General features: G+C 38.2%; 3 protein-coding genes across 4 annotated transcripts; 1 reads left to right on the top strand and 2 right to left on the bottom strand.

Annotated features, from left to right (window-relative positions):
- Positions 1-28,006: 28,006 nt before the first annotated feature.
- Positions 28,007-36,910, top strand: LOC104109968 (T-complex protein 1 subunit beta). 2 transcript variants are annotated; one of them, XM_009619375.4, is made up of 12 exons: positions 28,007-28,165; positions 28,819-28,872; positions 28,952-29,008; positions 29,522-29,587; positions 29,681-29,792; positions 30,567-30,695; positions 31,596-31,667; positions 31,888-32,003; positions 33,229-33,305; positions 34,267-34,752; positions 35,141-35,456; positions 36,614-36,910. In XM_009619375.4, exons 2-12 carry the CDS (start codon positions 28,867-28,869, stop codon positions 36,755-36,757), a joined length of 1,581 nt encoding a protein of 526 aa, XP_009617670.1. In that variant the 5' UTR covers positions 28,007-28,165; positions 28,819-28,866; the 3' UTR covers positions 36,758-36,910. The 2 variants fall into 2 exon arrangements, with proteins under 2 accessions (XP_009617670.1, XP_033515537.1); XM_033659646.2 differs by having other exon boundaries at positions 28,009-28,165; positions 28,799-28,872.
- Positions 36,911-37,933: 1,023 nt separating this feature from the next.
- Positions 37,934-43,534, bottom strand: LOC104109967 (sister chromatid cohesion 1 protein 1). Its single transcript, XM_009619373.4, has 20 exons — positions 43,389-43,534; positions 42,772-42,840; positions 42,616-42,674; positions 42,500-42,544; positions 42,368-42,387; positions 42,151-42,230; positions 41,822-41,942; positions 41,284-41,353; positions 41,083-41,161; positions 40,820-40,929; positions 40,382-40,452; positions 40,134-40,295; positions 39,745-39,910; positions 39,583-39,665; positions 39,305-39,503; positions 39,137-39,215; positions 38,783-38,934; positions 38,607-38,691; positions 38,402-38,514; positions 37,934-38,290 (listed from the first exon to the last, which is right to left on the bottom strand). Exons 1-20 carry the CDS (start codon positions 43,439-43,441, stop codon positions 38,208-38,210), a joined length of 1,899 nt encoding a protein of 632 aa, XP_009617668.1. The 5' UTR covers positions 43,442-43,534; the 3' UTR covers positions 37,934-38,207.
- Positions 43,535-45,601: 2,067 nt separating this feature from the next.
- Positions 45,602-48,785, bottom strand: LOC104109966 (serine carboxypeptidase-like). The gene is made up of 8 exons (XM_009619372.4): positions 48,271-48,785; positions 48,006-48,174; positions 47,445-47,564; positions 47,168-47,311; positions 46,900-47,050; positions 46,715-46,803; positions 46,252-46,510; positions 45,602-46,002 (listed from the first exon to the last, which is right to left on the bottom strand). Exons 1-8 carry the CDS (start codon positions 48,606-48,608, stop codon positions 45,755-45,757), a joined length of 1,518 nt encoding a protein of 505 aa, XP_009617667.1. The 5' UTR covers positions 48,609-48,785; the 3' UTR covers positions 45,602-45,754.
- Between the last annotated feature and the right edge of the window lie 23,304 nt (positions 48,786-72,089).

A 72,089-nucleotide genomic window follows, 5' to 3' on the forward strand; every position in this document is an offset into this window, starting at 1 on the left:
GGATACCGACTATGGTATCCTGATCCCATGGCACCAAAATTTATAATTAGCAGAAATGTAACCTTTGATGAATCCTCTATGTTACATTCTAGAAAAGAGTTTTCTAGTTCTTGTAATACAGATAAAGGAAAGAGTACACAGAACCGGGTGGAGATTGAGATTGGCATTCCTTCTGAGCCAAGCTCATCAACTTTGGAGCAAAATAGAGTTGAAACTCCTGAAGTTGAGACAGAAGCTGAAATTCCTGAAGTTGAGACTCCTGAAGTTGAACCATAAGAAGAGGAGTATTCTATAGCCAAACATAGACCAAGAAGAGAAGGTAAACAATCATTAAGGTTTGGAGATTATGTTGCATTTGCTTTTTCAGTTGCACGGGAAACTGAAGAAATTGGAGAACCATCAAAATATTCAGAAGCAGTTTCTGGTGCTGACTCAGCCAAGTGGCTGATTACAATGAATGAAGAAATTGAGTCTCTCCACAAGAATGGTACTTGGTCTTTTGTGAAGCCGCCATCAGGAAAAAGAATTGTTGGTTGCAAATGGGTCTTCAAGAAAAATGATGACATTCCAGGGGTTGAAGATGCGAGGTATAAGGCATGATTAGTTTCAAAAGGCTACAGTCATGTACAAGGAGTTGATTTTACTGATATTTTCTCACCTGTTGTTAAACATAGCTCTATTCGTGTCTTGCTTGCCTTCGTTGCCATGTATGATTTGGAATTAGAACAACTTGATGTTAAGACAGCTTTCTTACATGGCGAACTTGAGGAACAAATATAAATACATCAACCCGAAGGATTTGAAATTGAAGGAAAAGAAGATCATGTTTGCTTGTTGAAGAAATCCTTGTACGGATTAAAGCAATCTCCAAGACAATGGTACAAAAGGTTTGATTCCTTTATATTGGGTCATGGTTATTCGAGGAGCATGTATGATAGTTGCGTTTACTTCCGAAAGTTAAATGATGGTGCATTTGTGTACTTATTATTTTATGTTGATGACATGCTCATTGCTGCTAAGGATTTAACAAAAATTCACAATTTGAAAAGTCAGCTGAAAAGTGAATTTGAGATGAAAGATTTGGGAGCAGCTAAGAAAATCCTTGGCATGGAGATCGAAAAGCCAACAGGCTATTCCTGACCCAGAAGAAGTACATGGAGAAAGTCTTTGAGAGGTTTGGCATGAAAGATGCTAAACCAGTTAGTACCCCTCTTGCTGCTGATTTTAAGTTATCAGCTACTCAGTCCCCGCAGTCAGAGAAAGAAGAGAGGTACATGGCACAGGTTCCTTATTCCAGTGCAGTCGGCAGTATTATGTATGCGATGGTTTGTACACATCCACACATTTCACAAGCAGTAAGCGTGGTAAGCCCGTATATGGCTTGCCCTGGTAAAGCACATTGGCATGCTGTGAAATGGATTCTCAGATACTTGCGAGGTACTTCAAACACATGTTTGGAGTTTGGGAAAATACTAACACTTTGGTTGATTTTGTAGACTCAGATTATGCAGGTGATCTTGACAAAAGAAGATCACTAACAGGCTATGTATTTTGCATCGGTGGTTGCGCTTTTAGTTGGAAAGATATATTACAACATGTAGTAGTTTATCTACTACTCAAGCAGAATATATGACAGAGACCGAGGCGATCAAAGAAGCTTTATAGTTGAAGGGTCTATTTGCGAAACTCAGTTTACATTAAGGTGGTATTACCATTTTCTGTGATAATCAAAGTGCCATTCACTTGACTAAAGATCAAATGTATCATGAGAGGACGAAGCACATTGATATAAAGTATCATTTCACCCGAAAAACCATTGCTGAAGGAAAAGTCTCTGTTCAGAAGATCAACACTAGAGACAATCCTGCTGACATGTTCACAAAACTTCTTCCAGTGTCCAAGTTCAAGCTTTGCATGAACTTAATTGGCATTTATGAAGAATGATTTTGCCCATTGGAGTTTTTACGGAGAAGGTGGAGCAAATTTACTATATATAAGCTGAAATTAGGCCAAGGTAGAGATTTATAATATGGCCAAATTTTCATGACATTTGTCATGACATAATATCCATTATAACAAAATTTGTGGACCATGACATTTGCCATAACATAATATCCACTATTAGGCCAAGGATTTCTTGCTATAAATAGAGGATTTTCTCCTCATTTGCACGCACATCAATTCAAGAGTTTATCACTCTTGTCTTTCTTTCTCCTCCTTTATTTCATTATTTAGTATTTTGTAAGAGAGTGAGTGTTGGGAAATACTTGTGTGAACCCTTTCTTTGGAGTGATCTTGTGAGGTTATTCTCTTGGGGTATTTGGGACTAATTAGAGTATTTACTCTAATTTTGTACTCTCTTTTGTACTCTTGTTGGTATAGTAAAATTGCCCCTCTCCGCTTGTGGACGTAGGTCACCTTGACCAAACCACGTTAAATTTGTATCTTCTTTATTTTCTTTAATTGCCGTTATTATCAACTTGCATTGTCTTTGTTATTGTCATTATAACGTTGTTTGGCTAAATTCTGCACTACCCGATAATCCGATCCGAAAAGCATTAAATTTTGAAGAATTAACCCAAAGGATTTTTGTGGCGTCTTTTTTTTTCCTTGTGACTTCGTTATATGAAATATTAGAAATCACACACCAAATTAAGTCCAAAAATGATTTGATTTTACGCATCACCTTCTTGGAGCAACATATATATATATATATATATATATATATATATATATATATATATATATATATCATGAAGCCAAGATCTCATTAATAATTCATATCGTGCAGTATAAAGTATCGTGAAGCCAAGATCTCATTAATAATTCATATCGTGCAGTATAAAGTATAAAATATAGAAATAGTTCTTAGCTGAAAATGAGAGTTTGGACCTTCTCCTACATGGTTGCATCATCCAAAATTAATATGTGAAGATCTCTCGAAGAACAAGTTTTACTTGGAGAAAATTGGAAAATGTTAGACCCGCTCCAACTAAAACTCAATTATAAACTAATAAGCTGCAGCACTCTTAGGGTGTGTTTGGTATGAAGGAAAATGTTTCCATAAAAAATATTTTTCTAAAAAAAAAATTCATGGTTTTATCACATATTTTCTCTTATTTGGTTGGTGAGTGAAAATATTTTTCAAAACAAATATTTTTTAGTGTTTGGTTAAAGAGTAGAAAATATTTTTTAGGAAAATAATTTTTTATGCTACTCTCCTCACCCCCTTTCCCACAAGTCCCCATGTTTCCTGTGCTCCCGCCCTCCCTCTCCCCCTCCAAATACCCAACGTTTTCAGGACTTTATTTTTTTCAAGAATTTAATTATTCTTCTAAAAATTTACACAATTCCAAAGGAACTAATGTGCCGCTTTAATTTTTGACACAAAAACAACATTGAAATTTGTGCTCCATAACTCAAAAGAAATTTTTTTTTTTTTGGTTGGAAAAAAAAGTACTTTCTCTACAACATGAAAATAAAGTACTCATTTTGTTGAAATGAAAAAAAATATTTTTTCGACATTATAAAAGAAAATATTCATTTTGTTGAAATGAAAGAAAATATTTTTTATATATCATGAAAAGATTGAAATGAAAGAAAATATGAGGTAGGTAGGTGGGGGTTTGTGGGGATGGAAAATATGATAGGGAATGTTGAAAAAGAGTTTTGGAAAATGTTTTCACCCTTAACTTCCTAGTGTTATGTGTTTGAAAGAAGATAAGAAAAAAGCAAAAGCAAATTGTAAAGTCAAGGGGGGAAAACAGCTAAAAGGCCATCTCTTTGGAGCTTATAGAAGAACAGTTATAAAGGTGATAAGATAATGGCCCCACACGAAATAAATAAATAAAAGTATGTATATCTGTCTTTTCTCATGCAACGTGGAATCTATTACTTGAAAAACAAAATAGGGTGGCCGCCATATAATATGTGAGACTGAAAACATATTCAAGATAATAATTGTGGATCATATGAATAAAAAAGAATAAAATAGGAAGGAAAGATATAGAAGTCTCCATTGACTCTGAGACAGCCAAGATGTGGACTTTTACGTGCTACTTCTCAACGGTAGGCAAACTAAGATGGAAAAGTTATGCTAATTCTTCTAGTCCTCCTTTAGAAAAGAAAACAAAAGGCACCAATCCAACAAAAGATAGATGCGTGCAATTTTGACAGTTGTTAATTTGTTTGTATTTGTATCCCCTCCTCTTCTCCAATACCTCAATATGTGTTACTTTTGGCTTGACGAGATAGTTAACAAAAGTTGGGATGTAAAATGCATTTTGTAAATAATGTTTGATTAATCTCTTAGAATACTTCGTTTATCAAAACAGTTTTTCTACCTCCTTAAGATAGGGGTAAGGTCTAAGTACACAACCACAACCCTCCCTAAACCTCACTCGTAAAATTACACTGAGTTTATTATTGTTGTTGTTGTTATACGAGTTTTTTATATATTTTGAATTATTGATTATTGTGACTTACAATACTTTTTACATAATTTTCAAATATATAAATTTTGTTTCAAAAAAACTTAAAGATTCTATGTCCAAATTCACTGTCAAAATTAAAAGTTTGACTCTCGAAATAAATTAAAGGACGGCTCGGTACACTAAGCTCCCGCTATGCGCGAGGTCCGGGGAAGGATAAGACCATCCTTAATACCCTACATTTCTACAAGAGGTTGTTTACACGGCTTGAACATGTGACCGGAAGGCTTGAACATGTGACCGTTTTCGGTCACGTGACAACAACTTTATCAGTTACGCCAAGTCTCTCGTTCTGACTCTCGAAATACATTAAAAAGTAATTTATTGTCTGAATCTTAGTAAGGCCTAAAATTAATTGGTGAGATATTTATATCTTGATAATAATGTCAGTTGGAAAAATGCATTTATATCCATCTCCTTGCTTTTTCTCCTTTACATATTTCTCTTCGTCTCCCACTTTCTTGTGTTCCCAAAAAATAGGACAAGTTATTGCCTGTGGAGTCAAAGCTAAATACTGAAAGTTGAGGGGTTGTGTGTACAAATAAAGGAAGACATAGGTAAAAGGTCAAAGGTATCTCAACTAGGATTCGTGGTTGGAATGACGACATAAGTTGCTTGTGTTTTTTTCCTGAAGAAAAACTGTGGGATCCACAGCCTACATGTTTATTTTAGTCGAAACGTGTCACTACTATATTTTTCTACTCGAGGTTCCTGGTCCTGTCCACTTGATTCAGTTTTAAACTTGTCCTATGTGTTTTTCTGTTTTTCAAAATAAATATGAATCTCTCAAAATGTGGACCCAAAAGCCCAGGCGGCTATTTCCGTTCCGGACTTTTTGCCTTTGCATTATTGGTAGTACATTTCGCTAGTTATTGTTTTATCTGCGCTTAACTAATACTCCCTCCGTTTCAATTTACGTTAACTTATTTGACTGGATACATAATTTTAAAAAAAAATAAAAGACTTTTGAACTTGTAATGTAAAATAAGACACATATATATTGTATGGTTATAAATCATTACATAAAAGTAAATTATTTTCAAATAAGAAAAAGGATCATTTTTTTTTGGCATGAACTAAAAAAGAAATATGTTCACATAAATTGAAATGGAAGGAATATCAACAATGTTGTAAGAAGTTTTTACGTATCATGTTACTTTTATATGCTATAGTAGGAGATTTGTGTTACATTTAAGTTACAAAATTTTTATTTTTGATGAAGGATTATTTGTAAATATCTGTAGATAGTCCGTACATAACTGTATGCTTTCCCTTTTCAATCCATATGTTTTTCTCTCCTTTTTAATTTGTTTAACAAAGTATTACATTTTTATATTTATTAAATTTTTACTTTCAACGTTCTTTATTTTATCCTTAATAATACTCCCTCGTAACGTGTATCCAAAAAGTAGTTGCTCAAAAATATTTTGTATAAAAAACATATATAGTGGTGCTAGCTCTTTCTTTTGGTCACATGGATTAGGATTTGTACGAAAATGTTAGAGACTTCTAAACAGGGCTCTGTTAAAGTGAACGCAACACAGAGTAAAAGCCTACTTGTGAGCAAAAAACTGTAGCTCTTATTTGGTTGACTCCAAACTATACGATCATAAGTGCATGGACAGGCGCGGCCCAACACTAAACACTTGCATTAGGCCCCAAAAATTTAAAGGCCCCAAAATTACTAATATTCTTTATATATAATAGTATATTATTTATATAATTATCTTTTATTATTGATAAATTTATTTCTTTATTGTCATATTAATTTTTAATAATTCGATTTCTTTCTCTAATTAATATAACTAAAATAATTTTCTGTCAATCTTATTTTACTTTTTTACTTAATTATATTTCTCTATTCATTAGGTGGTCACGTAACTATATCTAATAATCTAACTTATTAATTATTTTTCTTACATAAATTATACTCTCTCCGTCCCAATTTATATGAAAGTGTTTGACTGGACATGGATTTTATGAAATAAAGAAAAGCTTTTGAAACTTGTAATCTTAAATAAATCATAGAAGTTTTTGGGCTAGAAATTATCTCAATAATGGTAAAAAGAAAAATCTAAAGTTGAATTGTTACCAAATATAGAAAGGGACTTACTAAAAAAAGGAGTCACTTATGTTTTCTGGATTCTCCCATTTCAGTTGTGATGCAATCAACGTTAAATTTATTTAATTTTCTGTATTTTATAAAACTAAATTCTCGTTTTTTTAAATTATACATCCTCACTTGTCTAATTTTTTTAAACTTGTCTAATTTTTTTAAAAACGATGTTCATTATATATATATTAAGGCCTCTTATTAAGATTTTGCTTTAGGACTCCGATGAGGTTGGGCCGCCCCTGTGCATGGACTGTCAATATCGAATCCAATATCATCATGCCTTCATCACCATATAGCATTACTCATAATCCGGTTGGTGGGTTTTTGCTTTCCTTATTTGACAAATAGATTATGACAATTTACCTTCCCATATCTTAATATCTTTATTGTGGGAGATGACTATACTTTTGTTCTCAAAAGACAGGATGACTTTCTTACACACAATTAATAAGACTAGTTTTAGGCGCGTACACCTTTATTTCAATAAATACACCATTATAAAAAAAAAATCATATAAATAATATTAAACAATAATGTTTGACTAATAAAATAAAATAAAATAAAAATATAAGTTCATAAAAAGAAAAATGAATATTGATCTAATTTAGTAGCTCAACGATGAAAGAAATCACATCCATAAAAGTCTCCATATGTCTTATTATAATTTATGAGGACTTCGATAATTGATGTTACTTCAGGACCTAATACGAAAATAAACAAATAACATAAAAATATTTTTATTAGCAAAAAAAATTCAAATAAAATAAATTGAAAATATCTCTGGCTTTTGGGGAGAGGTTGGTGTTGTAGCTCATAGAAAAAGTTTAATAATTGACTGTGTAAAGTTCAAAATGACTAATATTAACTTGTTATTTTACAACAAATAACTTGATATATAAATACAAGGAGTAGTCATTTGTTGGAATAAATACAAAATAATAATAATAGTAATAATAATAATAATAATAATAATAATTAATGACTACTCGTTAGTATACTTTATCTTCTACTACTTTATTCTTATTGCTTCAAGTTTGTATTTTTATCAATTTGACTCTTAATATTATACTATAATGAATGTTGCTCTATTTTCTGATTTCTTTCACTGCTAATGCATTTCTTATCAAACAAATTTATATATCCTAAGATATTTGTCAGCATAAAAATAATTTTACTCGTATGGTGAATTTAAAAAATAATTAAATTAGATTCTTTATTTTTTGTTAATTCAAATTCTTTATATTAGCTCATCCGTCGTTTTAACAATTTAAATATAATTATAATTTTATCCACTTATCACACCCCTTTTCTACCCACTAGATATGTTATAGTGGGTTAAAGAGTTTTACTAATTAAAATGATAAACTTGAGTAGGGAATATTTTATTTACAGAGTCACCACTTGAAATTGATTTTTGGGTGTTCCAAGGCACCTTTTATTTAAATCCCTAGTCAAAGGAAGGTTTGACTCTATTATTATTGGTCCGCGAGAACAGGAGATCGGGTGAGAAATTTTGTTGATTGGGAAGAAGGTGTGAGGCATTCTCCAAATCTTGTGTTTCTAGCACGGTCGCTTTTATTGACTAAAACTTAGCTTGAATTATTATCAAATAAAATTGTGTGTTATATACCTTAAATTACTAGTGTCTATTGCCGTTTAATAATTAATCAATTTTTTATCAATTTTGGCCTAGAAGCGTATAAGCACGCAAGATCTTTATTTGTTTATGGGCGTTTAACCAAGGAACGGGTATGAATACATGGTCAAACACAATTTATTATTGACGAGTCAAGGAGTGGGGATGCACACGACCATTTTATTAATTGATGTTGACCAAGAATTGTGTAACAACACATGGTCAATAGTTGAAGGCGCACCTAGTAATTGCCTAGCGTTTAACTGTCTTTCAAGAAGATTAGGTTGTCAAGTTAATTAAAAAAACTGATTTCTCTTTCAATTCATTGGACTTGATCAGTGTGTAAAGATTGGGCCTACTTAGCACTTGACAACGGGCCAGCTAGCTTTGTTGTTATTTGGAACTACTTATAGCCTTATTAAATTTGGCCCGACAGAAAAAAATCATTTGACCCGTTTTTATTTCTTATTAAACAAAACGAAATTAACTCGCCTACAATAATTGATGAAAAAGACTAAACATGAATATAACAAGACTAATATTATAATCAGTTTTTACCTAACATTCACGGAAATATTCAATAATGATTAAACACATGACACAAAGGAAAAGTCAAACAAAAGGTAATAACGGAGAACTAATAGAAATGAAATCTATCCCTTTTTACTCAATCACTGCACATGTTTATCAAGGAGCCTTTCACGTTATTTTAACTCAAATTTTGGGCTTGGCCAACTAGTTATGGAACCTCCTACAAGTATTCTCAACACAAATTTATGCTAATTTTTATTTTTAGTATTGAATTAAATATATCATTTGCACAGAAGGCCTCCTTATGTAGTAAAAAAAAATTAACTCTCACACTCGGAGCTTGTGACATGAACTTCTGCGTTGGAGGAGAAATAATTCCTTTGCCAAATGAAAAATAGCACTTTAACCTATAAAACAATTAGATCAAAATAAACTAGAACCTTGAATTTGGAAGAGTGATACACAACCTTCTAAACGAGTTTATTGCTTCGTCTTTATCAACGTAAAGCTTTAAAATGCTTATGAAATGAAAAGTATAACACTTGTACACACTTACTAACAGGGAATGAAATCTTATATTAGTCCAACAATTAAACATATACTCAAGACATCACCATTTCCATTCAAAGATTTACATTACAAAGTGTATACGGTCGAAATAGATTTCGGCCTTCGTACGATCGATCAAGATCAAAACGTAACGAATCGGAGTAAGACTTCGAAATGGGTTCTGAAGATGGTACAAACAACCTTCGAGCCCGAGGGACCGATCAATGTCGTGCTCGATATTATTATCAAGCTCGAATCCAAACCGAACTATGATGCAAAGTAAAGTTATCGAGCTTATGATTTAGAGACCAACCAACACTGATCCTGAATCAATGCAAGGATCCGAGTCAGAATCGAGCTCAAGTCAAGATCGAGAGCTCGAGTCGAGACCGATAACTCGAGTCAATATCGAGCTCATAGACAAGAGCCGTTGCAATCCCACTAGAGGAGAGAATCCTGGCAGAAATTATGGAAAAACTGATTTATCATGGTTATTATTTTTGTAAGGAAGTTTTTGTTTACATTGTAATTCAAGCACCATATTCTCCTATAATGAAGAATTATTCTTCTAAGCTTCATAAATTAGTTCAACCTGTTCAGTCCTAAAAATCATCTTCTTTACAACCTTGTTTACTTTGTACTCTTTACAATCCATATTTGATATTTATATTTATCCTTACGGTTTGTATTAAGCTATACCATATATCCTTAGAACCACGTACAAATTTAACTCTATCCGTTTTTTGGGTAAACAGTTTGGCGCCCACCTTAGGGCTAAGGATAACAGCGTTTGTTTAATACAAATCTGCAACACACACCATTTTACGCTCGCCTTTTGAGGGTGTCTCTGACTTCGAATTAGCAATGGCAAACCCTCGATTAATGGCTTTACCTACCGACAACGAAGCCGGCCTTCAAGACGAAACTAATAACTTGATGCCCAGGTCCGAAGGCCGCTTATCGATGTCATTGAAGCTCGAGTCGAAGTACCTGAAGCTCGAGCCGAAGTACCGCTAAATGTCAACTCGCATGTGGCCTTTGAGGCAAACAAACGTTTCGAGCCTGAAAATAGCATTCATGGAGGTACTCGATCTGCAGCTCGAAACTCCCATAACGTGGAGGAGAACGGAGTCAGCTTGCATATGATCTTTGAAATATTGCAAGCCCAGCAGGTAGCGATAGCTCAGTTGCATAGCCAAACCCATCTACCAAGCAGACCGGAGCCCAGTCCACCTCGAGAAACTGCCCACCGAATGGAGCCAACCGTAGTAAGGTCAAACGAGCAAGAATCGGGGACTACTCCCGAAATTGCTAAAATACTTGAGGAGCTCACAAAGCGAATCGAAGCCAACGATAAGAAAGTAGAAACATATAATTTCAGGGTCGATCAAATTCCAGGGGCTCCGCCCATGATAAAAGGATTGGATTCCAAGAAATTCGTACAAAAGCCTTTTCCCTTGAGTGCAACCCCAAAACCAATCCCCAAAATATTTCGTATGCCTGAAATCCCCAAATATAACGGTACGACCGATCCTAACGAACACGTCACCTCTTACACGGGTGCCGTCAAGAGTAACGATTTGGAAGACAGTGAAATCAAATTCGTGTTGTTGAAAAAATTCGAAGAGACCCTCTCGAAGGGGGCAATGATTTGGTATCATAACCTGGCACCAAATTCCATCGATTCATTTGCCATGTTAGCGGATTCATTTGTAAAGGCACACACCGGTGCCATAAAGATTGCAATGAGGAAATCGAACCTTTTCAAAGTGAAACAAAGGGATAATGAAATGTTTAGGGAGTTCGTGTCCCGATTTCAAATGGAACACATAGAATTGCCACCGGTCACAGACGATTAGACCGTCCAAGCTTTTACTCAAGGATTGAACGAGCGAAGTTCGATGGCATCATGTCGGCTGAAATAAAATTTGATCGAGTACCCGACAATAACTTGGGCAGATGTGCATAATCGATATCAATCAAAGATCAGGGTCGAAGACGACCGATTAGGAACTCCTTCCGGATCCGCACATCCAAACAAATCGGCTATTAAAAACCAGAGGGACATCGATAGAGAACCGAGGTCGAACAGAGACCGATATCAACCATACGTCACAGATCGGATGAATAACAGCTCAACACACAATGCCGCCCGGAATAATCGAATGAGTGATCGAAGACAGAATTCTCGGGGACTGATGAGCAAGAATGGTTTTGACAAACATGCCGATCCTAGAGAGGCACCTCGGTTATCGGAGTATAACTTCAGCATCGATACATCGAGTATTGTATCATCAATCGAAAGAATCAAAGATACTAGGTGGCCCAGACCCATGCAAACCGATCCTTCCCAAAGAAACCCGAATTCTATGTGCAAATTTCATGGTACGCATGGCCACAGGACCGAGGACTGCAGACAGTTAAGGGAGGAGGTAGCCCATCTATTCAATGAGGGCTACCTTCGAGAATTCCTCAGTGATCGAGCCAAGAATCACTTTAGAGAAAGGGACTCCAACAGAAAAGACAAACAAGAGGAACCTCAACATATCATTCACATGATCATCGGCGGGGTCGACACTCCACAGAGACCCACACTCAAACGCATTAAGGTATCGGCCACAGGGGAAAAACGAACCCGAGATTATGTGCCCGAAGGCACTTTATCGTTCGAAAATGAAGAAGCAGAAGGCATCTCTCAGTCCCACAACGATGCACTGGTAATTTCTATCCTATTAAATAAAGTTCAGGTTAAGCGTATTTTAGTGGATCCAGGTAGCTCTGTAAATATCATCCGATAAAGGGTCGTGGAGCAGCTCGGTCTGCAGAATCAAGTCGTGCCCGCAGCTCGGGTCTTAAACGGCTTCAATATGGCCAGCAAAATGACTAAAGAGGAAATTATTCTACGAGTGAACGTGGCTGGAACCATCCAAACCGCAAAGTTCCATATAATCGAAGGCGACATGAGATATAATGCCCTACTCAGAAGGCCTTGGATCCATAATATGAGGGTAGTACCTTCGACTCTCCACCAAGTAATGAAATTCCCAACGTCGAATGGCGTGAAAAACAGTGTATGGGGAGCAGCATGCGGCGAAGGAAATGTTTGCAGTCGATGAGGTAACTCCGATATCAACATTATCAGCCTCAGAAAGATCGAGCATTAAAAATATACGAGAGGCCAAATAGCAATCACAGCCGCCAGTCTCGACCAAATCGGTGAAGCAGGAAACAGGAGATGACGAGACAGATTTCCTGACCTCCCAGACTTTTATCACCCCCGAGGATTCTGACACTACCAAATTGACAGTCGAAGAGCTGGAACAGGTTATATTGGTCAAATTTCTGCCAGAAAGAAAGGTATACCTAGGAACAGGATTAACCCCCGAACTCAGGAAAGAACTTATTCAATTTCTTATTGATAACATAGATTGCTTTGCTTGGTCCCATGTAGACATGACAGGAATCCCACCATCGATAACAACGCACTGGCTGAGCTTGGACCCTAGGTTCAAACCGGTAAAGCAAAAAAGAAGGCCTCAGTCCGAGTTAAAGCACGCGTTCATGAAGGACGAGGTAAGTAAACTTCTCAAAATAGGGTCGATTCGGGAAGTAAAATATCTTGAATGGTTAGCTAACGTAGTTGTAGTCCCTAAAAAGGGGAATAAACTCAGAATGTGTGTAGACTATAAATATCTAAACAAAGTATGCCCCAAAGATTCTTTTCCACTGTCTAACATCGATCGGATGATCGATACCACAGCCGGCCACGAGATCCTTACTTTTCTCGATGCCTATTCCGGGTACAATTAAATTCGAATGAACCCGGAGGACCAAGAAAAAAATCTGTTTATCACCAAGTATGGAACATATTGTTATAATGTAATGCCCTTCGGGCTAAAAAATGCAGGAGCTACTTATCAATGCCTAGTGAATAAAATGTTCGAAAAACAAATAGGTGAGTCGATGGAAGTTTATATTGATGATGTGCTAGTCAAGTCCCTGCGCGTAGAGGACCATTTAACTTATTTGCAGGAGACGTTCGAGATTTTAAGGAAATACAACATGAAGCTCAATCCCGAGAAATGTGCTTTCGGGGTTGGCTCGGGCAAATTCCTTGGCTTTATGGTATCAAATCAGGAAATCAAGATCAACCTCGATAAAATCAAGGCCATCGAAGACATCACCATCATGGATAGTGTGAAAGCGGTGCAAAAGCTAACCGGTCGGATAGCTGCCCTAGAACGATTCATTTCGAGGTCATCGGATCGAAGCCACAAATTCTTCTCTCTACTCAAAAAGAAGAACGACTTCGCTTGGAACCCGGAATGCCAACAAGCTTTAGAACAATTAAATCAATACCTATCGATCCCACCACCACTTTACACTCCAAAGACAGATGAAAGACTTTACTTATACTTGGCCGTATCGAAAATCGCAGTAAGTGGCGTCCTAGTTCGAGAAGAGTAAGGTACACAATTTCCTGTTTATTACGTAAGTTGGACCTTAGGAGAAGCAGAGACTAGATAGCCACACTTAGAGAAATTAGCACTCGCACTGATAAGCGCTTCTAGAAAATTAAGACCATACTTTCAGTGTCACCCCATATGCGTGTTGACAACTTACCCACTTCGTAATATTTTACACAAGCCCGAAACTGGCCAAATGGGCCGTCGAGCTCAGCGGGTACGATATCAAATATCAACCTCGTACGACCATCAAGTCTCAAATTTTAGCAGACTTCGTGGCCGATTTCACGCCAGCCCTCGTACCCGAAGTTGAAAAAGAACTCTTGTTAAAATTGGGTACATCATTGGGGGGTTTGGACCCTCTTCACAGATGGTGCATTGAATGAGAAGGGGTCCGGGATTGGCATCGTATTGAAACCCCCCACGGGTGGCATCATTAGGTAGTAGGTTAACTAACAATGAGGCCGAGTACGAGGTCGTGATTGCAGGTCTCGAGTTGGCAAAAAGCCTGGGAACATAAATGATTGAAGCTAAATGTGACTCTTTACTGGTAGTAAACCAAGTAAACAAAACCTTCGAGGTTCGAGAAGGCAGAATACAATGGTATTTTGACAAATTACAGGTAACTTTGCACCGTTTTAAGGAATGGACTTTGCAACATGTGCCTCGAGAACAAAACGGTGAGGCCGATGCACTCGCAAATTTGGGGTCATCGGTCGAGGAAGATGAGATCGATTCGGGGACTGTCGTTCAACTCTCGAGGTCCGTAATCGAGGAGGGGCACACCGAGATAAACTCCACAAGCTTAACCTAGGATTGGAGAAATAAGTATATTGAATATTTGGGAAACGGAAAACTCCCATCGAACCCTAAAGAGTCAAGGGCCATACGAACCAAAGCTGCTCGATTCACGTTAGCTGAAGATGGAACATTGTACAGAAGGGCGTTCGATGGACCATTAGCAATATGCTTGGGACCAGGAGACACCGATTATGTTTTACGAGAGGTCCATGAAGTCACTTGTGGGAACTACTCCGGCGCCGAATCACTGATTCACAAAATCATCAGAGCAGGATATTACTGGAATAGCATGGAAAGGGACACTAAGGAGTTTGTTCGAAGATGTGATAAATGTTAAAGGTTTGCACCGATGATCCATCAACCCGGGGAACAACTTCATTCAGTCTTATCCCCATGGCCATTCATGAAATTGGGGATGGATATCGTCGCCCCCTACCATCGGCCCCAGGTAAAGCTAAATTTATTTTATTTATGACTGACTATTTCTCTAAATGGGTTGAGGCACAGGCGTTCGAGAAAGTAAGAGAAAAAGAGGTTATAGATTTCATCTGGGATCACATCGTGTCGATTCGGGATACCCACAGAAATAACATGAGATAATGGTAAGCAATTTATCGGCAGTAAAGTAACAAAATTTCTCGAAGATCATAAAATAAAAAGGATATTATCGACACTGTATCACCCCAGTGGGAACGGACAAGCTGAATCAACAAACAAGACTATCATCCAAAACTTGAAGAAAAGGTTGAACGAAGCCAAAGGGAAATGGAGAGAAATTCTGCCCGACGACCTATGGGCATATCGAACAACATCGAAGTCCAGTACAGGAGCAACTCCGTTTTCCTTAGTGTATGGCTCTGAAGCCTTAATTCCAGTCGAAGTCGGAGAACCCAGCGCAAGGTTTCGACATACATTGATGGAATCAAACCATGAGGCAATGAACACTAGCCTCGAATTATTAGATGAAAAAGGAGAAGCGATACTCGTTCGAATGGCTGCACAAAAACAACGAATCGAAAGGTACTACAATAGAAGAACCAACCTCCGCCACTTCAGGATCGGGAACTTAGTCCTAAGGAAGGTCACTATCAATACTCGAGATCCTAATGAAGGAAAGCTCGACCTAAATTGGGAAGGACCCTATCAGGTCCTCGATATAGTCCGAAAGGGATCTTATAAACTCAGAACGATGGATGGCAAACCATTATCGAACAACTGGAACATATCACTCCTCAAACGATATTATTTTTAAGGTATGATTCTCTCTTTCCTTTCACCCATATATACATATTCAAAGCTAACCCATCGCAGGAGTTCGATCAAAGACGTCGAGACCTCAGGTTTTAAAGTACCTGTTGTACTCTTTTTTCCTTAGATCGGCTTTTATCCCAAATGGGCTTTTCCGGTGAGGTTTTTAACGAGGCAACAACCATGTGCTACCTGAGGGCAATTCAACAGTATCCGAGGCTTCTTCATAATCAACCTCGAATACTGGGGGGCATTAGCCCTCAAATATATCAAGATCTGATGCAAGAAAGATATTTCGTAACAACAGGGTTCCAATAGGAAAAGTTGTAAGAGCCAAATGGTCAAAACGAACCATGATCATATAGTTGGCCCGAGACCTGATGCAAAACATGAACATATGTATAATGACGTGCAAAGAAAAGTTCTCTTCTATACCGATATCTTATATCCAAGAAAAACTCCTCTATTTCGAGATTTATTATGCAAACAAGATCGAGTTTGAATAATTCACTCGACTACTAAGCCTACGGGCTACTTTTATTTCGAGTTCGAGCAAGCACTCACTCGACCATTACGCCTACGGACTACATTACTTTGAGTTCAAATCATTCACTCGACCATTACGCCTACAGGCTACTTTTATTTCGAGTTCGAGAAAGCACTCACTCGACCATTACGCCTACGGGCTACATTACTTCGAGTTCGAATCATTCACTCGACCATTACGCCTACAGGCTACTTTTATTTCGAGTTCGAGCAAGCACTCACTCGACCATTACGCCTACGGGCTACATTACTTCGAGTTCGAATCATTCACTCGACCATTACGCCTACGGGCTACATTACTTCGAGTTCGAATCATTCACTCCACCATTACGCCTACGGGCTACTTTTATTTCGAGTTCGAGCAAGCAATCACTCGACCATTATGCCTACAGGCTACATTACTTCGAGTTCGAATCATTCACTCAACTATTACGCCTACATGTTACTTTTTATTTCGAGTTCGAGCAAGAACTCACTCGACCATTACGCCTACGAGCTATATTACTTCGAGTTCGAATCATTCACTCGAGCATTACGCCTACGAGCTACATTACATCGAGTTAGAATCATTCACTCGACCATTACACCTACGGGCTACTTTTTTTTCGAGTTCGAGCAAGCACTCACTTGACCATTACGCCTACGGGATACATTACTTCGAGTTCGAATCATTCACTCGACCATTACGCCTACGGGCTACTTTTATTTTGAGTTCGAGCAAGCACTCACTCGACCATTACGCCTACGGGCTACATTACTTCGAGTTCGAATCATTCACTCGACTACTAAGCCTACGGGCTATTCTTATTTTGAGTTCGAATCAGTCACCTACAGGCTACTTTTATTTCGAGTTCGAGCAAGCACTCACTCGACCATTACGCCTACGGGCTACATTACTTCGAGTTCGAATCATTCACTCGACTACTAAGCCTACGGGCTATTCTTATTTTGAGTTCGAATCATTCACTCAACCATTACGCCTACGGGCTACTTTTATTTCGAGTTCGAGCAAGCACTCACTCGATCATTATGCCTACGGGCTACATTACTTCGAGTTTGAATCATTCACTCGACTACTAAGCCTAAGGGCTACATCACTTCAAGTTTGAGTAAGCGCTCACTCGGTTATAAAGGCTACGAATTCCAAATTTGATCAAGTTGCCTAAATCCTTATGAAAATATTCATAAGGCGTCAATAAAATCTTCACAAGACATAAAACATAACAGAAGCAAGTCAGCAAAAATGGATATTTTTATATACAAGATTGTTTACATAATTGATTACAACATAAAAATTGAGGACTAAGCTTCTTGGTTATTCCCAAGAGCGATCTCTTCTCTATCGAGCTCCCCCCATTCTCGGAACCGCTCTTACTCCCATCATCATCATCATCATCATCATCATTATCACCATCATCGTCATCGAAAACCAAGGCTTCAGCATCGGCTTCGAGTTTTTTGGCCCTTTTAATCTCTTCAGCGAGGTCGAAACCTCAAGCATGGATCTCCTCGAGGGTCTCCCTCCGAGATCGGCACTTAGAAAGTTCAGCGACCCAATATACTCGAGTATCGGTGGTCTCGGCTACCTCTCTTGCTTGGACCTTGGCAGCTTCAGCATCGGCCCGATAGACAGCCACGAGTGCATCCGCATCGGCCTTTGCCTTTTCGGCATCAGATTCGGCCTTTGCAAGTTCAGAGGCCAACAGAGCCTCGAGCTCCTCTATTCTTCTCGCTTGGACCGAACCTTTTTCCTTCATTTTTTGAAGTTGGTTTCTGGCCGATGACAATTGGGCTCGAGCAGTTTCTTTCTCTGCAGCAAAGCGGTCCATTCCTTCTTTCCACTTCAAAGACTCCGCTTTTATCATATCGACTTCTTCACGGAACTTTTCGATCATCTCAATTTTTTGCTGCAGCTGTGAGACCGAAAAATTAGCCATCATTCTGATATCGAGCCCATAGGCTTTTAAAAGTATTATTACCTGCTCGGACAAATCGATCTAATCTTGGTGAGCCTTGGCCAACTCAGCTCGGAGGTCTTTTATTTCTTCCCCCCTTTAGCCTAATAGGAGTTTTAGGGAGTTCCTCTCCTCCTCGTATCGACACAGCTCAGTTCGGGACCGAGAACATGATTCTCGATGAACTGCCGCGGCCTGCAAAGAAAGAAGAAACAAAGTTAGAAAAGAAAAGCAAACTTAAAGGTAACGCCATATAATTTAAGGCTTACCTGATTCAAAGCTTGCTGCACTCCGTGAAAAAGATCTAATGCGTCACTCGTACCGGTAGTGTCCTCGACACCGATAAACAAGCCACGAAAAGGATCCTCTCTATCATGAGGCCTATCTAATTCGAGGCCCCCCAAATCTTGGGCCTCCCGAATCGCCCCTGCGGATAAAGCAGGGAAGGTGGGCGAGTCTTAGATTGCTACTGCCCCAAGTGAATCACCTGGGGCATTCTCTTTGGTTCGATAAGATTCGAGAAGAGTCCCTTCAGACATATCCCCCATCCGTTAGCTTCTATGGGAAGCGTCTTCGATCTCCAACAACTCGGGGACTCTGCCCGAATCTTACTCCGATATATCCTCAGTTCGAGGCGGAGCCTTATGAACCACCATCGATCCAGCTGCCTGTGGAACGTCGGTGGTCTTCTTCGTTCGGGCCACCAGCGCAGACCCATCGTTCTCTTCTTGTTCTTGTTCTTCATCCCTCAGACGCAGAACCGATTCTATGGTCAAAGGAACGATATTCTTATTTGGCTTATGAGCCGTCCTTTTCTTCGATTTTTGATCTTCGAAGACGGGGGCTCTTTTCCTCTTATTATATTTCACCGGCTTTGGGACAGAGGTTGGAGCCTCTTCCTCGACGGATGAGGGCCTCAAAACCACATCTTTGCCCACACCTACACATGGAAAATTTTATTAAAGTGTGTGAAAAACATTTTATTCGAATTATCAAAAGATACGAGAAAGGTACTTACCGTGATTTTTGGCCTCCCATCGGCTCTTCGACAAGTCGCGCCATGAGCGCTCGGTGTAGGAGAAGGTCGAAACCAGATCACGTACCCAGTTCTTGAGACCGGGCACTGCATCGTCCAGGGAACTGCTGCATCACAAAAGGGGAATATTGGTGAAGGAAATGAAATGATAAAATAGTAGGAGATAACAACAGAATTACACTTACGCTTCATGTTCCACTCCTTGGAAAAAGGCATCTTTTCGATCGAAATCAGGTCCGAAGTCCTTACTCGAATGAATCTGCCCATCCAGCCTTGATCCTTATCCTCGTCTATACTCAAGAATAGAGCCTTGGTAGCTCGACGTTGGAGTTTTATTAAACCTCCTCGAAAAAGGCGAGGACGGTATAATCAGACAAGGTGATCGAGGGTGAAAGGCATCCCCTCGATTTTACTCACAAAATATCGGATCAAAATAACGATCCGCCAAAAGGAAGGATGTATCTGGCCTAGGGTTATTAGGCATTTTACGATAAAAACCTATGATAACAGGGTCGAGGGGACCTAACGTGAAATGGTAAGTATACACGCTTAAAAACCCTCTCACGTGAGTAGTAATATCCTCTTCGGGAGACGACACTACCACTTCTTTATTCTCCCAGTTACAATCTTTTTTTATCCGCTCGATATGCTCCCGGGTTATCAAAATAATATATTTCGATACGGGCTCACATCGGCCAGGAACCGACGAACCTTTATCGAGTTTGAAATCGGAGGTAAGAACATACGCCGCCCGAACGCACTCCTCAGGCCGTGGATCCACCGGTGTTTTGTCGGTGGCGGATTGAGAAGAAGAAGCTTTTTCTTTTTGGGGGACAATTTTTGATGTCTTCACCATTTTGGATTTACAGAAGGTAACAAAGATTTGGTGGTTTAGAAGAAGAATCTTGCAAAGAAGAATCACAGATTTGCGAATAAACTCAAAGAGAACGAAAAAGAACTTGGGAAATTTGGAAGATTGAATATGTAAAAGTGGTAAATGATAAAAGGAAGGGCTATTTATAGATTAAAGCAATGGCAGTTCAGTCTCAACGGTGGTCGACCACCGTCTGACATGCATTAAATGCCTTGAAAGACTAAATCGACGGGACAACTATCACGTGCGTCATGGTCGAGTCCAATATAAATATCAGCTTATAATCCGATCAAGCCGTTGAAAAATCATATCGTTTCTCACCACATCCTTCTCGAGAAACGAGGGGACTATCTGTATACGGTCGAAATAGATTTCAGCATTCGTGCGATCGATCAAGGTCAAAACGTAATAGATCGGAGTAAGACTTTGAAATGGGTTCCGAAGATAGTACAAACAACCTTCGAGCCCGAGAGACCGATCAATGTCGAGCTCGATATCATTATCAAGCTCGAATCCAAATCGAACTATGATGCAAAGTAAAGTTATCGAGCTTATGATTCAGAGACCGATCAATACTGACCCCGAATCAATGCAAGGATCCGAGTCAGAATTGAGCTCAAGTCAAGATTGAGAGCTCGAGTCGAGACCGATAACTCGAGTCAATATCGAGCTCATAGACAAGAGCCATTACAATCCCACTAGAGGAGAGAATCCTGGCAGAAATTATGAAAAAACTGGTTTATCATGGGTCTCCCACTATGTATTTTTAATTATATCTAAAGTAAGATCCCTCTACTATAAAGGGAATGGTTATTATTTCTGTAATGAAGTTTTTGTTTACATTGTAATTCAAGCACCATATTCTCCTATAGTGAAGAGTTGTTCTTCTAAGCTTCTTAAATTAGTTCAACCTGTTCAGTCCTAAAAATCATCTTCTTTATAACCTTGTTTACTTTGTTCTTTTTGTAATCCATATTTGATATTTATATTTATCCTTACGGTTTGTATTAAGCTATATCACATATCCTTAGAACTACGTACAAATTTAACTCTATCTGTTTTTTGGGTAAAAACAAAGCTTTGGAGGTTACCTTATATTGCAGCAAAATATAGGAAGAAAAATAGCAGCGCCAAACCCAGAAAAATCCTTAAACCGAATGCAGCAGATGACAACAAACAACAACAGAATATTAACCGGAGGTGAACCAGAAACTTAACCCAAAAATTCAGCAACTTAAGGAAGAGAGAAACCAAGGCTAGCTTCAAGAACTTAGTGATGTTTTGTAAGGTTTTGCTATTAAGAAAGTCACTCAAAAGCTCTCAAATTTCAGCTTACTTCTTTTGATATTTTAGCTGATTTCTCTCTCTCTTAGATGTGTAAAAAAATGCGTGAAAGGTATGTAAAAGATTTATCGCTTATAATAAAAGAAGAGAGGAAGAGAGTAGAGAATGGATGATGGGACAAGAGAATTGTGCATAAGGTGATGAGACAATGAAATAGGCACCAAAAACTTGTTGGTTCCCCAAGTACACGCAAGTATATGTGGCAGTCAAGTAATAAAGTGACTCGAAAGTCAGATGTTGAACCCACATAGACTTAGATTAATCGTTAACTAAGTAAACTAAAATTAATTAACAAGATAATAAAAAATATTATTTATCTACTAAACTACTTTTGCAAATATTGAACAAGTAATTGGCTAATTTATCAGGGATGCAAACGTGTGTTTTGGATTTTACTCAGAGGAGATAAAGATTCCAGGGTTGTGGTCAATTTATCAATCCTATTAAGTTCAATAACCACACTTGTTAATCCAAATTATCAATGGTTGCTAATTGACTGGATCGTTTATATGAATAGTATGTTCTCACAATACTACTCGCCTATCCACAATATATCAATCCTATATTCCTATGGTATTGAGTCTATCATGAACGAATATAATACGGTTTTTAACTAAGCAAGACTGTTAGGTATATTCCTATCCTAACCGCGAAATCGTTCCCCGAGCCACGGGTTCAGAAACAAGCTCTCTTTAATTCTACTCTAATCTAAACACGGCTTTCCGAAGCATAACATAGATAGTAGGGTGAATTGGTAGCTACAACAATTCACAAGTTAAAACTAGAATTAAAAAAAACAACTACAAGATGATAATCCGAATTAACGAAGATGTAATTAATAAACGTTAATAATCACGTCAACCACAACCCTGGAAACTAGAGTGCTTAACCACTCATGTTCATAGTAACAATTTTTCGAGTATTTTGCATAAATAAATTATAAAAAAAAGATGAAGGAATGAAGAACTCGATGATTTTCTCCTCCAAAAGCTGTTTCACGTGAAGTTCTTGCCTCCAAAATGGCTTGTTCTCCTTTCGGTTAAAAAATTGTGTAAAAATGGTGTTTAAAGACTATTTATATGCGTAGAAAAAAGGTCAAAAGAAGACGAAATAGACTTGAAACCCGGACCATGCGTCGCCACGCGGAACGCGCGAAGTATCTCGCGACAGGCCGCGCCTTGCGAGCTCAAACGCGAGGTAACAATCTCGCGTCGCCTGCTTTGGTGTTTCAACGATTTAGTTCTGTTAAGATTCAATGTCTTCTGCCTAACTTTTGCTTTCAAGTGCATGCTTCTCTTCTTGAACTCTAATTGTTCCCACGTCAATTTGCTAACTTGGATCCTTTAATAATTTTGTCTTCAATTATTATCCAATCATAACATCATAATATTTATCATTCATTCTTGTAGTGTATAAAATATATAAAAAATCTTTATTTTTCTATTAATTTCATATTCAAAGTACCTACACATAAAATAAACTCAATTAAGCACAAATATAATACAATTTAGCATTAAAGCACCAAAATGTAAGGTAACTAATGCATTAAAAATATATAATTGTAGCCAAAAATCAGAAAAAGTGTAGAGAATGGATGATGGGACAAGAGAATAGTGCATAAGGTGATGAGACAATTAAATAGTGTAGTGAGTGGGGTGTGAGACAAGGAAATAGTGTAGGGAAGATAGGAAGTAATTTTATTAGATTTAGTCTGTGTTTAAGATAAATTCTTCCGACCTCTATGTAGTAGATTGTATTAAAATTATTATGTATTTTCTAATAAATTCTACTAAAAAAAATAACATAACAGTTTAAATATCAAGATTAAGCATAAGAAATATCAAATATTAAAAAATATGATGAAAAACTGAGTATGGAAAAAAAAATTAGGTCTTCACACCACTAAGAATTATATTCTTAAAACATAAAAAGTTGTTATGATATTTCACTTTTGAATATTTATATTTGTAGAATTATTAGTGCCATCGTCTCTTGTCAGTCACTTTCCACTTTTCTTCGTATCTCAATCTCTCTCTCTTTTCTTTGTATTCTTAAATTTTTTTGTGTACTTTTCAAATATTATTATTATTAAAAAAAAAAGTAGAAAGAAAGAATGAAATAATATGCACAAACCTAACGTCTACCCGCTGAAGTTATTTCATGGCTACAGCCTACAAGTTGTCTGGTTTCCTTATTTGTCTTATTATAATTTCCATCCCAAATTCCTAGCAAATAATAAGTTTCAACTATTATCTAATATAGATCATATATTTTACGTATTGATGAAACTGTAGTCTATTAATTTAGGATCAGAATATAGCTATCTATATAAAGTCTAAGGTAAATTAAGTTCCTAAATATTAGGAATTTTTATATAACTCATATAAGTAATGATTTAAAAATCAAAATTTTAGTTGATTTGCAAGTCTAATATATTAGTCAAATAATTAATTAAATGAAGATTTCTAAATAATAAAAAATTAATGAAAAGACTATTTTGTCTAGTGTGAACATTATTTTTAAAGAACAAAAAAAGCAAACAATATTTCACTAATGACCTTCATGCTTTTAATATAGTACTTAGTTTTAGGGTACGCGCAAAGCGCGTGTACCCATATCAGTAAATATAAAATTTTAAAAATTATATAAATATTATTAAATTATATATAGGTGACGTATAATTGTTGAGTATTTTTCAAGAGTATTTCTAGAATTTGATGTTGAGTTAATGAATATAATAATTATGAATATTGGGATAATTTATATCTAATTATAGTCTTTTTAGAATGTCTATTTATATTTTGTATACATAATTTTTATAGAAGGAATACTTGATTAAAGAGTAATGAACATGCTATTGTATATCCAAATATAAATTTTCACAATTTTTTTAAAATTTTCTGAGAAAATTATTCGAATAGAATACCAAAACCAAACTAATTATATAGCTTGAGTTTTATACCCTTTTGATTTGCATCATAAACTTAAATCTAAATGAGTTGAAAGCGACGAAAATTATTAACAAAAACCCATCTTAAATCTAAAAGTAGTATAAAGTGGTCGAAACTGATAATTCTTGAAACTTAATACTCCTAAATTTAAATGGAGTTAAAAAATAAGGACTTCTAAAACTAAAAGGAATGGAGAAATCAAAGTCCTAAAAAGTAGAAAAATAAGTAAATCACTAATCCTAAATATTAGATAAATAATTAAATAATTATTTTTAAATATTTGAAATAAAGTTAATGACTATTTTGTCCAGTATGAACTATATTTTTAAATGATAAAAAAGACAAACGATATTTCGCTAATGACCTTCGTACTTAAGGTACGTGCTTTGCGCGTGTACCTATATCAATGAATATATAATTTCTTAAAAAGACTGAAATATTTTTAACTAATATATTTAAGTTATAAAATAAAAACTAAAAAATATATAAGTTCTTGAAATGATGAATATTGATATCATTAAGCTAAGCGAGAAGATAAAATTAATAAAAAACTTTTTCAAAATAATATATTAAAATATAACGTAAACAAAAGAGAAAAATAACTTTTCAAGGTAGAATTAAATTATTTTCAACTCCAAAAATTCATAAATAAAACTTTTATTATTATCATTATTTTAGAATTGGAAAGTTTATTTTTAATAATCCTCAAACTTTAGACTTAGGAAGTGCTTAAATCTTTATTTGATAGGAAAACATTGGGAACACTTTGAACTACTAACTGCTGCTTCTATTTTTTTTTAAAGCCGTTGTAATTTTTCATACTTGAAGGAGATGTATGAATAATTGTATCTCAATGTAAATATTAAATGTACATATAAGTTATATTACCTAGTTCAAATTAAAAAGGGATTTACACAAGGTAAAAATTTTAGTCGATTTATTAGGTCTAATATTCAAATAAGAAAAATTTTAATAACTAAAATTTTAGTTAATTTCAGAATTTTAAATATTAAGATAATAATTAAATTACAAATTCCTCATTTAACTTTACTTTTAGAAGAATCAATAGTCTTATACTCTTTTCTTCAAATACTGTAGTAGTTGTTCAATGTTTTTCTTTTATGGCTTTGAAATTTGAATCCAAGTCTAATGGTTTTTTGTGAGATATTAAAAATTTTGAGTTTCTAAAAGTATTTCAACGTAATTTAGAGTGCATATATTTTGTCCTAAATTAGAACTTTAGTTTATACAAGGAAAATATTTAGTTGATTTTAATGACTTAAATATTAGGGATTCCTACATAATAATTCAAATATGGAAAGTCTTAATAAATAAAGTTTTATTTTATTTCAAAGTCCTAGATATTAAAAAAAATAGGTAAATGACAATTTTGTCTAGTGTGAAATCTTTTTTAAAGGTAAAAAAGACGAACGATATTTCGTTAAGGGTTTTTGCGCGTGAACATGAATAATGAAGATAAATTTTTAAAATCAGATAAATTATTTAAACAATGTATGTAAAATATAAAATAAAAATTAAAAGGTATAAACTCATGAAAAAAATAAATATATTATCTGAAAATGACTAATGGTGATTCAATGTTCTAGAACAAATTACTAAAAATTTACATTGATTAAATAAATTAAAGTAGATTACTATCTCCTTTAATAAGTTTCATTCCACTTCTCAATGTGAAAGTCAAACTATTTAATTTTCATCTTAAGTTTTAAAATGAAATTTTAATTTATAAATTTTAGATATTATACGAACAATATTTCTATAATTATAAGTATTTAAAGAAGCAATTGAAAATCCTTAGCAAAAAACTATCAAATTCGTCATCTTTTTAACTATAAAATACATAAAATAAGAATTAGTAAGAAATAAATAAACACTATTAAATTTTAAATTTCATTCTTCCTGCTTTTATGGAATAAACAACTTATTGGCAGATAACTAAAGAATAAATTAGTATTTCATAAAACTCAATTTAAATTAATAAAGACAAAGTCATTTAATAATAACAAATAAGAACTTTTTTTGTTTTGTCAAGTCGTTGAAGATACATACCACGTGAGAATACATTCAAGGTAGCAAATCTTAGGAAAAACATATGTATTAAAATTTTGCTATGTATAGTTCAATAAGAAAAGGACATTTATATTACCTAAGATTTATGTGTAGATTTTGCGTGCATATTATGTATATTTACACAAAATTACACAATATTTTTCATGGATTTTCCTTGTTTGAAAAGAATCTTACCTTTTACTTATTTATATTCTCTTCTATTTTCTTAATATTTTTTGTCCTTATTTAGTTGATTTTGAACTCCTAAATATTAGGTAATAATTAAAATTACTTGATTTTAAAATCCTAAATATTAGAAAAGTAACTTAAATTATATATTTATCCAATGCAAAACTTATTTTTAAAGGCTGAAAAAGACAAATGATATTTCGTTAATGGATTTCGTGCTTTTAATATAGTATAAATAGATAAATAATTGAGGGTTCGTAGCCAGAAGGTCATTGGATTGACATAGATAAAATGACGAGATTATTTTTTTTTGTTTGTTTCAAAGATACAAAAGGACAAGATAATTAACTTAGAAAATTAATTGATATTCGAAAATGAATTGATTCGAGAATTTGAAGTAGATTATTTTTATTTCTTAACAAAAGAATTTCCTGGAACTTTTGAGAGGGGGATCAGATAGATGTTATAAAGAGTAAGAGATAATAATGTAAAAATAGCACGGGCTAGCCAGTTTTCGGACTGATAATTTAAAAATAGCCAGTATTTGTAAAGTCATTGAAAAATAGCCATTTTTTGTTGCATCACGGACCGGTCCAGCATAATATACTGGAGATTGGTGCACATGTGTATGAACTTCCATCATATTATGCTGGAACTCCAACACGCGGAAAGTTCCAGTATAATATACTGGAGATTGGAGCACCTGTGTATGAACTTACAACATATTATGCTGGACCGGTATATTATATTGGAACTCCAGTATATTATGCTGTAATATTTTTCTGAATTTTGAACAGTATTTTCGTTCAGATTTATCTTTACATGAAAAGTGACTAAATTTCTATTATTTTTGAAACTGTGACTATTTTTCAATTACCACTTGTAAATTTGGCTATTTTTGAATTTCTCCCGATAACAATGGACCATTTGAATTTGGACCGGGCAAGAGTAAGTACACAAATAACCTTCTTAGAGCTACTATTTAAGAATTAATCAGTATTTATTTTATCATAAAAATTTAAATTAAGAATCTGAATTTTAGGATAATTTAAAACATTTGTATCCCAAAAAATTAAATAGAAAAAACTGAAATTCACCATATATTGGCTAATTAGTAGATAGTAGCCCGAAGTTCATTTCTACTAAAGTTTCACAACAAAGCCCATGGTTCTTAGTTCTTACGACCAATATACCCCTCAATAAACTATAATAAAATACCATCGAAACAATTTAAAACTTCAAACTCCAAAACACCATTTTCGCAAATCTCCCTCTCCCTCCAGATTCTTCTTTTCCCACTGACACCTCTCCACTACTCTCAGTAACTTCTCCGGCGCCGCCGTGGAAAGCATAGTTCTAGAAGGTTCGTCTTGCTCTCTATTTTCTCTCTTATCTCTTTTCATGAACTCTGTTTACATGCGTTTCACAAGTATACTGGATCCCGAGCCCGAATAAAAGAGGAGGATCGTCTTAGGTGGACAACTATGTAAAATTTAATTAAATCATGACGAAAATGACGTATATGAAACAGATGATTTATTCGTATAGCTGAGGAGTGATTGAGTTGTGTTTGTGTTATGTTGTATGTGTTAAGCCCTAGCATTGGCTTTTTATAAGGGAGAAAAGTGAGGTTTCAATTGTTGAGGATTTAGTCATTTCTGAGATGATGTAGTAATGGATCACCGCTGGTGACTTGATATATGAGGAAATAAACTTATCTGTATTTGCGAAACCAATAAATGCATCACATATATCTTTTAAATAGACTATTTGTTTTACAGTGCCATGATTATATAATATGTATTCTCACTATATAAATCGGAACGCACAAGTATTTTCCGATACTTAATCTGTGAATAAACTAGTGCTCTCTTGTTTCCCACTGAAAAAATTTACTTTCGTTCTTATACTATCATTAATGAATGGTGCTTTTGAAGTTTTATGGTTTATAATTGTCATCATTTCCCTTTAATGTCTCTGCTTTTATCTGATACAGTGTGCTGCTTATTTCTTTAGTTAATCTTCAGCGATTGGGTTCAGCTCCACATCTCAGTTTTCTTTCTAATGGCGGTATGCTAGTGGGATTTTTTGTTTTCGTTCTTTTTTCCTGTAATTTGTAGGTTCCAGAACTTATATTTTAGTTTTCCAGATTGACAGGATTCTTAAAGATGAAGCTACGGAAGAAAAGGGAGAGCGAGCTAGAATGGTAAGTCTCATGTATCTGGAAATAAATATAGCTGGTAGTTTACAAAAGACTATCTTGTATGTAATTTTTTTTGATGATGAAGGCTATTTGTATGTAATTACTCTATCCCAATTTATACAACATTTTCCATTGTGTATGTCACAAAATATTTGTTGCAATTTAACGAAATAGTATCTCAACTTTCATGAATTCAAAACTACTCAAGTATAAAGTTTGATGTGCTATTTTCTCTATCAAACTGAATATTCATCCTTTTTTTAATATTATTCAACTACCATGCATTTTCAAAACAAAACAAAAAAAAAATTACTTGCCTACCACTAATATTACACAGTTCAGATCAACTTTTTAAACTCATGTCCAGTAAAACACCTGCCATGTAATATGAAGGGAGATAGTATTGTATGAAGTTACTGTGACTTTCTATCTTCTCTGTGAAGGAAAAATGAAGTATGTTGTTAGAGGCGATTATTTGTCCTTTTTACTGAAAGAAATGACTGTTTCTAATTTTAGGCATCCTTTGTGGGGGCTATGGCAATTGCTGACTTGGTTAAGACAACATTAGGACCTAAGGGAATGGTAAGCTCATTCTTGGAGTATGTAGCTTACAGCTTTGTTTGAAAAGATGTTAGATTGTGGTTTGATAATATCTTGTTTATGTGTGTTTTTAAGGATAAAATTTTACAATCAACCAGCAGAGGTCATAGTGTTACAGTTACAAATGATGGCGCAACAATTTTGAAGTCCCTCCATATTGACAATCCTGCTGCCAAGGTCCTGGTTGGTATCCTTGTTATCTTTTTTGGGGGTCAGTGGACCATTGTATATAGTCGTGTAAGAGATTTGGACAGTAGACATCTAAAATATCTAGCTTTTTTTCCCTAGAAAAGGTTACTAATTGATTGCTGACTGCTGTTTTTTATTGCTGAAAAAGAAGAGGTCAATCTTGAGACTTTTACAAGTCTTCAATTTCCAACAGCATAGATTATCATTGAACTTTAGTAGAAGCGAGGCACTTAAGTTTTTTGTATTAAATTCTAAGTCTTTGCTTGGCTGAAAAGGACTTCAATTAATAGATAGATACAAACTGAACTGTTAAGGCATTTTGATTGAAAGCTTCTGAAAGATATGCCGCAGCTTAGATATTGCAATGGTTTAGCAACTATGCTAGGTATCTCCGGGGTGGGCTTTATGTTTTTTCAATTCAGACTTTGGGAGCAGTTGATCGTTCGATAGGATGCAGTTCATCGCTGCCAAACAGGATACCGGAGGGTAGAACTTAATTGGTTAGGTGCTGAGTGTATGGTATTTGTTGTTTAATATTTTGAAAAAAACAAAATGGTTACTTAGAGGTGACATGGCTTTTGTGGAAGGTCACGTAAGACTTGGTAGTATCTGTTCATTGTCTATAATAGATGCATTGACTTGTGTAAGTGTGTTCCGGAGAGCAAAATGAACCCTCAAACTCTGCTGGAAACTTTATTACGGGGAAAATTTAAGGTACAGAACTGCAAAAGATCGATATCATATAAATGCTCTACCTTAACCCTTTCACTAGACATCTCTAAAGTACAAGATGATGAAGTTGGTGATGGGACAACGTCTGTAGTTGTTTTGGCTGGAGAACTTTTAAGGGAGGCAGAGAAGCTGGTTAATTCGAAAATTCATCCAATGACAATTATTTCAGGTTTGTTCTGTTCATCTCATGCCCTAGAGTATTGGCTTATTGGGATGTATATCTCTGGGGCTTTACTTCAATTTTTTTGAAGTTTGTAATCTTTGAATGTTAGTGTCTTCAACAGCGCTACTCTGCTTGCATGCTGTTCGTAAGTGCATGTTGGTAGTTTATCTTTTATTGGCATTCCTCTTTTTCAATCTGTAAATGACTGCTTTATGTGGTTTATTGGTAGTCAAATGACAGTTTGATGATCTTTCTAATTTAACAAAGCTCTTTTCATCTTTGTATTGATCTTTGGATGCCAGTAGTCACCTGAAAGGTTTACATAATCAGTTAGAATTTCATCTTCTTACTTTTTTATATTGTTTAACGCTTGGGTGATCCTTTTTTTTTAAAGAAAGAAACACTTGGGTATTATTGAGACCTCCAATGGGGTATCTTGAAATTAAAACACTTGGGTGATATTGAACTGTCCTTCAAAAAAAGAATTTGGTAATTTAAACTGGGTTGTAACTTGTAAGGATGGTTGTATTTTGGAACTCAAGCTTTCAGTGAAGGAAGTCGTCTAGAGACATTGCATCTTTCATATACTGCTCATGAAGACATTTCTTTGTTTACTTTAACCTTAATGTTCTTTTCAGTTATTAACCATTGTTTGTAATCCTGGGGGGGAACAGCAACCAAAGAAATATCACATGGCAATGTGCTTCTGTAGTTGGGTTTCTAAGAACCAGTCTCAGGGAAGTCTTTAGGACATTAAAATCTTGTCTTTATATCTGTGGGAAACTGGGAATCATGGCTACTTTCAAGTTGTTGATGTATGATAGTTAAAATTTTTGAGGTACTTTAATTTTGTATTGGCACTGAGTGTACATTTAATTGGTATATGTTATGGCTTCTCCAAACCAGGTTATCGTATGGCAGCTGAATGTGCACGCAATGTGTTGCTGCAGAAGGTTGTTGATAATAAACAGGATGCAGGTATCTTTGCTTGAGCTAGTCTCACTTGAAACAGAACAGTGATATTTCACATCATCAACAACTTCTCCTTTATGCTGGTGTATGGGTTATCTAAAAGAATTCACTGTGTAAATTGCTCTGGAAAGCAGTAAATGCTAAGATAAATCGTGATGAGGCAAGAATTCTTACTCACAACCATATGGTCCTTGTCCATGTTTCTTATAAATTTATGATGCTGCAGAGAAATTTAGGTCGGACTTGATGAATATTGCGATGACTACTTTGAGCTCGAAAATCTTGTCTCAGGACAAAGAGCATTTTGCAAAACTGTCTGTTGATGCAGTTATGAGGTTAAAGGTCCGTACATTTACATTTAGCAGCTTATCCATATCTAGGGGATAATCTAGGATGTACTTGGTCCGTTCTATTTTAATCTTTTGATCTCAGGTTTATCTGCATCTGCTTTTTTCTTTATTTTGTTTTTACTCTTATACTGCAGTAGTTGACTGTCTTGACAATTTGATAATGATGTTTTAAACAGCATGTTCCGGATAAGCTCTGATTTTATTAAATGGTAGCCATGATCATTGAAATGAATGTTAATGTGGGATGTGTCCCCTGAAGATATCTGTCTTTACTTTTAGTTTGTTTTTTGATAAAATAGACCTTTTGATATCTGTCTTTTTTTTGGGGGTGTAAATAGAGGATTCTTTGGCGATAGTGGTTCAATTTCAAATCCAAATTGATGCGTATGTTTGACACCATCTTGGTTTAATTTTAAAAAAAGTGTCTTCATATTTCTAAAAAATATATTCCCTCCATTCCAATTTATGTGAACCTCTTTGACTGGGCACGAAGTTTAACAAAGAAATGAAGACTTTTATAATTTGTGGTCCTAAACAAGCCTTAACATTTGTGTGGCTATAATTGTTTTGAAACTTGTGGTGTTAAATATGTCAGAGTATTTGTGTGGCTATAAAAGCTTGTCATTAAGGGTAGGATTGGAAGTTAAAATTAAATTCTTTCCTTATTTAGAAAGAGGTCATTTTTTTTGGAACGGACTAAAAAGAAAACAAGTTTACATAAACTGGATTAGAGGGAGTATTTGTTTTTAGTCGAAAGATGTCACTTAATGAGTGTCATCGAGACCGGTGAAGGGAGTAACTTATTGGTAAATATCACTGTCTCTCAGTGTCGACTTATTAAGTAACATGATGCAGGTAAAAACACCTCTTAAATTCGTGTAAAACTCGACGTCATATTTTCCTGGTCAGACACATTAAAACTATCTTGCTTCAGAGGCCTTGAGAACTCATTTTGCACCAAATTTATGAATGTTTTAGTTTTCCCTTATATATTAGTTGGATTCTGCTCTGTATCTTCTCATGTAAAAAATTGAGCTGAAGTATATGTCTGCCTTGTGTCTATCAGAAAGAGAAAAGAAAAGCAAACCCTTCCAGTGCTCATTCTCATTCTGTTGCCAGTTGAATCTTTGATTTGTTCCCATGCATACCTATTAATTTTCCGCTGTTTATTTTTTTCTGTATTTTCAAAATGTTGATTAAACTAATTGGAATGACAGGGCAGCACCAATCTAGAGGCAATCCAAATTATTAAGAAGCCTGGAGGTTCTCTGAAGGATTCATTTTTAGATGAAGGGTTTGTAACAAACTCGTGAAGTCTTTCTGGGCCAATTTCATTTTACTATTACATTATTGGATTCCTCTTGCATGTCCAGCTTTTCTTTTGTTGCTGTACTTAATTTTTCATTCTCAAAGCTTTTAAATCTTTTTATTTTAGGAACTATTCGGAGGGTGTGTGCTCTTATTTGTTTAAAGAAATGAGAAAGTAGGCTGTTTACCTAGTGCAGTGTACTGTGAGTGTGCTTCGTATCTGGTGAAATGTATGTCTTCCTTGGGAGGTTTTTTCTCGGCATTGAGCAAATCTCTGAAGAGTTCTTTAAGCCTTTTGTGTATGGTTGGCTAGAGTTATTGTCTTCTAGGCTTATCATCTTGATAGATATAAGAACTGTGTTTGGGGTTAGCTGGATCTAGTTGGGCATTCAGAACGAGATGTAGAGCTTATAATGTAGCTCTCTTGGCAGTTGGAACTTATGTGGTTACTTTGGAGGGAAAGGAATATGAGAGCTTTTGAAGGGGTGGATTACGACTTTGTGCCAGCTTGGTGCAAGTCGTTATTTGTGAATAACTTTTGGTGCACCCTTGAGCTTCCTGTTAGTGGAGGTCTTTCGTAGAGAACCATATTGTTGGTTAGGTTCTCTACTTTTCTTGTACAGGGTTTTCCCCCACAACATCGATAACTTATTACTCTATCAAAAAATGCAAAAGGACAAAAAGGGTAAGCCCCGGACCCTTCTGTTACAATGCTCAGTTTACCTCAGTCCCAAAATCAACCATACAACTCTTTAGTAGGATTCTTGATGGGGGATATTTTGTTTGTTGTCTTTTCATAAACCTCCTTGTAATCTTTCTATTGTTGGTCCAAATACCTTCAAGCCAAACTCTTCTTGATTTTTCACCTTTTTCCTTTTTTTCCACTAAATTCCTTGTAATATAAGTTCCTTGTGTTCCCTTGTCTATATATCATTTCTTTGCTGCAGGTTTATTTTGGATAAAAAGATTGGGGTTGGCCAACCGAAACGTATTGAAAATGCTAAGATCTTGGTGTCCAACACTGCAATGGATACTGATAAAGTTAAAATCTATGGAGCACGTGTCCGAGTTGACTCAATGGCCAAGGTTGCTGAGCTAGAAGCTGCTGAAAAAGATAAAATGAGGGAGAAGGTGCAAAAGATCATCTCTCATGGAATAAACTGCTTTGTTAACCGGCAGCTGATTTACAATTTCCCAGAGGAACTATTTGCCGATGCAGGGATACTTGCAATCGAGCATGCTGATTTTGATGGTATTGAGCGCCTGGCTTTAGTTACTGGTGGAGAGATTGCATCTACCTTTGATAACCCAGAGTCTGTCAAGCTTGGCCACTGCAAACTCATTGAAGAAATAATGATTGGTGAGGACAAGTTGATCCACTTTTCTGGGGTCGAAATGGGTCAGGCGTGTACAATTGTCTTGAGAGGTGCAAGGTATATTTTAGCGTCTTTAATCTTTCTCTGTCTTAACTCCCATTTCTTTGTAGGAAGGAGGGTTAGAGATGGGTCGGAAGAACGGTGTCATTTTGTCTCCAGCTTAATATCTGTTTGATTTTGGTGAAGTGTAAACTACTTGATGCTCACATGTCCTTGCACAGCATCTTTGCTCTTTTGTTGTTGAAATTTATAACGGTTCAAGCGATTTCCGTCCATTGGGAAGTTAATATTCAATAAAGGCGTGTTTTACATCAATATCTCTTTGGTCGCGACATGGCCCATGCATGCGCTGATTATAAGAGTAATCTTTTGTGGTTTGACAGTGAAGTCTGTTTAATTTTGTGCTATCTTTTCATGTGAACGCCTTCTCATATTTTTTTGGCAGCCCTCATGTACTGGATGAAGCTGAAAGGTCTCTGCATGATGCCTTGTGTGTACTGTCTCAGACAGTAAATGACAGCAGAGTTCTACTTGGAGGTGGATGGCCAGAGATGGTGATGGCGAAGGCAGTGGATGAACTCGCTAAAAAGACACCTGGTAAAAGATCTCACGCAATTGAGGCTTTTTCCCGGGCACTTTTGGCAATTCCGACCATCATTGCTGACAATGCTGGTCTGGACAGTGCTGAGCTGGTCGCTCAGCTTCGTGCAGAGCATCACAAGGAGGAAAGCAATGCAGGGATAGATGTCATCACTGGACATGTGAGTAAACCCACTCAGAATGTCAGATTAATTAATTATGCTATCTTGCAATAAGTTCAGAACACACCGTGAATCAGCTTTCTAGATCGTTTTGCCTTACTTTTCTGCTACAAGGTCAATGCAACACTGGTAACAACTTAGCAGGAATATTTGTGATATCTCCTAAACTGCGACCTTGCTTATGCTTTCAATAGAGATGGCCCCTCATAGTCAGGCACCTCTGTTTGAATGTTTTCTAAGTAGCATCTTGCAATTTAGTTTTGGTTGTTGGGGGGGGGGGGGTGTATGTTAGTGCCCTATGGATGCATTCTGCTTCAAGAAAAGCAATAGCTTATGCTCTTTAGCTTTTTAGTTTTACCAGGGGAAATGAAGTACCCAAAAAGGAAAAGAATCATGATTTATCTTTGCTGTAAAGAGGATCCCTTTTCCAACAGATTTCAGCTATGCTCAATTCATTCGTGTGTTAGTTTTCGTATTAACATGTTCTTTTGTTTCAGTAAATTCACAAGGTTTAATCAAAGCTTTCTTTAAGAAAAAAGAACTCTTTGTAATACCAAGGCAGCCAATCCTAGTGCTAAATCTTGACATCATTTTTAAGATTCTTGTAAGTAGGAAAAGGAAAAGATAGTACTTCCTCCATCTCAATTTATGTGACAGTTGTTTGATTGACCACGGAGTTTAGGAAAGAAAGTCTTTTGAAACTTGTGGTCTAACACATACCATAGACATTTCTGTGGCTATAAAATCATGTCATAAGGGTAAAATGAGTAGTTTAAAGTTAAATTATTTCTAAATATGGGGAGGTGTCGTTCCTTTTGGGAAAGACTAATACGGATAGTATCACATAAAATGGGATCAAGGGAGTAGGTTTTGGTGTAACAATACATAATACATAATGGAGGAGAAAGTGAAGAAAACCAAACTTCTCTTTCCTTTGTTCTGTTTAAGAGGGCTGTACCAATCCGTTTATTTTGTTCCTCTTCTTTTTAGCAAGTCAAAGTACCGGAGGAAGAATTCTGAAATTTTTCTGTTCTCTTCCTTTCCAGTTTTTCTGAGAAACGATGTTAAATCCCATGCAAATCGTCAAATCTTGCTTGCTTATTGGGAGTTTGTACTTTGCTAGATTTTAACCATCATTTTTTTGGCATGTATGACAGGTTGGAGATATGGCAGAGTTAGGAATTTCAGAGGCATTCAAAGTCAAACAGGCTGTGTTGCTCTCTGCAACCGAGGCTGCTGAGATGATCCTACGAGTTGATGAAATCATCACATGTGCCCCACGGAGGAGGGAAGGAATGTAAGGTGTGGTTAATCTGTTGAGATGTTTGTATTCGGTCTTGTGGTTAAGATTTTAGGTATAACTGTAGATTAGCCAAACTATGGAATGTTGTTCGCTTTCATGCCAGTGTACACACTGCTTGAGAAGTTTTGAAGAAACGTTATTGTTATGTTTATGTTTTTGTTAAGTTTTGATAGGTTTGATCTAGATTTGCCTATAACCGAATATGTTGTGCACCGGATAGCTTTTATTCCGCTGCTTCTGTGGTAGTCTACGGACATTGTGTCAGCAGAGGCGAACTTGAAATGGAATTGTTTTCAAGAGACTCTTGAGCGTGTTAAAAGATTTAATGAGAATTGTATTTTACGTGTCCGAATAACTTTCTACTCCAAAGTAATGAAATGAGGCGAAAGCTTCCTACTTCTACCACAATGATCATTATGCATCTGCAATTATGGAATAACAGTTTGGATCTTGTGAGTTGTGTGAACCTATGCAATTTATTGGGAGTGTGAAAATATATCAAAGTTGAGAAGTAATACAAGATCCATTCAAAATCACTTCCATTAGGGGCTTTAACTACGCTCTGTAGAACAGAAATTTCATAGTTATACATACGGATTGGATCGTTGGCCTATATGATTGATTTTATTAATGAATAGATTTCACATCTCACTTCCAAACTAGCTGAGACAATGTACTATGACTTAATCCAATTTATCATTGCTGCATGATTGCATTGTTCGACGAAAAGCAAAAGAACGGGAAGGAACGTTGCAGAAATGTTATCCAATGACTTCGTAAACTTCTTTGATTACATTTTTGTTTCCCTGAAAGTTCATGGCACTTCCATCCAACCAAAAGAAAAGCTAGTGTCTTACAATTTGAATTCTTTATATAAGTTTTTTGTTTTAGCTTTAAATTGACTTCTTCATACATATTTTATTACATAAATTTCGGGCTAGCTCGCTGCGACCATTTCATTTTTTCTAATGGTGAACTTTTCCTGATACTTGAACTTTAAACCTTACCGTAGGTCTATCTGAAACAATATCTACCCCTAGCGCAATGGTAATGTCTGCGTACACACTATCCTCTTCGGACCCAAGTTACACTGGGTTGTTGTTGTTGGACTTTAAACCTTGCCGCGGTAAAGAGAACTAACAATAGACTTTCGCACTTTTACGGTCGATACCTGTCACCAAATACTAGTACAAGTATGCAATTAGCGGTTCTCCAAATACACCAATCATATAAGTTCTATATTCTTGGAGATTACTATGATTCTAACAGTAAGGACAGCATTAAACAACTAAATAGCTTAGCAATAAGAATAATTTGTCCTAATACTACGAGCTATAAAACTGTGCTTGGACTCTCCAATACCTTAACCTAAAGTAAAAATTGCATCAGCTATAACACTAAGATAGACCTAGAAGACTGAGGGCTTGGCCTTCGTTAGTTATCAGTTCTCACATCTTTGCACCTCTTGAAATGAGAATGTCCCCATATGGTGCCTCCTGTTCGACTTTTATAAAGTCTCGAGTGGCCAGAACTGCACATAGAATGGAGCAAACTTTAATTCTCTTTAATGAGAAAAGTTGAAAACTAAAAAGTTTCTCTGTGCTGCAATGCAGAGTAAAAGAATTGTAAGGAATATATATACCACAAGTCTGATAAAAGAGACAAGCTGCTTGTTTCTTTGTCATCCCAAGAGTTAGCTCATTCAAACATTCTGCTTTGGCTGATCCAGGAGTGTCAAAGTGACTCTTCAGCTGCCTGTAGACAATGTACCATGTGAGAAGTCAATAAATCAGCTGATTCATGATGAAACTGGAGGAAGTTTTAGGAACTAATGAAAAAGGATTTACATCCTGATAGTGTCAGTCATCTTGTCAAGAGGTTGAGTAGTGAATTGATGTTGGGTTTGTGTTGGTCCAGTTTCCATCAACATCTCTGCAAAAGCAGTAAAGGCAGGTTTATGACAACTAAACCACATTAAATAAAATGACCAGAACTAAAATGGGAAAGTTGAGTGTTCACAAACCATTGTCTGGTGTATAACCATTCTCTGATAGTTCAGATAGTCTAGCAATCTTGAAAGTTGGATCAGGATGGTGCCATTGGTACTCTTCTGCTACTGGTTCAAGGCCACTTGCACCGTGCCTCGATGAAGAATTGGGTCTTTTCTTGTTGGACCTGAAGGTTTGCAATTTTGATCAGTGTAACCAGCTGCTATACATACAGAGAAACTTTGGTAATAAAAATATAAGGTTAAACTTTCCTTTGGAACCGGGACCATGATATTCATTATTTCCTTCTGTTAATGTGAGTATGACTGGAGTAGTTTATCGTTGAACAATTACCGGCTTAATATATAGTATGTACTAGTAGTACTAACCGGTTTGAATTGGTTATGGAGTTCTGTGATAGGTAACCATGATCAGATCCTGAGCTTGGAATGGATCTAGGCTCATCACCTATAGATTCACACAAATAAAAGTTATACCACCATTACAAATTGCGTACACATGATGGGCATTGGAATATTCATGTAAATTCTACATACCAGAGCCAGGTGTGGCCATGTGATTGGTCTCATTCACTCCATTAACCTCTTTTGGATGCAGTCCGAGGTTTGTAAGATTGGTTCTGAGGTCCTCCATGAGATCAGGTGGAATCTCGTTATTATTGACATATGCCCTTTGTTTCTCTATGGAGATCCCTACTGATGGGGAACCTACACCAGTTTGCAACTCTTCGAAAGGCTTCACATTCAAATGCTCAATCAGAAACACTTGAAGCCAGTTGTCGTTTAACACTAATTGAGAATCAGAAGTTCCTTACGTATCTGGCAGGTTCAAAATTGTGCATCCTTTCAGCTGGAGATGTGTAGGATGGTTCAGGAGGATAAGGTGGAGAGGCCTTTCCTGCATGTCAAAATGGAATTACCATCTGTTTGTAGTTTTTTCAACAGAGAATCTAAAAAGCATGGATGAAAAACCAGACCAGAAGGTGAATCATGGGGAGGTTGGGTACTTCTCATCCACAATTTTAGGAGTGGTGCTGGATAGTGAACTTCCCTATTTCCATTTGTGAGCAACCCTTCTAGTAATGCCATAGGAGGCACCTCCATGAGTCTGGCAATCTTCATAGACGATGAGGCACTCAAAGTCTGCACAGAGCAAGAACTTAAGGTTAAGGTTACTAATAAATGATGTTGCATCTTAGTGTAGTTAAAAAGAGAGGTACATTTGTTATTCTTAGGATATTCAAACACCATCCATTGATGGAAGAGATAAACATACTTTGTTCGTAATAAGACCCATAGTCAAATTTTAATTGCTCAAGGTGTACAAAATGGAAGCGATTGAGGAGGGGACGATCTAGATTTGCACCTTTCTCTTTTTCCTTGTTCCTGATACAATATCTGAAGAACCCTGAAGCCAGGTATGATATATGTGACCAGGAATAATAGTTTGTTCATAGTCAATTGCAAGATGCGCTAATTTTCTTGCTCTTTGTCGAGCTGGCTTTGGCCTTTGTTGGTCCTGCCGTTGCTACAGAATCATGTTAAAACGTTGGATTAATACTGAAGGTTTTCCATTACATTATTTCCTAACTCGGTTGCTTGTGGAATTTCTACCTCAAAAACTTCTTCAGCTTCAGATTGCTGCTTCATTTGCTCCTCTGGATGTCTGTCAGGGATCTCATTAGCTGCAACAAAATTTCTCTTTATTCAATCTATTTGCAGAAGTAATTACTAAGGACATCTAAGGACTTTACAAGCTCAACTCAATCAAATTGAGCTTTGTGCTTGAATGAACTATGCATGTAAACTGGAAGTTTAAAGTTAAGGGTTCAGCAACCAGGTAGTCACAAGTATATTAGCTGATCTAATAGTAGGTAAGTGCGACTTGCATCCATATTCGTATTGGAGAGCAAGGTTTGAAAGTCTCTCTTAAAGCACCAAGCGAATCATCTCAAGTCCATCTGCTATTTACATCTCACAAAACTTCACTTATCTGAACTAGAAGCTAGTAATATTTTTAAAAAAAAGAAAGTCTAGTAAGCACATTCTTACGTTGACGGGCTTCTTGTCGAGGTGGAGATGGCACAAGAGTACTTGGGATTTGAGATTCCTCTGGCTGGGTAAAATTCATTTGTGTTTCTTCATCCCCTTCAATATCAAACCTGTGGAATAGTTCATCCTCAAAAACACTCCCATGATTTAATGATGTATAATTTGGTTCATGGGAAGTCATTATTTTAACTGACAATATAAACTTAGAAAGGTAAATAGTGAAAGTTTTAAATAGAGAGCATTTTAACTGTTCCTCATGATACCTCTCAAAATGATTAAACATATCTATATCTGCCTGATGGGAATCAAAATGTTCAGCCAGGGTGATATTATCAGCAGCAACTGCAACAAGGGTTTTCGGGTGTGTGTAGAGATAAGCACAACAAGAGAAAACTGGAAAATAATAGTATATGCAAGGATATAGTTAGCATAGTGTATGATGATAGTGGGATCTACATGTATACCTTGATGAAAGTCCTGGGCAGGTTCTTCCTGTGCATTGGGTTTATCATTGAGGTCTACATTATCTAGTCTCTGCACATACAACATCCAGGAGTTTAGCTGTAAATCTTATGTTGAAATTACTAATGATCATCTTACTTTTACTATATGTACTTGGCATCAGACAACCATTGCCTGCTCTTCAAGGTAATGAACAAAGGACAAAATTCCAAATTAACTTTAGATAGTCTTTCTAAAAGCTTAAACAACTGAAGAGTTGGAATAACAAGAAATAACAGAACAAACTGCAAAACATATGAAGTAAAATTGGGTAACAGAGACCAAAGAAAAAACGAAAGGAAATCAAATCGCTTTATTATTTTTAATTTTCTACTAATTCAACGAAAGGAAATCAAATCGCTTTATTATTGTTAACTTTCTACTAATTCAACTTGCAATATTGTTGAACATTTGAAATACCACTTTTTATCTGTATCCTATTTTTCCTAACAAAACAAAAAATCTGGGGTTTAAGTTATTTAGCGCTTTCCATTAATTTACCATCGCGAAATAGGAGGTTTGTTCGAAACCCATCATTGTGACAGTTTCCGAATTTCGTAGAGTCTGTTCAATCTCTGGGAGTTCTTCCTCCCGGTTTTCTGGCAGGGTAACAGCTTCATACCTGCAGGGGATGAAAAGCTGAATTCAACCTTGGGAAAACCACAAAACGAATCAGAACTTAATTTTTTACTACCAATCAAAATTTAAATAACCCATTGATGAACTGTAAGCACTATCAAGGTAACTGAAAACTGCTTAGTGCTAAAATGCGCCATTTCAATCTATGATGCAAAAATACGCTGATGTTGAAGTGGAGATGAGGTACTCACTTGGCTTGCAATTTACTCTTGGGAAGCAACGTAGGATCAGGAGCTGCTGATTTCACCTTCCAAGCTTCATTGATTTGCACCTGAAAATTACCAAACTCACATATTACGTAATCACAAAAATCATCACAAATTGGACGACAAATAAATGCTGAAATTAACAAAAACAGAGCAAAGAGAGAAATTAGTTGATTGGTGAATCGAAGACCAGCGTTACTACCATGAGACGAGTCACATCATCTGCATTGAAATAAACAACAACAAAAACGTTGAAGCAATAAGGAAGGGAAATTAGGAGTAAATTTCCAAAAAAGTTGACATGAAATTCAAATAAAAATGATGATATTCATACCATAAAGCAGTTTCACTTTGCGTTCGTAAACAATAACTACTCCACCTGAGATACATACAACTGACGCTTAAAATCCTCAAACGAAAACTTCAGTTACTCAATTCAGTAAAACATACCCATGAGAATTCCAGAGAGTCTCAGAGCCATTGGGACCGATGGATTTAAGATTTGTTCACTGCGCTAAATGAAGAAACAGAAGATTAGTACTGAAAATCAACGAGGAATAAAGTGTTGTTTGACGTAGTAATTGAAGAATTAAAAAAACGCCTGACCAGATCTTAATAATATTGAGTTTACTAAGCTTTTTCCGGTTGATCTTCGAGTGCAGAGTGGCCGCCATCCTTTACAGCAAAGAGAAAATTCATAAACAATTCGAATTAAGCGTTCTTCGTAGCCAATTTTAATTGTGATAACTTAAACATATACGAAAAATTGAATTAAGGAGCTTAAAAAAGGAAACAAAAATCTAGCACAGAATTACAAAATATGGAAGTAAAAAATACAGAAACTCCAAACATGTAAAAGCTTATGTATGAGAAGCGAATTCAGAAAGGAGAGATCATAACGACAAGTAGTAACTAATGATTTTCATCATATTTGGCCAAGCGGAGCTTTGCGAGTAAGAAGCTGGATCATTAAATTAAAAAACAACTCGAATTTAAGCATTTTTTAAAACAATAACGGATCCAGTTTGAATTGTGACAAAACATTTAACTCAAAGTGAACTTCAATTTACGAAAGTCGTATGAAGAAGCTTCAGAGAATACAGAAGTTACAATATATGGAAGTAAAAAAAGCAGAAACTCAAAACATGTAGCTTATTTAAGTGAATTAAACGAAATTAGAAAGAAAAAATCGAAATGAGAAGTAAAAATTGACAAATTTTCACCATATTTGGCCAAGCGGAGCTTTGCGAGCAAGGAGCTGGTGAGAGTAGAACATATTGTAGTAGTGGAGAAAGAGAGTTCAGGCACTGAAATTGCAGAGAGAATTTGAAGTGAGAAGGTTTTGTATATATAGGTGGATAGAGAGAGAGAGAGATCACATGCAAAGTGAGAAAGGGAAAGCGTGTGTGTGTTTTGTGCCTGTGCGATTCTCTGATATACCCGCCATAATCTGTTACGATTTTTATTGCATTTTTTGCAGAGCCGCTTTGTGGGCCCCACCTTACAGAAGAAGAATGAATGTTTCTTTTATTTACTCGACTCGACTCGACTCGACTCTCACAGCTCAAGTGATGGAATTTCTGTGCTATCATTCCTATCCACGCGCCCCTCTGCTCTTCTTCAACGCCTTAACGGGTTAAAATTTTATTCCTACTCAGTATTTACATCAATTTTTTGGCAACCTCTTGACGCAGTACATGCATGGACATTACGTGATACCGGAGTATCCCGGCTATGATGAGGTGTTGGAGAGGCACCAAAGGGATTGCTGGACATTACGGCTTTGTTGGAGTCTACGTCAAAGCTAAGCCAGGCTGCGAGGAATGAGAGGGACGAAAACTTCAACATGTATCTCTATAGCTCCCTAATTCCTAAATGTGATAATGAGCAGGCCAGGTGTGACGGATGAGGAGCATATGCATCTATGCAATGATCTCTCCGATTCTTCAAAGGAGATGTTGGGGATTGCGCATGGCAGTCCCATTCACCCGTCTGAGAATGAGAACACCCACAAAGGATCCGATGATGACGCTAAGATTGGTGATGAAGTCACGGGGCCCATGGCTTTGGTGCCCTTGGGAGCGTATGATGATGATAAGCCCGGAGCTGCGTCTAGTGGGTATTTTGAGGAGGAGGAATCCGACTAGCAGGGAGTTCTTTCTTTCCACCTTACTTTGTTTTGAATTTGTTTATGCATAGGGGACTATGCATTATCTAAGTGTGGGGTGGGGAAAATACTTTCTGATTTGTAATTGTATAAAACTGTTCTTTTATTTTTTTAGCTTAGTTTAGAACTCACATAATCTAATTAGTTAGTAGTAGTTGTAAAATAAAAAGTAAAAAAAAAACAAAAATAGAAAAAACAAATCAAAAAAATCTCAAACTTTTCGTGACAATGGATCTTTTGGATAGTTTTCTTGAGGGATTAAAGTCTGATTAAAAATACCAAAAAGATTTTTTTTTGTTTTTGTTAGGATAGTTAGGTAGTATCCCTTGGTTTTTATTTAGATGCCGGTTCTTTTCTAAGGGTGTAGCTTGAACTGGGTGTTTTATTTTTATTTTTATTTTTTTAGGAGTAGGATAGGAAGAAAATTGAGTTGCTCTGAGATATCTGTTGACATGTTTGGTGCTGGCACATTGAGCTATGGCATGCGCTCTGTTTTCCTGTATATTCGATTTGAATTATATTGCCTAAGTAAAATAAGTGACATACTCTGTGACGCCTTTTTCTCAGTTATTTGACTTGCATGGCACCTAGTGCATTATTGCTTTAAAATTCTCAACTATCTGTGCTTGCTTGACTTGAGAGTTGAACAGAACGGTCTTGATTGAGTCATGTGCAATGTGTGTGTAAGGATTCGTTGTATTCCGTGCTATCTTGTGTAGTTTAGAACTTGCCCTGTGGGTTAGTCAAAGCGAAATCTGTCCTAGTTCGCCCGAGACTCGGTTATTTCGATCCCAAGACGCCCTCAACTCGTATAAAAGCAAACCTAAACCTATTTTGGCAAGGGAGACGCTACTTTGAGAGAGGAACAAAAGTACGAACCACTCGGGAGCACGGAATTCATCAATTCTTATATTCTTCTTCTAGCATTCATATATTTTATGTTTAAACATTATAGATCATTTCACATCTAAATGATTAGACATCTAAGAACCTCATTATTTTGGGGTTATGGATCGTTCTTGACTGCTAACTTTCACATCTAAATGATTAGACATTATAGATCTCATCACAGGCCGACAAGCTAACTAACTTGGATTTTGATAACTTAATATTGTGCTGCCCATGATGCCTGGTAGGAATAACTCGTCTCAAGGTCAGGTTACTTGGAGACAGTATTGATCAATTGGATGATTAAATTAGTTCTAGTTACTCTGCCGGCGGAGTGGAAGAAGGGGAGGGGGTTATTGAACAATTTAGTGCGACGTGCAATTACTAAGTTCTTCTCCTCAAAGAAAAATCATTTCAATGATAGATTGTAAACACAAATATTGTGAAATGTATTTACATGGTTAATAACATTTTCTTGGAATATATATAACTGGAAAATTTTGTAATTCTGTCTCAGTAATGTATGTGGGTCTTTCACATAGGAGCAAGATGACCTTCTTTAGACAATTTATCTTGCATCCACCTCTGAAGCATTTCCATTGCGGCCTTAGGTTGATCCATTGGAACCATGTGACCAGCATCATGGACCTTAAGGAAAGTTAAAGGTCCATAGTTTTTTTGAACTCCTTTCTCTACACCATCTACTGCAAAAGAAACTGATGTGGCTTTTCCAAAGGCTTTTTGCCCTGTCCATTTCATTGCATGCACCCATCTCGAATTCCCTGTCCATATAACAAGAAATAGAGTTTTATAATATTATTGTTAGTTGGTAGCTTTGAAAGCCACTTATAAACAATACTATAGAGTTCAACTTCTATATTTTGACAGACGTAAAAGATAACTTGAAGTAACTTTTGTTAAAAGTAGAATTACTAGCATGAAAAAATAAGGTAGGTTAAAATACACTAATATAGTATGAAAATCCTCTTTTGTGTATATAAGTTAAATCCATATGATAATATAAAGCTTACCAAGCCAATTGCAGATAAGGTCATATTCCCCAGCATACACTAGTAGCTTGATACCATCCTCAAGAAGTGAAGGAATTCCCAATTCAAGATTCCTCATCCAGTCCAACTGCATTGCCTGGTAAACTTCAGAGCTACATGAAACAAACTCAATATCCCCAACACCAAGAGCCTTTTTAACTTGTTGATCATTGAGGAAAGTTTCCATTTTGGAGAAATCATAGCATAGATCGCCCTCACATCTCTTCCGCACATCATAGTACTGCAACTCGGAAATTACAAAATTCATATGACTTTTAACTTCTGTATACTGACAGTGTAAAAAAAACTTTATTCTATCACGTCACTTAAAAGATTGTAACTATAGATACCCGTTCATTATAAGTGAGATCAGTAATTTGGAAAATAAGACAAGGAATATGTTGTACATCATTAGCTCAGAGAAAATGAGATTGGTCTTTCTTACGTTTTTGTCACCAGCAATGTCCATAATCTTGTTAAAGATGCTTGTACAAACAAGATATGCAGCCATACAAGCAGTTCCGCCATCTTTTCCTAATATTATTTGCATAGAAAAAAGCTAATTAATGTCAAGATTAGCTGCTGCTATATGAAGGAGAAAGGACTTAGAGGATAAACAAAATGAATTACCACAAAGCTTAATTGCTAGTTGACATTTTGGATATGACTTCTCTATGGCATTGTAATCAGATTTTTTGATCAATTTCATATCCAGAGCATAGTCAGTGTAGGCTTTGTATTGAATTTCTGGATCAGTGAGTCCATTACCAATAGCAAATCCCTAAAAAAAAATTGTACTTTGTTGTCATTGGCATGACGACAAATTCAAATTAAACCTAACTAAAGGTAATTACTGGATAAAGAAAAAGGGATGATATATGGTAAGAGTTAGAAATACCTTGAGATTTACGTAGATTCCTTCTTTATTTTTGTTTCCTTGGTGAACCCGAGAAGCAAATGCAGGAATGTAATGCCCAGCATATGATTCTCCAGTAATATAGAAATCATTTTTTGCATACTGTGGGTGTGCCTTGAAGAAGGCCTATCATCAAAAGAATTGAGTATTCAGATTTTGAAAAAAAAAAGATTAAATTATTTCAATATTAATACAAGTTAAATTTGGAGATTCAACACGAGCTAAAAAATGAGAGCTGAAAAAATGAAGAGGGAGGAACCTGCAAGAAGTCATAGAGATCATTGCTTACGCCCCTTTCATCGTGACGAATATCATCATCGTTTGAACTATAACTGAAACCAGTTCCAGTTGGCTGATCGACGTATATAAGGTTTGAAACCTGTAAAATTGCAATTTATCTCGTTTTATCATTCTTCAACTAACAAAGGAAAGTTGCATGTTTAATTATAGGAATTGTTATATTTTAACATGTTGTATTAGTCATCCGGATGCTAATCCCACTTAAATAAAGAGAAGCGTAGTAGTCATTGATGTCAATAAGCGTTGAACTACTTTTAAACTTTTGAAATTCTACAAGTCACAACTAATGAACAACAAGTGTTAAAGATAAGAAATGCTAGTAGGTAAAAAGGTACTTTGCATGATGGAAAAAGGTTGAATAACAAAAAAAAAAACATGGAGGGAATTCTTTTAGACTTTTACCATATTCAAAAGATCTAACCGAAGTTTCTTGAGAGATTAATTGGGTAAAATAAAAAGAATAAACTGAAAATAAGAGAGGAAAAAACAAAAGAAAAAGCAAAAGGAAGAAAACAAGAACCTTGTCCCAGCCGAAATCATTCCAGACAAGAGACATGTTATCTGCAATTTTGAATGGTCCATTTTCATAAAACACAGCCAATTCACTGCTACATCCTGGCCCTCCAGTTAGCCATATAACTACTGGATCATTCTTCCTGCTCCTCGATTCAAAGAAAAAGTAAAACATCCTGCAAAAAACAGATAATTTAGCATTAATTAATAATACCCATAAATTCATTTTTTTACCAAAATGAAGCAAAAAGAAGATTTAATTCAATTCAAACCTTGCATCTTTAGTATGTGGAAGACGATAATAACCAGCGTGATGACCCAAGTCTTGAACTGTAGACCCAGAATTACCAACATAAGATAAATTCAATTTCTTTTCAAAAAGTCTCTGTTCAGTAACTGCTGCAGAATCCCCTGTTGCTGCAGCCTTGTTGATATCATGCTTAGGGAATAAATTAAGCTGTCTGATTAGCTTTTCTGCCATTGTTAATGGGAGTTTCGGAGTAGAAGATAGGAAAAAATCATCATCATTAGAATTTAAAGTTGATGAGAAAGATAAGGAAATAGAAGCAAGAAGCAGAGTAAGAAAGAGAAGAGAGAAAGATGAAGGCATTTTCAGGATTTGGGTTTTTCAATATCTTTGTATGCAGTTGAGATTTATAAGGGGGAAGATGAGTGTAAAATGGGCATACCTAGTAGGTGTGCGTTGTAATGTGAGAGAAAAGAAAAAAGAGAGATGCTAAGAATTTGAGAGAGGAAAAGTGGGGGAAGAAACAGGGTTAACGGGCGGTTTGTTTTGTTTGTTTAAGACTTTAGACTGCTGGTAATATGGACAAGTACCAATTCTTTTTTTTTTGGGGGGGGGGGGGACGGGGGGGGAGCCGGAAAATTATAATTCTTCTCTTTTTTTATTTTTTTTTAATTTTTTTTTTTTTAAGTAATAGTGCAAATTTATTTTATACTTTACCTAATTTTTTCATACATCAAGAAAATTATTTAATATTATTAATCATAAGAACATTTGATTAATTTATCATAATCTCTTTTGCAGAGTAGTAATGATGGAACTGGAAAAAAATAATTAATCTCTTTTAATTTTCTGAAGTGACAAAAAAATTGTGGACCAAATATTTGGGACTAAATAGTGATGATGTACGGGATATAAAAGTACTCCCTCTGTTTCAAATTAGATGATTTACTTTCCTTTTTAGTCTATTCCAAAATAAATGACATATTTTTAAATTTGTAAATAATTCAACTTTAAACTCTTCATTTTACCCATTTCATCCTTAATGAGAAACTTTTATAACCACACAAATGTCATGGCCCCACAAAACTTTTACCCCTTAAACTTTTAAGACCACAAGTTTCAAAAGTATTCTTTATTTTCTTAAACTCCGTGGCGAGTCAAACTACCTTATCTAAATTAAAATGAGAGCAAATATTCCATTAAAAAAATTAAAAATTAAATAGTTTAATAAATATAAGTTGTTGAAAGTGTATACGGGTGAAATCGAGCTCATGGTGCATCCTAACCTCCGACAAAATAAGCCAAGCTCGAGACATGGCAACAAGGGACCAAAATAGAGCCAAGGTCCCATCGGGCCGGAACCCGGGGGCGTGACGCCTGCCTCCGAGAATATCGAGGCCATGGTCCCGGAATCGGTCATAGCCTCGAACGACTTAGAAGAACATTGTCAGACAATCCAGCATAGCCAAGAGAACGTCAAAATATCCGTGACCGGTCGAATATTACGGCGGGGATCTCGGCACGTATCGATAAAGAACCGACAATCACTGAATTAGAAGATTTTTTACCTTTTATAGAGTTGTACCTAAAATAGGATTCCCCTACTATATATAAAGGGGGTCTAATAGTTCATGAAACACATTGTAACACGCATTCAAAAGCAATATATTATCATTTTCTCTGTATTTAGCTCTTGTTCTTTTTCAACAGTTTACCGGTCGTGGTGAGCCCGACTCGAGAGTGGCTATTTCACTAAGGCTGAAACTATTCAACTCATGTGGTTTGAATTTATTTTATCTTTATTTATTCTATAGTAACTTAATTTATCGCTTTGTATCAAGTTAATCCTTGTATCCTTAAAACCACTTACAAATTTAATTGTTATCCGATTTTGAGGGTAAACAGTTTGGCGCCTACCGTGGGGTTAAGGATGATAACGACAATTTGATACAAATTCCCGTAACACACCCTATTTTACACTTGTTCTTTGAAGTGACTTTGATTCCAGGTTAAAAATCTAAATGTCAAACCCCCAGTCTGCCCCTCTAAACATGGACGCCGAGTCCAGCCACCATGACGAGAACAACAATGTAGCACCCAGTAACGAGGTGCCCCTGGTCGATCTCTGCGGAGTTCCGGTTGTGGACCTTATCGACGCTAGTTCACATATGGCCATCAACACAAATTTGCCTACCGATCGTGAGAACAACGTGCACAGGGAAGTCCGATCGATTGCCTAGAATACGCACAGTGGTGAAAACGATGGGATCAATTTGCGGGTAATCTTCGAAATGTTACTGGCTCAACAGGCAAGTAGAATTGACAAAACGGATAGAATCGGGGGAGAAGAAAATTAAAGCCAATGACAAAAAGGTGGAAACCTACAACTCCAGGGTCGACCAAATCCCAAGAGCACCTCCGATACTGAAGGCCATGGATTCCAAGAAGTTTGTTCAAAAACTTTTTCCTCCGAGCGCAACCCCGAAGCCGATCCCAAAGAATTTCCGCATGCCCGAGATTCCTTAGTACAATGGAATGACCGACCCAAATGAGCATGTGACTTCCTACACATGCGCCATCAAAGGGAACGACTTGGAGGATGATAAGATCGAGTATGCCCTGATGAAAAAGTTCGGGGAAACTCTGTCCAAATGAGCTATGATATAGTATCACAACCTACTTCCAATTTCTATTAACTCGTTTACTATGCTTGCAGATTCCTTCGTAAAATCACACGCCGGGGCTATCAAGGTCGAGACCAGGAAGTCAGACCTTTTCAAAGTGAAGTAGAGGGATAATGAGATGCTCAGGGAATTTGTGTCATGGTTTCAAATAGAACAGATGGACTTACCTTCGGTCGCGGACGATTAGGCCGTTCAATCCTTCACCCAGGGACTCAATGCTTGAAGCTCATTGGCTTCACAATAGTTGAAACAAAATTTGGTGGAGTACCCGACTGTCACTTGGGTCGACGTACATAATCGGTATCAATCAAAAATCAGGGTCGAAGACGATCAACTCGGGGCTCCTTTCAAGTCCGTTTACCCCGTCAGAGTCGTCGACATAATCAGGAGAGACGTTGATCGTGAACCAAGGTAAAATAGGGATCGATATCGGCCATACAATGGAGACCGAAGAGGTAGCGGATATGGGCAAAACCCCATGAAAAGATAAAGAAGGAGTGATCGAGGTCAAAGCAATCGGGGACTCATGAGCAAAAATAGTTTCGATAGGCCCATCGTGCATAAGGAGGTGCCAAGGTTATCATAGTACAACCTTCGTATCCGCCATTGGACGCATCAAAGACACCAAATGGCCTCGACCTCTACAGTACGATCCAGCCCAAAGAGATCCTAACCTGATGTACAAATATCATGGCACTCACGGCCACAGAACAAAATATTGCCGATAATTAAGAGAGGAGGTACCGGAGCGATCGAGCCAAGAACCACTTTAGGAATAGAGATTCTAGTAAACAGATCGAGTAGGAGGAACCTCAGCACGTCATTAACATGATCATCGATGGGGTCGACGTTCCCTAGGAGCCGATACTGAAGTGCACCAAAGTATCCATCACAAGGGAAAAACAGACTCAGGATTATGTGCTGGAGGGAACCTTGTCTTTCAATGACGAAGAAGCTGAGGGGATCATGAAGACCCACAACGATGCACTGGTAATATCAGTACTTATAAATAAATCTCGAGTTAGCGTGTGCTAATTGATTCAAGTAGCTCGGAAAACATCATCAGATCGAGGGTCGTGGAACAACTCGGCCTACAAGATCAGATCATGCCTGCAGTCCGAGTCCTATACGGGTTCAACATGGCATGTGAGACCACTAAAGGGGAGATAACATTACCGGTGAACACCGCTGGGACCATTCAGAAAATAAAGTTCTATGTGATCAAATGGGACATGAGGTACAATGCTTTGTTCGGGAGACCATGGATTCACAACATGAGGGCGATACCCTCGACTCTGCACCAGGTGCTAAAGTTTCCGACGCCGGAAGGAATAAAAACTAGGGGTGGGCATAATACCGACCGAACAGAAAAAACTGTCTGAATCGATAATTTCGGTTTATACGGTTCAGTTTGTTCGGGGTTTTGGTCGGTTTGCGGTTTATATTTTTTAAAAGTTTGGTGTTCGATTTTAGTATTTTGGTTAACCGAAAAACTAAAGTTTTTTTAAGTATGGGTCCTATAGCCTCCGGGCTTAAAACTCTTAAGTCTAACATGTTATATATGGGCCCAATCATTTATTAATTGTTAGTGAATGTTGAAACCCAAAATGGCACACTTTTTAGAAGTAAGTTCATCCAACCCCAAAGCCACGCCCAAAAATTAATAACTACCACGATCATTATTCAATAAATTACTTTATTTATTGGTTTTTCGATGATAACATAAATCTCTTTTGTTACTTTCAGTTAATGTGCAAATCATAACTGCTATTACTAAGAAAATATTGAATTGCAAATTCAATACTAAAAAAAATACTCATTACATAAATCTCTTTTGTTACTTTTAGTTAATGTGCAAATCATAACTGCTATTACTAAGAAAATATTGAATTGCAAATTCAACACTAAAAAAATACTTAGTACTACTCATTCTTAGCAAATACAATATGCATATATTCTTAGTGCATATTTTATTATTTTCTAGTTAAATTTCATGTTATAGTAGATTACAGTTGAGCCTCAGAAGCTTTGTAAGAATTAATTCTGAGGCTCATTTATTACTTAAGAAAGAAGTCTAATTTGATAAGCCTAAAACCGAAAAATCAAACCAAAAATAACCGCAACAAACCGCAAGAAAATCGAACCACATCGAAAATACTTTAGTTCGGTTTTGGTTTTTAAAATCGCAAATCAAAAAATGGAAATTTTACAAAACCGAACCGAACTGACCGACGTCCACCCCTAATAAAAATAGTTTACGGAGAACAACCGACCGCAAAAAAGATGTTCGCGCCCGACGAGGTGGCCCCGATATCCACACTTTCGACACCGAAGGAGCTGGGTCCGGTTACCAAGGGAGAAACCAAATAGCAACTACTGAGTCCGACTCCGTCCCAATCGGAGAAGCAGGAGATGGGCGGGGACGACGACTACGGGGTTCCCAGATCTTTCATAACTCCCGACGATTCCGACGCTACCAAATCAACGGCCGAGGAACTAGATCAAGTTGTACTGATCGAACACTTGCCCGATTGAGTGGTATACCTAGGCACGAGATTGAATCCAGAGCTCAAGAAAAAAACTCATTCAATTTCTAATAGCTAGCGAAGATTGTTTCGCTTGGTCCCACCTTGATATGGGAGGCATCCCACAGGAAATATCCACTCACAGGCTAAGCTTGGATCCTAAGTTCCACCCGGTCAAGCAGAAGAGGAGACCCCAGTTCGAGTTCAAACATGCTTTCATCAAGGGCGAGGTATCTAAACTCCTTAAAATAGGGTCCATCCGGGAGGTTAAATATCCGGTCTGGTTAGCAAACGTAGTAGTAGTCCCCCAAAAAGGGAACAAATTAAGAATGTGTGTGGACTATAAAGACTTGAATAAAGCATCTCCTAAGGAATCTTTCTCTATGCCTAACATCGATTGCATGATCGATGCAAAGGCCGGCCACGAGATCCTCAGTTTTCTTGACGCTTATTCCGGGTACAACCAAATTCGGACGGACCAGGGTGATCAGGAAAAAACTTCCTTCATCACCTAGTACGACACCTACTGCTATAACGTGATGTCGTTCGGACTAAAAAATGCCGGCGCCACTTACCAATGCCTAGTAAATCGGATGTTCGAATAACAAATAGAAAAATCAATGGAGGTTTACATTGACGATATATTAGTCAAGTCGTTGCGAGCAGAGGATCATTTGAAACATTTGCAGGAAACCTTCAGCATATTGAAGAAATACAATATGAAGCTGAACCCGGAGAATTTTTCATTCGGAGTCGGGTCTGGTAAATTCCTCGGATTCATGGTATACAACCGGGGAATCGATATCAACCCCGATAAGATCAAGGCCATCAGAGATATCATTGTTGTGGACAATGTGAAGGCCGTACAAAGGTTAACCAGATGCATAGCCGCCTTGGGACGATTTATTTCGAGGTCCTCCGACAAAAGCCACAGGTTCTTCTCACTGTTGAAGAAAAAGAGTAACTTCTCATGGACCCCGGATAACCAACAAGCCATGGAGGAGCTCAAACGATATCTATCGAGCCCACCACTGCTTCATACACCGAAGACAGACAAATAACTAAACATGTACTTGGCAGTATGAGAGATAGCGGTAAGTGGAGTCCTAGTCCGGAAAGAGAAATGTACGCAATTTCCAATTTACTATGTTAGTAGGACTATAGGTGAGGCCGAAACGAGATACCCTTACCTAGAAACATTGGTGCTCGCTTTGCTAAGCGCCTCTAGGAAGCTGAAACCATACTTTAATTGTCACCCCATATGTGTCGTAACCACTTACCCATTAAGAAATGTAATGCATAAACTCGAGCTCTTGGGACAGTTGGCCAAATGGGTCGTAGAGATCAGAGAGTACAATATCAAATATCGGCCTCGGACCGCCATTAAATCTCAAATTTTGGCAGACTTTCTAGCTGCCTTTACGCCGACCCTAATACCCGAGGTCGAGAAAGTTGTTATTAAGCGCGGGGACTTTTTTAGGAATCTAGACCCTCTTTACGGATGACGCCTCGAACGCAAAGAGGTCGAGACATGGAATTGTATTGAAACCACCCGCAGGTAATGTAGTTGGACAATCTATTAGGATCGTAAAATTAACTAACAATGAGGCCGAGTATAAGGCCATGATTGCAGGTCTCGAACTGGCCAAAATCTTGGGGGCAGAGGTGATCGAAACTAAGTGCGACTCCCTCCTTGTGGTGAACCAAGTTAATGGGACGTTCGAAGTCAGAGAGGAACGAATACAAAGATACCTAGATAAACTACAAGTAACGTTACATCAGTTTAAAGATTGGACTCTACAATATGTGCCTCGAGATCAAAATAGCGAGGCCGATGCCCTTGCTAAATTGGGATCGCCGGTCATTGACAATGAGTTTAACTCGGGGGTGGTCGTACAACTCATGAGATCGGTACGTAGTGTAAGAATTTCACGCCGAGATAAACTCAACAAGACTAACTTGGGACTAGAGAAATAAATATATATAATATCTGAAGACTGGAAAACTGCCTTCAGACCCTAAGGAATTGAGTACTCTACGTACGAAGGTAGCTCGGTTCAGCCTGTCCGAAGATGGTACATTGTTCCAGAGAACGTTCGATGGCCCACTTGCAATATGTATAGGACCCGGAGACATCGAGTATGTTCTGAGGGAAATCTATGAAGACACTTGTAGAAATCATTCAGGCGCCGAATCATTAGTTCTCCGGCTACTATTAGATCAACATAGAAAAGGATGCGAAGGAGTTCGTACGAATATGCGACGGATGTCAAAGGCACACTCAAATGATTCATCAACCCGGGGAGCTGCTACATTCGGTCTTGTCGCCCTGGCCGTTCATGAAATGGGGGATGGACATCGTCGGCCCCCTTCCATGGGCACCCTGTAAGGCTCAATTTATATTGCTTATGACTGACTATTTTTCTAAATGGGTGGAAGCCTGGGCGTTTGAGAAAGTCAAGGAGAAGAAAGTTATTGATTTTATCTGGGACCACATAATATGTCGGTTCGTAATGTCGGCCGAGATCGTGCGTGACAATGGGAAGCAGTTCATCGGCAGCAAAGTAAGCAAGTTTCTCGAAGATCATAAGATCAAAATAATCCTGTCAACACCCTATCACCCTAGTGGGAACGGGCAAGCAGAGTCCACGAACAAAAACCTACTCCAAAACCTCAGAAAGAGATTAACCGACACCAAAGGAAAATGGAAAGAAATCTTGCCCGAAGTCCTACGCGCTTTCCGTACAACCTCGAAGTCCAGTACCGGGGCCACCTCGTTATCGTTGGTTTATGGCGCCAAAGCTCTAATACCAGTTGAAATTGAAGAACCGAGTCTCAGGTTCCGATATGCAACCGAAGAATCAAACAATTAGACCATGAATACAATCCTGGAACTGTTAGATGAAAGGCGTGAAACCGCCCTCGTTCGGATTGTTTCCCAAAAATAACGGCTCGAGATGTATTACAATCAAAGAGCATGAATGGACTTAGTGTTGAGGAAGGTCATATTAAATACCCGAAAACCGAAGGAAGGGAAGCTGGGGCCGAACTAGGAAGGTCCGTATCAAATTATCGAGATCACCAGAAAAGGGGTCGTACAAACTCGGAGCAATGAACGGTGAGCGACTACCAAACAACTGAAACATAACTCACTCGAAACGATATTACTGCTAAATTAACAAGACCTTCAAAATTTCTAAACCGGTTCAAAAGGCTACCCTCGGCAAATTATAATCTAAAACATTCTAAGTACTTTGGGAAAGCTTCCAGTCATACCGATCCCCCCACGAGTATTAAGCAAAATAATATCAAGAGCAAGTCTTGTTCGAACCTACGAACTAGACCTAATTATTACGTGCTAAGGCATTCTTTACAATTATTAAGAATAGAGAGTAACGAAACAAGCTTAAAAACTGTCGAAGGGAAAAAGAGCCTTATATATATATATATATATATATATATATATATATATGTAAAGATCTTTACAAAGGTCAAATGGCCTCGATAAAAAGGTACAAAAGTACAAAAATAAGGAAAAAACTACTAGGCATTTAAACGGCTTGGTCTCCACCGGAGTCCGCCTCATCACCGGGACCATCAGAGTCTTCTCCGCTCCCGGATCCACCCGAACCCTCAGAGTCTTCTCCGTCCTCGGGATACACCAACTTCTTGGATTCGGCCTCGAGCCCCTTAGCACTTTCGACCTCGGCCGACTAATCAAAACCCCGAGCAAGAACTTTCTCGAGGGCCTCCCTTCAGGACTGCCAATTCATGTATTCGACAATATCTTTCAGGCGGTCCTGGGCTGCCTCTATATCAGCTTTATACTGGGCCACCATCTCATCATCATCGGCTTTGGTTACTTCAACCACCGAATTGGCCGCTTTAAGCTCCTTGGCAAGAGTATCTTGATAGGTAACAACCGAGCTTAGCTGAGACCGGAGCTGCTCAATTTTTTGGGACCGTGCCTCAGCCTTATCCCTCGTTTCTCGGAGTTGGGTTTCCGCCGAGGTCAACTGCGCCCGGGTAGTCTCCTTTTCCGAGGCCAGGCGGTCCATCCTGCCTCTCCACTTTTCGACCTTAACCTTGACTGCATCCATCTCGGCTCGGATTTGGTCGATCCGATCAATCTTCTATTGGACCTACGAGTTCCGACCATTAATCACCGTGTCTAGCTCATTACCAGTGAACACCGCCGGGACCGTTCAGGAAACAAAGTTCTATGTGATCGAAGGGGACATGAGATACAATGCTTTGTTCGGGAGACCATGGATTCACAAGATGAGGGCGGTACCCTCGATTCTGCTCCAGGTGTTGAAGTTTCCGACGCCGGAAGGAATAAAAACTAGGGGTGGGCATAATACCGACCGAACAGAAAAAACCGACTGAACCGATAATTTTGGTTTATATGGTTCAGTTTGTTCGGGTTTTTGGTCGGTTTACGGTTTATATTTTTTTAAAAGTTTGGTGTACGATTTTAGTATTTTGGTTAACCGAAAAACTAATTTTTTTTAAGTATGGGTCCTATAACCTCCGGGCTTAAAACTCTTAAGTCTAACATGTTATATATGGGCCCAATCATTTATTAATTGTTAGTGAATATTGAAACCCAAAATGGCACACTTTTTAGAAGTTCATCCAACCCCAAAGCCACGCCAAAAAATTTATAACTACCACGATCATTATTCAATAAATTACGTTATTTGTTGGTTTTTCAATGATAACATAAATCTCTTTTGTTACTTTCAGTTAATGTGCAAATCATAACTGCTATTACTAAGAAAATATTGAATTTCAAATTCAATACTAAAAAAAATACTCATTACATAAATCTCTTTTGTTACTTTTAGTTAATGTGCAAATCATAATTGCTATTACTAAGAAAATATTGAATTGCAAATACAACACTAAAACAATACTCAGTACTACTGATTCTTAGCAAATACAATATGCATATATTCTTAGTGCATATTTTATTATTTTCTAGTTAAATTTCATGTTATAGTAGATTACAGTTGGACAATTTGCTAAGCACATGTATTGAGCTTCAGAAGCTTTGTAAGAATTAATTCCGAGGCTCATTTATTGCTTAAGAAAGAAGTTTTAATTTGATAAGCCTAAAACCGAAAAATCAAATCGAAAATAACCGCAACAAACCGCAAAAAAATCAAACCACATCGAAAATACTTTGGTTCGGTTTTGGTTATTAAAATCGTAAATCAAAAAACGAAACTTTTACAAAATCGAACCGAACCGACCGACGTCCATCCCTAATAAAAATAGTTTACGGAGAACAACCGGCCACAAAAGAGATGTTCGCGGTCGACGAGGTGGTCCCGATAACCACACTTTCGACACTGAAGGAGCTGGGTCTGGTTACCAAGGGAGAAACCAAATAGCAACTACTGACACCGACTCCGTCCCAATCGAAGAAGCAGGAGATGGGCGGGGACGACAACTACGGGGTTCCCAGATCTTTCATAACTCCCGACGATTCCGCCGCTACCAAATCATCGGCCGAGGAACTAGAGCAAGTTGTACTGATCGAACACTTGCCCGATCGAATGGTATACGTAGGCACGAGATTGAATCCAGAGCTTAAGTAAAAAACTCATTAAATTTCTTATAGCTAGCAAAGATTGTTTCGCTTGGTCCCACCTTGATATGGGAGGGATCCCGCCGGAAATATCCACTCACAAGCTAAGCTTGGACCCTAACTTCCACCTGGTCAAGCAGAAGAGGAGATCCCAGTCCGAGTTCAAAAATACTTTCATCAAGGACGAGGTATCTAAACTCCTTAAAATAGGGTCCATCCGGGAGGTTAAATACCCGGTCTGGTTAGCAAACGTAGTAGTAGTCCCCAAAAAAGAGAACAAATTAAGAATATGTGTGGACTATAAAGACTTTAATAAAGCATCTCCTAAGGACTCTTTCTCATTGCCTAACATCGATCGCATGATCGATGCAAAGGCCGGCCACGAGATCCTCAGTTTTTTCGATGCTTATTCCGGGTACAATCAAATTCGGAAGGACCCGGGTGATCAGGAAAAAAACTTCCTTCATCACCAAGTACGACACCGACTGCCATAACGTGATGTCATTCGGACTAAAAAATGCCGGCGCCACTTACCAACGCCTAATAATTCGGATGTTCGAATAACAAATAGAAAAATCAATGGAGGTTTACATTGACGATATATTACTCAAGTCGTTGCGAGCAGAGGATCATTTGAAACATTTGCAGGAAACCTTCAGCATATTGAAGAAATACAATATGAAGCTGAACCCGGAGAAATTTTCATTTGGAGTCGGATGTGGTAAATTTCTTGGACTCATGGTATACAACCGGGGAATCGATATCAACCCCGATAAGATCAAGGCCATCGAAAATATCATTGTTGTGGACAATTCGAAGGCCGTACAAAGGTTAACCAGATGCATAGCCTCCTTGGGACGATTTATTTCGAGGTCCTTCGACAAAAGCCACAGGTTCTTCTCACTGTTGAAGAAAAAGAGTAACTTCGCATGGACCCCGGATAGACAACAAGCCTTGGAGGAGCTCAAACGATATCTATGGAGCCCACCACTGCTTCATACACGAAGACAGACAAATAACTATACCTATACTTGGGAGTATCAGAGATAGCGGTAAGTGGAGTCCTAGTCCGGGAAGAGAAAGGTACGCAATTTCCAATTTACTATGTTAGCAGGACTATAGGTGAGGCCGAAACTAGATACCCTCACCTAGAAACATTGGTGCTCGCTTTTCTAAGCGCCTCTAGGAAGCTGAAACCGTACTTTAATTGTCACCCCATATGTGTCATAACCACTTACCCATTAAGGAATGTAATGCATAAACTCGAGCTCTCGGGACGGTTGGACAAATGGGCAGTAGAGATCAGCGGGTACAATATCAAATATCGGCCTCGGACCACCATTAAATCTCAAATTTTGGCAGACTTTGTAGCTGCCTTTACGCCGACCCTAATACCCGAGGTCGAGAAAGAGTTGTTATTAAGCGCGAGGACTTTTTTAGGAATCTAGACCCTCTTTATGGACGATGCCTCGAACGCAAAGAGGTCGGGACATGGAATTGTATTGAAACCACCCGCAGGTAATGTAGTTAGACAATATATTAGGACTGTAAAATTAACTAACAATGAGTCCGAGTATGAGGCCATGATTGCAGGTCTCGAACTGGCCAAAATCTTGGGGGTAGAGGTGATCGAAACTAAGTGCGACTCCCTCCTTGTGGTGAACTAAGTTAATGGGACGTTCGAAGTCAGAGAGGAACAAATGCAAAGATACCTGGATAAACTGAAAGTAAGATTACATCAGTTTAAGTATTGGACTCTACAACATGTGCCTCGGGATCAAAACAGCGAGGCCGATGCCCTTGCTAACTTGGGGTTCGTCGGTCATTAACAATGAGTTTAACTCGGGGGTGGTCGTACAACTCATGAGATCGGTACGTAGTGTAAGAAGGTCACACCGAGATAAACTCAACAAGCCTAACTTGGGACTGGAGAAACAAATATATAGAATATCTGAAGACCGGAAAACTGCCTTCGGACCCTAAAGAATTGAGTACTCTGCGTACGAAGGCGGCCCGGTTCAGCCTGTCCGAAGACGGTACATTATTCAAAAGAACGTTCGATGGCCCACTTGCAATATGTCTAGGACCCGGAGACATCGAGTATGTTCTGAGGGAAATCTAAGAAGACACCTCTAGAAATCATTCGGGCGCTGAATCATTAGTTTTGAAAATAATCAGAGCCGGCTACTATTAGATCAACATGGAAAAGGACGCGAAGGAGTTCTTACGAAAATACGATTGATGTCAAAGGCACACTCAAATGATTCATCAGCTCAGGGAGCTGCTACATTCGGTCTTGTCACCCTAGTCGTTCATGAAATGGGGGATGGACATCGTCGGCCCCCTTCCATGGGCACCCTGTAAGGCTTAATTTATATTGCTTATGACTGACTATTTTTCTAAATGGGTGGAAACCCGGGCGTTTGAGAAAGTCAGGGAGAAGAAAGTCATTGATTTTATTTGGGACCACATAATATATCGGTTCAGAATGTCGGCCGAGATCGTGCGTGACAATGGGAAGCAGTTCATCGACAGCAAAGTAAGCAAGTTTCTCGAAGATCATAAGATCAAAAGAATCCTGTCAACATACTATCACCCTAGTGGGAACGGGCAAGCAGAGTCCACGAACAAAAACATACTCCAAAACCTCAGAAAGATAATAACCAACGCCAAAGGAAAATGGAAAGAAATCTTGCCCGAAGTCCTATGCGCTTTTCGTACAACCTCGAAGTCCAGTACCGGGGCCACCTCGTTATCGTTGGTTTATGGCGCCGAAGCTCTAATACCAGTTGAAATTGAAGAACCGAGTCTCAGGTTCCGATATACAACCGAAGAATCAAAAAATTAGACCATGAATACGATCCTGGAACTGTTAGATGAAAGGCGTGAAGCCGCCCTCGTTCAGATTGTCTCCCAAAAATAACGGATCGAGATGTATTACAATCAAAGATCCAACCTTCGACACTTCAATGCGGGGACTTAGTGTTGAGGAAGGTCACATTAAATACCCTAAACCCGCAGGAAGGGAAGCTGGGACCAAACTAGGAAGGTCCGTATCAAATTATCGAGATCACCGAAAAAGGGGTCGTACAAACTAGGAGCAATGAACGGTGAGCGACTACCAAACAACTGGAACATAACTCACTCAAAACGATATTACTGCTAAGGTATGACCCCGTTTACTTTTTGATTTATTTACATTTTGGACTAACGCTTGTAGGTAACCGTCAAAGAATGATACAATTTTTAGGCCTGAAAGTCACGCGTTGCACTCTTTTTCCCTTGAACCGGTTTTGTCCAAATGGGTTTTTTCCCAAGGTTTTTAACGAAGTAACAGTGGATCGTGCTAACTTAGAATCGAAGACCGGTTGTTAACAGTATCCGAGGCTTCTCTATGATCGACCTCGAACACTGGGGCGAATCACCCTCGGATAATGATTTTGGAAAGGAAAGAACTTTGTGCTCGAATAGTCTAGGCTCAATCGATAGGATTTACTGTAAGGGCCAAATAGTTGAAAGAACCATGCCTACATAGACTGTCCGATCCTGGAAACAAAGCTTGAACACATGTGTAACTTGGTATATTACGCACAAAAATGAAAGGAAGTTTCTACATTGCGGATAAATATTTTACCCCTTGAAAATATTTCTTTCTTACATTTGATTCCTTAAAGACATTGAGCCCAAGGTCCACCTCACTCTGGGACAGCCGCTCAAGGCAGTTTCGGAAGGCTTAGGATAATGAAGCCCGGAGGCACAAAGCTTATTAGGCAGTGGCCGAACTTTAAAGGCTACGACCACCCTCATTCGAGGACGGTTATCTCGGTAAAGCCCGAATGACTCGGGGTAACAAGCCCACTCGGCAAATTGTAATCTAAAACATTTTAAGTACTTTGGGAAAGCTTCCAGTCATACAGATCCCCCCACGAGTCTTAAACAAAATAATATCGAGAGGAAGGCTTGTTCCAACCTCCGAACAAGACCTAATTATTACGTGCTAAGGCATTCTTTACAGTCATTAAGAATAAATCGAAAAGAAACAAGCTTAAAAACTGTCGAAGGGAAAAAGAGCCTTATATATATATATATATATATAAAGATCTTTACAAAGGCAAAATGGCCTCGACAAAAAGGTACAAAAGTACAAAAACAAGGAAAAAACTACTAGGCATTTAAATGGCTTGGTCTCCACCGGAGCCCGCTTCATCACCAGGACCATCAGAGTTTTCTCCGCTCCCGGATCCGCCCGAACCCTCAGAGTCTTTTTCTTCTTCGGGATACATCAACTTCTTGGATTCGGCCTCGAGCCCCTTAGCACATTCGACCTCGGCCGACTAATCAAAACCCCAAGCATAAACTTTCTCGAGGGCCTCCCTTCAGGACTGCCACTTCACGTATTTGACAATATCTTTTAGGCGGTCCTGGGCTACCTCGACATCGACTTTATACTGGGCCACCATCTCATCATCATCAGCTTTGGTTACTTCAACCACCGAATTGGCCGCTTTAAGCTCCTTGGCAAGAGTCTCTTGATCGGAAGCAACCGAGCTTAGCTGAGACCGGAGCTCCTCAATATTTTGGGACTGTGCCTCAGCCTTCTCCCTCGTTTCTCGGAGTTGGGTTTGCGCCGAGGTCAACTGCGCCCGGGCAGTCTCCTTTTCTGAGGCCAGGCGGTCCATCCTGCTTCTCCACTCTTCGGCCTTGACCTTGACTGCATCCATATCGGCTCGGATATGGTCTATCCGATCAATCTTCTATTAGACCTACGGGTTCTGACCATTAGTCACCGTGTCTAGCTCATTACCAGTGAACACCACCGGGACCGTTCAGGAAACAAAGTTCTATGTGATCGAAGGGGACATGAGATACAATGCTTTGTTCGTGAGATCATGGATTCACAACATGAGGGCGGTACCCTCGACTCTGCACTAGGTGTTGAATTTCCCGACGCTAGAAGGAATAAAAACTAGGGGTGGGCATAATACCGACCGAACAGAAAAAACCGACTGAACCGATAATTTTGGTTTATACGGTTCAGTTTGTTCGGGTTTTTGATCGGTTTGCGGTTTATATTTTTTAAAAGTTTGGTGTTCAGTTTTAGTATTTTGATTAACCGAAAAACAAAAGTTTTTTTTGAGTATGGGTCCTATAGCCTCCGGGATGAAAACTCTTATGTCTAACATGTTATATATGAGCCCAATCTTTTATTAATTGTTAGTGAATGTTGAAGCCCAAAATGCCACACCTTTTAGAAGTTCATCCAACCCCAAAGCGACGCCCAAAAATTAATAACTACCCTGATCATTATTCAATAAATTACGTTATTTATTGGTTTTTCGATGATAACATAAATCTCTGTTGTTACTTTCAGTTAATGTGCAAATCATAACTTCTATTACTAAGAAAATATTGAATTGCAAATTCAATACTAAAATAATACTCATTACATAAATCTCTTTTGTTACGTTTAGTTAATGTGAAAATTATAACTGCTATTACTAGGAAAATATTGAATTGCAAATTCAACACTAAAAAATTACTCATTACTACAGATTCTTAGCAAATACAATATGCATATATTCTTAGTGCATATTTTATTATTTTCTAGTTAAATTTCAAGTTATAGTAGATTACAGTAAGACAATTTGCTAAGCACATGCATTGAGCCTCAGAAACAACAACAACAACAACCCAGTAAAATTTCACTAATAAGTTCTGGGGAGGGTAGTGTGTACGCAGACCTTACCCCTACCCCGAAGGAGTAAAGAGTCTATTTACGAAAGACCCTCGTCTCAAGAAAACAAAAAGACAAAAGGAGACAATATTAGTATCAACACAATAATCATAGGAAACATAGGAACACCATGAAATTCAGAAGAAAGATGTAAAGCAAAAGCGATTCTTAGTAGATAGGACTTGCACTGAAAAGCGAAATAGTAAGATACAATATTACCACTAGCTATCTTAGACAAAAACCCTACCTGGCTAGTCCCACAATGGTATGAAGTAAGGAAAGACTCAATTACCTTCTAACCTACAACCTTAATACTGGACCTCCACATCTTCCTATCAAGTGTCATGTCCTCGGAAATCTGGAGCCTCGCCATATCCTGCATGATCACCTCTCCCCAATACTTCTTAGTCCGCCCTCTATCTCTTCACGTGCCCTCCACAACCAGACGCTCACACCTCCGTACCAGAGCATCTGGGCTTCTCCTCTAAACATGTCCGAACCATCTAAGCCTCGCTTCCCGCATCTTGTCATCAATGGGAGCCACATGCACCTTCTCTCGAATATCATCATTCCTAATCTTATCTATCCTAGTGTTCCCGCACATCCACCTCAACATCCTCATTTCTGCTACTTTCATCTTCTGGATATGTGAGTTCTTAACGGGCCAACATTCAGCCCCATACATCATGGCCAGTCTAATCACCACTTTATAGAACTTACCTTTGAGTATTAGTGACACTCTCTTGTCACACATGACTCCAGATGCTAACCTCTACTTTATCCATCCTACCCCAATACTCTCTTGTCATACGGTGTTGTAAGAATTAATTCTGAGGCTCATTTATTACTTAAGAAAGAAGTCTAATTTGACAAGCCTAAAACCAAAAAATCAAACCGAAAATAACTGCACCAAACCGCAAAAAAATCGAACCGCATCAAAAATACTTTGGTTCGGTTTTGGTTAGTAAAATCTCAAACCGAAAACTGAAAAAACCGAACCGAACTTCTATAAAACCGAACCAAATCGACCGATGTCTACCCATAATAAAAATCAGTTTACAGAGAATAACCAGCCACAAAAGAGATGTTCGCGGTTGATAAGGTGGTTCCGATATCCACACTTTCGACACTGAAGGAGTTGGGTCCGGTCACCAAGGGAGAAAACAAATAGCAACTACTGACACTTACTCCGTCCCAATTGGAGAAGCAAGAGATGGGCGGGGACGATGACTATGAGGTTCCTAGATCTTTCATAGCTCCCGACGATTTCGACGCTACCAAATCAACGGTCAAAGAACTAGAGCAAGTCATACTAATCAAACACTTGCCCGATCGAAAGGTATACCTGAGCACGAGATTGAATCCTGAGCTCAGGAAAAAACTCATTAAATTTCTTATAGCTAACAAAGATTGTTTCGCTTAGTCCCACCTTGATATGACAGGGATCCCGCCGGAAATAACCCCTCATAGGCTAAGTCTGGACCCGAATTTCCACCCGTCAAGCAGAAGAGGAGACCCCAGTCTGAGGTCAAACATGCTTTCATCAAGGATGAGGTATCTAAACTCCTTAAAATATGGTCCATCCGGGAGGTTAAATACCCGGATTGGTTAGCAAACGTAGGCGTAGTCCCCAAAAAGGGGAACAAATTAAGAATATGTGTGGACTATAAAGACGTGAATAAAGCATGTCCCAAGGACTCTTTCCCTTTGCCTAACATTGATCGCATGATCGATGCAACTATCGGCCATGAGATGTTTAGTTTTCTCGACGCTTATTCTGGGTACAACCAAATTCGGATGGACCCGGGTGATCAGGAAAAAACATCCTTCATCACCAAGTACGAAACCTACTACTATGTCGTTCAGACTAAAAAACGCCGGTGCCACTTACCAACGCCTAGTAAATCAGATGTTCGAATAACAAATAGGAAAATCAATGGAGGTTTACATTGACGATATGTTGGTCAAGTCCCTACGAGAAGAGGATCATTTGAAATATTTGCAGGAAACCTTCATCATATTGAAGAAATACAATATGAAGCTGAACCCAGGAAAATGTGCATTCGGAGTTGGGTCTGGTAAATTCCTCGGATTCATGGTATACAACCGAGGAATCGATATCAACCCCGATAATATCAAGGCCATCGAAGATATCACTATTGTGGACAATGTGAAGGTTGTACAAAGGTTAACCAGATGCATAGCCGCCTTGGGATGATTTATTTCGAGGTCCTCCGACAAAAGCCACCGGTTCTTCTCACTGTTGAAGAAAAATAGTAACTTCTCATCAACCCCGGATTGCCAACAAGCCTCAGAGGAGCTCAAGTGATATCTATTGAGACTACCACTATTTCACACATCGAAGACAGACGAACAACTATACTTGTACTTAGTAGTATCGGAGATAGCGATAAGTAGATTCCTTGTCCGGGAAGAGAAAGGTACACAATTTCCAATTTACTATGTTAGCACGACTTTAGGTTAGGCCGAAACTAGATACCCTCACCTAGAAAAATTGGCGCTCGCTTTGCTAAGTGCCTCTAGGAAGCTGAAATCGTACTTTCAATGTCACCCCATATGTGTCGTAACCACTTACCCATTGAGGAATGTAATGCATAAATCCGAGATCTCGGGATGGTTGGCCAAATAGGCCGTATAGATCAGCAGGTACGATATCGAATATCGGCCTCGGACCGTCATTAAATCTCAAATTTTGGCAGACTTTATAGTTGACTTTATGCTGGCCCTAATACCTGAGGTCGAGCAAGATTTATTGTTAAGCGTGGGGACGATGCCTCGAATGCAAATGGGCCGGGACATGGAATTGTATTGAAACCACCCGCAGGTAATGTAGTTAGACAATCTATTAGGAATGTAAAATTAACTAAAAATAAGGCCGAGTATGAAGTCATGATTGCAGGTCTCAAACTGGACAAAAGCTTGGGGGCAGAGGTTATCGAAGCTAAGTGCGACGCCCTTCTTGTGGTGAACCAAGTTAATGGGACGTTCGAAGTCAGAGAGGAACGAATGCAAAGATACCAAGATAAACTGCAGGTATCGTTACATCGGTTCTAGGAGTGGACTCTACAACATGTGCCTCAGGATCAAAACAGCAAGGCCGATGCCCTTGCTAACTAGGGATCATCGGTCGATGACATTGAGTTCAACTCGGGGGTTGTCGTACAACTCATGAGATCGGTAGTGGAAGAAGGTCACGCCGAGATAAACTCAACAAGCCTAACTTAGGACTAGAGAAACAAATATATAGAATATCTGAAGACTGGAAAACTGCCTTAGGACCCTAAGGAATCGAGGACTCTACATACGAAGGCGACCCAGTTTAGCCTGTCCGAAGACGATACCTCTTTCCAAAGAATGTTCGATGGCACACTCGCAATATGTCTACGACCTGGAGACATCGGGTGTGTTCTGAGGGAAATCCACGAAGGCACTTGCGGAAATCATTTAGGCGCCAAATCATTTGTTCAAAAAATAATCAGAGCCGACTACTATTAGATCGACATGAAAAAGGACGCGAAGGAGTTCATACGAAAATGTGACAGATGTCAAAGGCACGCTCTGATGATTCAACAGCCCGGGGAGCTGCTACATTCGGTCTTGTCGCCCTGGCCGATCATGAAATGGGGGATGGATATCGTCGGCCCCCTTTCACGGGCTCCCGGTAAGGCTCAATTTATATTGTTTATGACTAATTATTTTTCTAAATAGGTGGAAGCCCAGGCATTTGAGAAAGTCAGGGAGAAGGAAGTCATTGATTTTATATGGGACCACATAATATGTCAGTTCATAATGTTAGCCGAGATCGTGTGTGATAATGGGAAGTAGTTCATCGGCAGCAAAGTAAGCAAGTTTCTCGAAGATCATAAGATCAAAAGAATCATGTCAACACCCTATCACCCTAGTGGGAATGGGCAAGCGGAGTCCATGAACAAAACCATACTCCAAAACCTCAGAAAGAGATTAACCGACGCTAAAGGAAAATGGAAAGAAATCTTGCCCTAAGTCCTATAGGCTTACCGTACAACCTCGAAGTCTTGTACCGCGTCCACCCCGTTCTCATTGGTTTATGGCGCCGAACCTCTAATACCGGTCAAAGTCGGAGAACCGAGTCTCAAGTTCTGATATGAAACATAAGAATCAAATAACGAGACCATGAATACGAGCCTGGAACTGTTAGATGAAAGGTGTGAAGCCGCCATTGTCCGGATGACCGCCCAAAAATAACGAATCGAGAGGTATTACAATCGAAGAGCCAACATTCGACACTTTAATGTCGTGGACTTTGTGTTGAGGAAGGTCACATTAAATACCCGAAACCCGAACAAAGGGAAGCTGGGGTCGAACTGGGAAGGTCCGTATCAAATTATCGAGATCACTGGAAAGGAGTCGTACAAACTCGGAGAAATGAACGGTGAGCGACTACTGAATAACTAGAACATAACTCACTTGAAATGATATTATTGCTAAGGTACGACCCCGTTTACTTCTTTTATTTATTTATATTTTGGACTAACGCTTGTAGGTAACCGTCAAAGAACGATACAATTTTTAGGCCTGAAAGCACGCGTTGCACTCTTTTTCCCTTGAACCGGTTTTTGTCCCAAATGGGTTTTCCGGCAAGGTTTTTAATGAGGCAACAATGGATCGTGCTAAGTTAGAATAGAAGACCGGTTGTCAACAGTATTCGAGGCTTCTCTATGATTGACCTCGAACACTGGGGGGAATCACCCTCGGATAATGATTTTGGCAAGGAAAGAAACTTTGTGCTCAAATAGTCGAGGCTCAATCGATAGGATTTACTGTAAGGGCCAAATGGTCGAATGAACTGTGCCTACATAGACCGCCCGAGCCCGGACACAAAGCTTGAACACATGTGTAACTTTGTATATTACGCACAAAAATAAAAGAAAGTTTCTACCTTGCGGATAAATATTTTGCCCTTGAAACTTTTTCTTTCTTACATTTGATCCCCTAAATACATTGAGCCCAAGGGCCACCTCACTCGGGGACTGTCGCCCAAGGCAGTTTCGGAAGGCATGTGATAATGAAGCCCGGGGCACAAAGCTTATTAGGCAGTGCCCGAACTTTAAAGTCTACGACCATCCTCATTCGGAGACGGTTATCTCGGTTAAGCCCGGATGACTCGGGGTAACAAGTCCACTGGGCAACACCCGAACTAGAAAGGCTACAGCCGTCTTAAAATGTCTCGGAGACATCGAGATCCGTAACAAAAAAAAACTAGGCCTTCAAAATTTCTAAACCGGTTCAAAAGGCTACCCTCGACAAATTGTAATTTAAAAAATTCTAAGTACTTTGGGGAAAGATTCCAGTCATACCGATCCCCCACAGGTCTTAAATAAAATAATATCGATAGCAAGGACTGTTCGAACCTTCGAACAAGATCTAATTATTACGTGCTAAGGCATTCTTTACAATCATAAAGAAAAGAGCGAAAAGAAGCAAGCTTAAAAACTGTCTAAGGGAAAAAAAGCCTTATATATTTAAAACGATCTTTACAAAGGCCAAACAGCCTCGAAAAAAGGTACAAAAGTACAAAAACAAGGAAAACACTACAAGGTATTTAAACGGCTTGGTCTCCACCGGAGCCCGCCTCATCACCGGGACTATCAGAGTCTTCTCCGCTCCTAGATCTGCCAGAACCCTCAGAGTCTTCTTCATCCTCGGGATACTCCAACTTTTAACCTCGGCCTCGAGCCCCTTAACACTTTCGACCTCAGCTAACAAATCAATACCCCGAGCATGAACTCCTCGAGGGCCTCCCTTCGGGACTGCCACTTCATTTATTTGACAATATCTTTTAGGCGGTCCTGGTATGCCTAGGCATCAACTTTATACTGGGCCACCATCTCATCGGCATCGACTTTGGTTACTTCAACCACCGACTTGTCCGCTTTAAGCTCCTTAGCAAGAGTCTCTCGGTCGGCAACAACTGAGTTTAGCTGAGACTGGAGCTCCATAATATTTTGGGACCGTGCCTCAGCTTTCTCTATCGTCTCTCAAAGTTGGGCCTCCGCCGATGTTAACTGCTCCCAGGCAGTCTCCTTTTCCCAGGCCAGGCGATCCATCTTGCTTCTCCACTCTTCGGCCTCGACCTTGACTGCATCCATATTGGCTCGGACTTGGTCGATCCAATCAATCTTCTGTTGGATATGCATGTTTCGACCATTAGTCACCGTGTCTTGCTCATCATCACTAACTTTAAAGATTTTTACCTGTGCAACCAGGTCAACATGTTCTTTCCGAGCCACTTCCAACTCAAGTCGTAGGCTCTTAGCCTCTCCTTCACGCTGCTCGCTGAGAAGTTTCTACGTGTCTCTTTTCTCAGTAAGCTCTTTGACTTCGGCTTTGAGTTGGTTCTGCTCATCCCGATATCAGAGGAAAGTTTCATAGTGAAGCACCGAGGCCTAGAAATACGAAGAAAAATATTAGGATTATCAAAGAATTAGTGCAAGTATAAGAGGATAAATTAAAATCATCAAGAGTTATCTGGAGTTACCCGATTCAGCGCCTGTTGTGCTTCATTGAACAGGCAGGGCACATCTACCTCGTTCATTTTGGCATGGTCTTCTTCGATCACCAGGCACCAGAAATAACTGGCCACCCTTACGGGGGTGGAAAGAATATGGGCATCCTACGAAACGGTGATGACAATAGACCGCTTCCAATCAGTATCCACACTCGGGGTAGGGAACCGATTGATCAGTTTTAGGCTCGAGTTAGGCCCACCTTCCCCCGAGGACAGACTCTTCCTCGGTACCTATAAGTCACCCAATCCAGTGACGTCCTCCGTGGCGGTGGAATCCACGCCATCAAAAAAGCAACGGAGGGGGTCGTCCACTCCTTGCCCCCCCTCGTTAGGGAACTCTTTCACCATTTGGGCCTCGTTGTACATGGACTCAGTAAACGAGGGTGACTCGGTGATGTCTATCACACCGAGTGCCTCTTTTGGGGAACTGCCCACATCCCGGGAAGCCTAGGCCCCGACCTCCTCATCGACATCCCTAACTTGAGGAAGATCGGCCTCACGGATCTCTGGTTCAGAGGCCCCCTGCTCTTTGAGCTGCGATGGCTCCCGGGCCACCGGAACAATAGGTTGTTCTTCCTCAGACTCGTCCTTCAGCTGATAGAGCAAATCCGAAGCTGGTGCTCGGGCGTTGGTGTTTTCTTTCGACTTGCGCACCAGCCTTCTTCTTGTTTACTATTTCTCTGAGCTAAGGGAACTCAAAGCCTTCTTCCTTTTCCTCTCTTCGGCCTGTCTCAGAG

Source organism: Nicotiana tomentosiformis, chromosome 6 (genome assembly GCF_000390325.3).
Source record: "Nicotiana tomentosiformis chromosome 6, ASM39032v3, whole genome shotgun sequence".
In the NCBI taxonomy this organism is placed as follows: domain Eukaryota; kingdom Viridiplantae; phylum Streptophyta; class Magnoliopsida; order Solanales; family Solanaceae; genus Nicotiana; species Nicotiana tomentosiformis.

Coding starts and splice junctions, on each gene's coding strand:
- LOC104109966 (XM_009619372.4), bottom strand. CDS start 48,608: ATGCCTTCATCTTTCTCTCTTCTCTTTCTTACTCTGCTTCTTGCTTCT. Junction 47,051..47,167: donor GAATCTACGTAAATCTCAAG/GTATTTCTAACT, acceptor ATTTTTTTTTAG/GGATTTGCTATTGGTAATGG. Junction 46,511..46,714: donor ACATTGCTGGTGACAAAAAC/GTAAGAAAGACC, acceptor TCCGAGTTGCAG/TACTATGATGTGCGGAAGAG.
- LOC104109967 (XM_009619373.4), bottom strand. CDS start 43,441: ATGTTCTACTCTCACCAGCTCCTTGCTCGCAAAGCTCCGCTTGGCCAA. Junction 39,216..39,304: donor CATGGCCACACCTGGCTCTG/GTATGTAGAATT, acceptor GTGAATCTATAG/GTGATGAGCCTAGATCCATT. Junction 38,291..38,401: donor TCTCTTTTATCAGACTTGTG/GTATATATATTC, acceptor TTCTATGTGCAG/TTCTGGCCACTCGAGACTTT.
- LOC104109968 (XM_009619375.4), top strand. Junction 30,696..31,595: donor TCCAATGACAATTATTTCAG/GTTTGTTCTGTT, acceptor TCTCCAAACCAG/GTTATCGTATGGCAGCTGAA. Junction 35,457..36,613: donor TAGATGTCATCACTGGACAT/GTGAGTAAACCC, acceptor CATGTATGACAG/GTTGGAGATATGGCAGAGTT.